At 38.8% G+C, this 70508-nt stretch overlaps 4 protein-coding genes and 1 long non-coding RNA gene across 10 annotated transcripts in view; 2 read left to right on the top strand and 3 right to left on the bottom strand.

Moving 5' to 3' along the window:
- The window catches only part of ptprb (protein tyrosine phosphatase receptor type b), a 32945-nt gene extending 20661 nt beyond the window's left edge, over positions 1 to 12284 (top strand). For both annotated transcript variants that reach the window (XM_008400844.2, XM_008400845.2), the window contains 19 exons: positions 652 to 817; positions 891 to 1172; positions 2065 to 2343; positions 3666 to 3815; positions 3905 to 4044; positions 4163 to 4293; positions 4400 to 4506; positions 4583 to 4688; positions 5109 to 5189; positions 6053 to 6070; positions 6172 to 6253; positions 6524 to 6614; positions 6811 to 6887; positions 7020 to 7154; positions 8033 to 8155; positions 9163 to 9326; positions 9412 to 9547; positions 9618 to 9738; positions 10612 to 12284. In XM_008400844.2, the coding sequence (XP_008399066.1) occupies positions 652 to 817; positions 891 to 1172; positions 2065 to 2343; positions 3666 to 3815; positions 3905 to 4044; positions 4163 to 4293; positions 4400 to 4506; positions 4583 to 4688; positions 5109 to 5189; positions 6053 to 6070; positions 6172 to 6253; positions 6524 to 6614; positions 6811 to 6887; positions 7020 to 7154; positions 8033 to 8155; positions 9163 to 9326; positions 9412 to 9547; positions 9618 to 9738; positions 10612 to 10634 (2412 nt within the window). In that variant the 3' untranslated portion in view covers positions 10635 to 12284. The remainder of the gene's footprint in view (positions 1 to 651; positions 818 to 890; positions 1173 to 2064; positions 2344 to 3665; positions 3816 to 3904; positions 4045 to 4162; positions 4294 to 4399; positions 4507 to 4582; positions 4689 to 5108; positions 5190 to 6052; positions 6071 to 6171; positions 6254 to 6523; positions 6615 to 6810; positions 6888 to 7019; positions 7155 to 8032; positions 8156 to 9162; positions 9327 to 9411; positions 9548 to 9617; positions 9739 to 10611) is intronic.
- A 10175-nt stretch (positions 12285 to 22459) lies between these two features.
- LOC103459347 (calcium-activated potassium channel subunit beta-4) lies at positions 22460 to 48534 on the bottom strand. Of its 3 annotated transcripts, none has more exons than XM_008400847.2 (5): positions 48435 to 48534; positions 46896 to 47115; positions 41571 to 41741; positions 27197 to 27342; positions 22460 to 23106 (listed from the first exon to the last, which is right to left on the bottom strand). In XM_008400847.2, the coding sequence occupies exons 2-5, from the start codon at positions 47058 to 47060 to the stop codon at positions 22782 to 22784; spliced, it is 807 nt and encodes a 268-aa protein (XP_008399069.1). In that variant the 5' UTR covers positions 47061 to 47115; positions 48435 to 48534; the 3' UTR covers positions 22460 to 22781. The 3 variants fall into 3 exon arrangements, with proteins under 3 accessions (XP_008399069.1, XP_008399068.1, XP_008399073.1); XM_008400846.2 differs by lacking the exon at positions 48435 to 48534 and adding an exon at positions 48129 to 48425; XM_008400851.2 differs by lacking the exon at positions 48435 to 48534 and adding an exon at positions 48129 to 48423 and having other exon boundaries at positions 27197 to 27324.
- A 2532-nt stretch (positions 48535 to 51066) lies between these two features.
- On the bottom strand, positions 51067 to 54324 carry LOC103459346 (uncharacterized). The gene is made up of 4 exons (XR_532722.2): positions 53995 to 54324; positions 52512 to 52612; positions 52124 to 52413; positions 51067 to 51483 (listed from the first exon to the last, which is right to left on the bottom strand). It is a non-coding gene; the product is annotated as an uncharacterized LOC103459346 (long non-coding RNA).
- A 2560-nt stretch (positions 54325 to 56884) lies between these two features.
- LOC103459348 (CCR4-NOT transcription complex subunit 2) lies at positions 56885 to 66611 on the bottom strand. 3 transcript variants are annotated; one of them, XM_008400853.2, is made up of 15 exons: positions 66514 to 66611; positions 63853 to 63987; positions 63637 to 63703; positions 63238 to 63385; positions 62618 to 62815; positions 62043 to 62098; positions 61791 to 61943; positions 61095 to 61222; positions 60892 to 61012; positions 60664 to 60820; positions 60514 to 60575; positions 60284 to 60333; positions 60083 to 60183; positions 59857 to 60001; positions 56885 to 57499 (listed from the first exon to the last, which is right to left on the bottom strand). In XM_008400853.2, the coding sequence occupies exons 2-15, from the start codon at positions 63973 to 63975 to the stop codon at positions 57413 to 57415; spliced, it is 1596 nt and encodes a 531-aa protein (XP_008399075.1). In that variant the 5' UTR covers positions 63976 to 63987; positions 66514 to 66611; the 3' UTR covers positions 56885 to 57412. The 3 variants fall into 3 exon arrangements, with proteins under 3 accessions (XP_008399075.1, XP_008399074.1, XP_008399076.1); XM_008400852.2 differs by lacking the exon at positions 66514 to 66611 and adding an exon at positions 64846 to 65216; XM_008400854.2 differs by lacking the exon at positions 66514 to 66611 and adding an exon at positions 64846 to 65209 and having other exon boundaries at positions 61818 to 61943.
- A 1782-nt stretch (positions 66612 to 68393) lies between these two features.
- Positions 68394 to 68830, top strand: LOC103459349 (histone H2A). Its single transcript, XM_008400855.1, has one exon. It carries the CDS (start codon positions 68395 to 68397, stop codon positions 68779 to 68781), a length of 387 nt encoding a protein of 128 aa, XP_008399077.1. The 5' UTR covers position 68394; the 3' UTR covers positions 68782 to 68830.
- The last annotated feature ends 1678 nt before the right edge of the window (positions 68831 to 70508 follow it).

The following is a 70508-nucleotide window of genomic DNA, read 5'->3' on the forward strand; positions in this document are numbered from 1 at the left end:
GACAATATATTATATTAGATAAAGAATGAAAAGTACATTTCAGCCAAAAACAGAAAATTTTCTGGAAAAGCAAGAATATTTCTGAGCTCTGAAAGTGAAAGATTTTCAACTTTTCAAACTCTGAACTTTCCTCGTTCTTTCTAGAAATGTTTTGGAGTTTATTCTCAAAATTTCTGAGTTTGTTGGTGGAAATTAACTCTTTCTTTACTGTTTTTATTATTACTTTATATCATGGCAACCTTATTTTCTTATTATTTGAAATGCTCTATAATTTGGGCTTCTTAAACTTTTGGGTTACAATTATTTAATTACAATAATGATTTTTTAAATATGCTCCCCAACAATGTCTTTAAGGTTAAGTCAGTATTTTCAAACGTATGTGTTTTTAGTTTTTAGATGTTATTTAGTCTTTTTTTTTTTATTATTATTTTCAGTTTGTGCTGTTTGAGCCGTTCTTTTTTGTAAATTTTCCAATACGACATTTAAAATCACATTGCATTAGAATCTCTTCAATTTGCTGCTGTTGTAATAAAATCAAATTGACAAATTACAAATGAAAAAAGGGATAATTCTTGGAAAAAAACCCTGAATATAATAAATACATTTTCCCTAAACAGACGCAGCAGTTTTCATTTGCTTTTATGGTTTAAGGTTCTGCTGTACGACGCGTCCGGATCCGCTCAGGGCGCTCAGAGCCTGGGGGCGGAGCACAGCAGCCACACCTTCCTCGGTCTGACCGCCGGCCGGCTGTATCGCGCTGATGTCATCACTCACAGCGGCGATCTGACCAATAGCGTCGCAGGATTTGGACGAACCTGTAAGCCATTAAAAATAACAAATATAAAAAGCTAATTTGTTGATTCTAAGGTTTATTTTTTCTGTCCTGTTAGCTCCAGAGCCACCCAGCCACCTGTCCGTCAAACCGGGCCCGACCAATCAGTCGGTAGAGCTGCTGTGGTCTGGCCCCGCCTCCGGGGATTATGACAACTTCAGCCTGCAGTGGGCGCCAGAGGACCCGCTGTCTGTCACACAGACTCGCCTCAGCAGCCGCATCATCAGCGGGATGTTTCCGGGACGACAGTACAACTTCACCGTGACGACCGTCAGCGGGGGCGGAGCCAAAGGCGGGCCTACAGCCAGCAGCCAACCAATACAGAGGAGCGTCAGAACAAGTAGGCGGAGCCAGTAAAATTTACTGTTAAAAATAAAGCTGCTCAAACCAGGAATAAATAAAGGAAAAGAGAAAATTAACAGCTTCTTTAGCTAATTTTATTTATTAAATGAAAACATTTTATTAAATATATTTAAACAAATAATTATGAAGATAGACTAACTTTCTTTTTCCAAGAATTTGCGAATGTTATGTAATAGATAAAAAAACATGCAGAAATTAAATAAATTAATGTAGTTATCTTTGATGCATTTATTTGCTGAAAAAAAAGCAATGATCTTTTAGACAATTTTATTCAGTAGGTACATATATTTTATTAAAAATATTTAAGCAAATCATATTCTAGAAATAGATTCTGAGAGGTTTAAAATTAAATTAAATAATCAAATTATTTTTGCTATACCAATAATAACGAATAATTTGAAGACATTGAATTAATATGACATTTCATTTCACTTTGGGATCAGTAAAGTATTTTTGAATTTGATGTATAAAATTTGCTGCTTCAGTTCAAAGATCATAAAAACGTAAGAACATTTATCAGGTTGGCCACCAGGTGGCAGCAGAGAAAAAGCTGCTTTTTCTTTAATCCATTTTTTATGACATTCTGTGTGTTTGTGAGATTTTGGCTGCAGGGATCAAACTGATCGCCACGAGGAATAAATAAATAAATAAAAGTAATAATCTGGGACACATTTGAAATATTTATAAATCCGACCCAGTTTGTTCTGGTCGGCCTGCAGAAGCAGATTTATATCACTTCTGAATATCAACATGTCATGTGGAGAAAGAAATCAGGTTTTATCTTCACGTTACAGAGTTACAATCAGCTGTGTTATATCCAGTCAGAACCAGAACCTTCCTGCCACACTTATCAGAACTTCGTCCTGTAGGTCCGTCTCCTCTGCGGTCCATCCACTGCTTCCCTCTGTCCTCCTCCGCCCTCTCCTGCTCCTGGACGCCACCGCTCGCTGACTTCGACTCCTACGAGATCGAAAGCCGTCGCCACGACAACGGGGAGCTGACCTCGACCCTGCGGCTGGCCGGTGGCGTCACCGCGGTAACGCTGGACCACCTGGATGCGTTCAGGAAGTACGCGGTGACAGTCAGGGTGTCGTCAGCTGGGCAGACGAGTCCGGCGGCGACTCAGACCGCCGTCACCATGATTGACCGTGAGCTTAAACACACACACACTCACCACACACACACACCAACACACACACATGCACACACAACACTTTTTTTACATTTTTTTCTAGATAAAAATGTTAAAAAAAAATTTGGCTCAGAAGTTGAGAAGTCTTTTTTTTTTTCTTGAAAATTTCTGAAATCTAAAACATTCTATTTTTTTTGCTCATAAATTTACCCTAAAATGACCCTAATAAGTTTCTTTCATCTTACCTGCTGAAAGTTTTAAACTACTAAGGTACATCCAGAAAAAACATATGCGACCCTCTATAGCCGACAAGACAAGCAGACTGGATGCTACAGACAAGCTGTGCTAATGCTGCAATATATCATGTAACAATATGTCATTTAGTAGAATTAATTGAACAAATTCCTTATTTTCTGAAGGTTTTAGGTCAGAGCAGAATTCCTGACATTACTTCCGGTGCAGATTCCCGTTTCTGAAAACACTCCTGGCTTAAGTTAATTAACTGTTATCAAGGTCACATGGACTTCCTGCCATCTGAGCAGCTTCCTGTTGTGCTGCGCTCTTAATAACCAATGAGTCACTATATTTCTCTCTTTGACCTTAAGGCACTGTGACCCAAAACACAAGTTTCTTCTCTTTTCCAACCTTTTCTTCCTTATTTGTTCTTCCACTTTCTGCCTGTGCTGCACCATAAATCAACCTGACACGAGGACACTGGGAAAAAAAGACATTAATAGAAGAAGAAGAAGAGATGGCACTGGAAGTTTCTAACCTCCACAGCAGCAGGTTGAAGAGTCCGTGTGGAAAATTATATTGATTTAAACTGGAAATATTATGCAAAATGAACTTTTTATGCCTACATTTTGGTCTCAACTACTTCTAACAACAAACAAAGCGCTAATTTGGTCATTTTTTGGCACTAAGTTTATTTTTTTTGGTGTCTGGAAGCTAAAATATTTCAAAAACCTCCCAATTGTTGAGTTATATTCTACAGATACTGTTACCTAGCAACCCCAGCAGAGTTCCGCCCATTACCTAGCAACCCAAACTGAGCTCTGGCACATTTACTGTAGTTTTATGTGCTGTACAATGGCTGCTGACAAAGACAAGTGTTTTCTTGTTGACTTACCTTCCAGAAATCACTTGCTACGTCCTTGTTGGTTGTGCAGGAGGCTCCATTTCTGCTTTTCAAAGATGCACAGTTGTCTAATTGTACATCGGTTGGCAGCCATTTTCATGTAAACATTGATTTGGGGATAGTTAGCTACTCCAAAAGTTAAATGTATTGTAGGAAGAATCGTTGTTAAACTTTTGGGTGATGAAAGAATTTCCTGTCAGGTCCGCCCGTCCCGCCGCCCGGCGTTCACGTCAGTGAGAAGTCATCCAAAATGACGTCGTCCTCCATCTTGTTCCGTTTCAACTGTTCCTGGTTCAGCGATGCCAACGGAGCCGTCAGATACTTCTCCGTGATCGTAGCTGAGTCAGATGGTACGGAAACTCCTCCACCGCTGCTTTTACGCTTCTCAGATTTTCCTCCCTGTATGACAAGAAGTGAAACTCCTCGTTTATCTCAACAGCCAATGAAAATCTGCAGCCGGAACAGCGCCACCCACTGCCATCATACCGCGATTACATCAGCAACTCCTCTGTCAGAGCGTATCAGACAGCGTACTTCCCGAGCCGCTGCCCTCAGGACACAGAGAGCGCCGGCGGACAGGTAGCCACTGCACAAGCACAAGTATTTATTGTCTAGTTTCTAGAACAAATGTCTTGGTACACTAGGAAAATGATCAATAATGTATTCCTTAGATAGTAATTATTCGTTACCTGATCAGGTGGTGGAGGTGAATCTGGGGGCGGGTGGGGAGCGGCTGGGCGGAGCCTGCGATCATTACCATGACGACGACCTGTACCGTGGTTACGACGGCTTCTGTGACGGGCCGCTGAAACCTAAAACGTCTTACAGGTGAGCAGAAAGCAGAGACAGGTGAGGCAGCAGGAGGCGGCCAGTGATAACCAGGTGTGTGTGTGTGTGTGYGTGTGTGTGTGTGTGTGTGTGTGTGTGTGTGTAGGCTGAGCGTGCGAGCCTTCACCAAACTGTTCGATGAAAACCACAGGGAAGTGGCCGAGCCGCTCTTCTCAGACACGTACCTGTCGTCGCCGCTCAGGACGCATGCAGGTGAGAAACGCTTCACACCTGAAACGTTTTCAGTCCGAACCCGAAGCTTCACTCCAACATCGCCTCTTCCTGCCAGAGCCTCTAGGGGGCGTGGTGGAGGGCCTGAGCGCCGGCATGTTCCTCATCGGCATGATGGTGGCCGTCGTCTCCCTGCTGGCCTACAGGCAGCGGCTGCGCAAAGTGTGAGTGGAAAACAAACATTTAAAAATTTCCACTTCTTTTTATACAAAATTTCTGAGATTCATGTCAAATTCTATTTTTCTCTAGCAAATTTTCAGACTCAGAAATTTCCAAGGATTTTTTTTTTTTCAAAAAATTCTGAGATTATCCTCAAAATGTTAGTTTTTTCTAGTTAATTTTCAAACTCAATTGTTTAAAATTTCAATGTTTTTTAAATCAAATTTCTCAGATTAATCTAAAAATTTTAATTTTTGTTGCAATTTTTCAAACTCAAAAATATTGAAGGCAGCAATTAATCAAGTACTAAATTAGATTGATTAATCAAAATTAAGCATAACTGTAAAACATATTGTGATTGTCACTACTAGAGTAAAAAGCAGCATTTTGAAGACCGGGTTCTGTTGGTTCTGTTGGTTCTGCAGGGCCGTGCAGGAGAACCCGGTGGTGAGGATGAGTATGTGGAAAGAAGTCCCGGCTGCGGGGATGTATATGGGAGTGAGGAGGTGAGTCTGCATCTATAAATATTCTGCAGCAGAACGTTTCCAGCGTCTCCCACGTCCGATATGTGAGGCTGTGAAGAATTAGTTTCCAATAACAGTCCGGTTCTGTCGGCCCGCTGAGCTCATCAGTCACCAACAGAACCTGGGACCAAATCACCCCGAGTGTTTTTGTCTTTAAAAAAACTGCCACTTTCTGCATGTTTTTTTCATTTAAGCTCTTTTATTCAATATCAGAAATGCATTAGAAGATGCAAATGAATAAGAAAATACACATTTTATTGCCTAAACGAGATAACATTAGTTTAATGAACACTCATTTATAACAAAGGATTCATCTGCAGCTCAAAAATACTTACAATACTTCTATCATCAACACAGTCCAGGACTGATCGGTTCAGTTTTGCATTAATAGATAAATAATTGGATGCAAAACGAGCTTAGTGGGAGATTTTACAAATATTTGAACCATGTGAAACTGAAACAGTCACATGAGGAGATTTCCTCCCATGTTTATTCCACAATACACTGAAAAAACAAAATCTTACCAAATATTTTGTCTAGTTTCCAGTGCAAATATCTTAGTAAACTTTAAAAAAGACAAAATTATAAGTAACTTATTTTATGAAAATAATTCATTTATATTCATAAAAACGTTTTAGTTCCCTGGCAGATTATTTCACTATAATAAGATATTTTTCCCTTTTCATAGGTGAAACAATCTGCTAATCTTTCTCATCAATATTTAAGAATTATTGGCATATATTGAAGTATATTGTGAAAAAAAACCCATTTCTGATAAACGACATGATGAATATATTTGTGCATGTTAGTGTGAACATTAACTGACTGCTTCTGTTTCCCTGCAGTAACCGGCGGGTCACCAGGTGAGTTTCTCTGTAAATCTGAGGCTGAAGCAGCAGATTGTTGTTCACATGTTGCTCACATGTTGTTCACATGTTCTCACATGTCCCCCTCCTTCCTGCAGTCCCGTCAAAGCGTGCCACTTTGAGTCCCATTTGAACAAACTGCAGGCCGACTCCAACTACCTGCTGTCGGAGGAGTTTGAGGTGATTTCAGATGAGAAATGTTTCCTGCTGTTTTTCACCTTAAACATTTTCCATCCTCTACTGCTGATGTAAATCATTAAAAAGTTAATTTATTTCAATAATTTGGCTGTATTTACAACATTAAAGAAAGGTTGGTAAGCAGATCCAGCATCTGCTGTAGACTTTGTGCTTCATCCTGGTTTTTAGCTTTCTCAGCACAGACTGTAATGTCCCTTCGGTGTTAAGTGAACTCAGAACGTTCCCTGCAGAGTGAATCTCGTGTTTCTGCAGGATCTGAAGGATGTGGGCCGCAACCAGACCATGGACGTGGCCAGACTGCCGGAAAACCGCGGGAAGAACCGCTACAACAACATCCTGCCGTGTAAGTTTATTCAGCAACATCTGCTGAGAAATGACATGACATTTAACTTTTGAACCAACTTGAAAGATGTTTTCATAAAGAAACTAACAGTTTGTTTTCTAATAATGGAGTTGGTTTTGTCTAGTCAGATTTAATTAACTAATTAATTATCATTAATTTCAAGCAGCTTCAGACTGATGTTTGTTTCCGTTTCCAGACGACTCCACCCGGGTGAAGCTGTCCTACCTGGAGGATGACCCCTGCTCCGACTACGTCAACGCTAGCTACATACCTGTACGCACGCACACACACACACACAAGCGCACGCACACACACACACACACACACACACACACACACACACACACACACACACACACACACACACTCCACACCAACATGCCCTCACTAGCCCTCTGCCTCCAGGGCAACAACTACCGCCGGGAGTACATCGCCACCCAGGGTCCGCTGCCGGGCACAAAGGACGATTTCTGGAGGATGGTGTGGGAGCACGGCGTGCACAACGTTGTCATGGTGACGCAGTGTGTGGAGAAGGGACGGGTAAGAACAGGCCGATGGAGATCAGGCCATCTGGACTGTTGGTTCTGGTCGCGCTCATTTTCCTCTTACTACTCAAAAATATCTTTAAGGTTCAAGTCAGGTCAGTTTGCACAAGATGTTTTCCTTCCACTAAATTTTCCATTTATTAGCATCCTGAGAGCAATAGATGGATTTATTTACAGGTGCAAATGTAACATTTCATATTGAGTTTCAACAATGTTTAATTTCCCTTTGAGATCAAACATTTACTCTCAGTAAATCATTTTATTCAAAGTAAGGAAAAGCATAAAACACAGAAAGAGCTTGAAAACATTGTGTAAAAGACGGTGTTGTTTTTATTTGAACTTATTTAGCATTCTCCACATGGGAATTAAACAACAAAAACTCTTTGCTAAAGAAGCTAGACGTTCAAAAGAGTACTATAGCGAAGTATATTGATGGAAGGTTGAGTGGAAGGAAAAAATGTGGTAGAAAAATAATGTTTTATTGGTCTGACATAGATCTGAAGGCCGATCTCTTCCATGCTACGCTGCATTGATGCATTAATTCCTGCAGAAGGAGCTTCAACCACCTTAATGAGCTGCAAACGTCTCACTGTGTCTAGTTAACTTATTCAGTGAACTGCAGCTACTGATTATTTTAGTAATCAGTTATTTTAGTCATTAGATAAAAAATTGACACATTCTGTAGATTTTTCATTTAACCACTTCAGCATATTTTATACAATATTATCAATTCATTAAAAGCGCAAAAACAAATTAAATTAATTTTGAAATGTTTGTCTTTTTCCAGTGTTGCTCCGGTTAGCGATTAATCGATTAATCATGATTAACTGATTGGTCTGTAGATGGTGAACTAGCGCGGCGTTCTGTTTGCAGGTGAAGTGTGATCAGTACTGGCCGGCCGACAAGGAGCCGCTGTACTACGGCGATCTGGTCATCCAGATGCTGTCAGAGTCCGTCCTGCCGGAGTGGACCATCAGAGAGTTCAAGATCATCTCGGTACGATTCAGCAACGGTTTCCTGCAACTTCAAAACAATTCATTACAAATTGAAGGCGACCTTTTTGCACGTTTTTTGCTTCTATTTCAGTTTCAACTGCTTCTAAAATCAAAGTTTTAAAAAACTCACCTGGACCTTTCATGATAACATTTAGTTGAATGATAAATTATCCCAAAGGTTATTGTGATAAACGATAATATCGTTTAGTAAGTAATATAATGAAATGGCATAAAAATAATAATGCAAGAACAGTTCAAAGTTCAATAAGCTTTAATTTCTAATGAACATTTAACATTGGAACTGGAAGACATTTTAAATACACCGAATAAATAAAATGAATCATGAAATTACTGTAAAAAACATTATCCTTCCAATAAAGAGCTAGTTGAGACCAGACTCAAGAGTTTTATCTTCCAGAGAAAATCAATAAATCATGTTAATGGAAATTATTGAGTTCATTTTAATTTAAGATGTAATTTATTGATTATTGTGACAACAAATCGGCTGCTTTTTGGCAATGAGTTAATGTTTCTTGGTTCTAGACATTACCTAGCAACCAGAGCAGAGTTCTGTCCGTTACCTAGCAACCACAGCAGAGTTCTGCCCGTTACCTAGCAACCCCTGCTGAGCTCCAGCGTGTTTGGTCAACTGGTTTTACTGCTGTATGAAAAGACAAAATGTTTAATTGTTGACTTACCATCCAGAAACCACTTCCTGCATTCTTGTTGGTTGTGCAGGAGGTCCCACGTCTGCTTTTCAAAGATGTACGGTTGCATAATTGCTCATCAGTTTGCAGACATTTTCACCTGTTAGTGTAAACATTGAGTTGGGGGCGTGGCCAGCAGCAGCTTATTTTAAAGTGACAAAACGCCCTAACATCTTATCTAAGAGTGATTTTGTGCCCAAATGTGATGGACATGTTTTGTATAGGCCATAGACGTTTCCTAACCTGTTGAGGGAAATGTAATATGTGACCTTTGACCTTTAACACCTTCCTGGTTCTGAAGGAGAACAGCTGCAGTTATCCGCGGATGCTGCGTCACTTCCACTACACGGTGTGGCCCGACCACGGCGTTCCCGAAAGCACCCAGTCCCTGATCCAGTTCGTCCGGACCGTCCGGGACTACGTGGACCGCTCACCCAGCACTGGCGCCACCGTTGTGCACTGCAGGTGGGTCAGCGATCGGCGGCCGGACCTGCGGCGTTCAAACAGAACCGTATTGTTCTGGGTCGTTAACCAGGTTTTGTTCTGGCAGCGCCGGAGTCGGTCGGACCGGGACCTTCATCGCCTTGGACCGGGTTCTGCAGCAGCTGGACTCCAAGGGAGGCATCGACCTGTACGGCTCCGTGTTCGACCTGCGGCTGCACCGGCAGCACATGGTCCAGACTGAGGTACGGAACCAGAACCAGACCCTAGCTCAGCGGAGAAACCAGCAGTGTTCTGATCCGGTGTGTGTTTCAGTGTCAGTACGCCTTCCTGCATCAGTGTGTGAGGGACGTGCTGCGAGCCAGGAAGCACCGCAGCGAGCAGGAGAACCCGCTCTACCCCATCTACGAGAACTTCAACCCAGAATACTGCCGCGGTGAGTCCAGAACCAGAACCAGGGCTCTGGTGTGGTTTCACTCAAAACAGACACAACATTTGATTTAAATGTAGATTTTGTTTCAGTTAAGTGTTAAAAAAACACTTAAATTATTAGTACCAGCTTGTTCCTGTAGGGGGAGCACATCCTGGACACCAGGGCCGGTCCAAACCTTTTTGGACCTAAACAGATTTTAATCTGGGGCCCCCATCCCAGCATGTCAACAGCAGATACTTCATCATTCCTAGACTACAATAAGTGTGTAGCATTATAATTATTACCACTATTAGGTATTAGTTTACATCATACTGGGGTTTCTATGGATGTTTATTTGTTTTAAGGTGTAGCAGAAAAGAAAATATGTAATTAATTAATTTGCATTTTGAAATGCACAGTGGTGGATTTCAAAATGTTTTAATGTAACTATTTGAAAGTAAAAGATGAACAATGAATTTTCCAGTCAGGTTTCCAGATATTAATTTGATATTTAAGTGATCGACCTGATTTAAATGTCAGTTTAATCCCTCGACTCGCTGCAGTCGATGGGAAACATTAAGAATTTATACTTTTGTAAACAGAAAAGTTTGGGATATTCAAATACAAAACAAGCAAAAATGACTTTCTGACACTAACAGAGCTCTGACTAGTTTCTGTTAAAGTTCATATAAACTAGAAAATACCAGCGAGCAAACTAATCTCTGAGAAGAAACATAACCTCTAACAATCTGCACTAAGGAGAAAATAAATGTTGATTTAAATTAGAGGATTTATTAGAAATTGAGCATTTCTTCGCTAATCCTCCTTCCTGTTTAGCTTAACAGCTTTATGAATTAATTTCATTTCATTTTTCATCACATCATTATTTCTCCTCAGATTTCATCTACAACGGACGTTAACGAGGCGACGGCGCTCAGCCAATCAGGAGAGAGGAAGCTCACCATGGAGACGTGTTCAGTAACGGGTCGGACGTTAGCAGCTGAATAAAATCTGTTTGTTTGGTCGGGATCACCATTTTAACTGTGGCAAATCACCGTGGAAACCAAACTCATCACCAACAGGATTCAGGTTAAATGTGCTGTAAAAAAAGACATTTTTACATGATACAAAACCAGTTTGTTGTTTTTTTTTTTTTCTACTGATCGGTTAAAAAATGCCTTCAAGTTCAGATGGTCGATCTGCTAAAAAGCTCTGCTGTAAATTATTATAATTATACTTTAGTGCCATGTAAAATCAGCTGTTTTATAGGTTAAACTTTTCATGAGAAGTCAGAGAAAGCTGTTGCTGCACACTACTGGTCAGCTGGCTGAAACAAGGCTAACAAAACAAAAACTAAAGTTAGCTAGCTACCTGAGCAGATGGCCTGACTAATTACCCATCTAATATCAGCTTGTTTTAATATTATTATTAGAGCAGAAAAGCAAAATATAATGTGCACATGAAAACTGTTAACATTTCTGGGTGTTTGTTAGATTTGTGGCATTACTGTCACCCTGTAGCATTTCCACTCAAGAGACTGTTATTGTGTTGAAATTTCAAAATACAAAAATGCCTATTTATCAGTAACTTAATGAATTTGTACAATTTATCCGTTATTTTTTAAGTTTTCTATCCAGAAAACTACCAGTAATGTTTTAATCTGAAAATCTAAACAGGAAACTGTAAAAACCTACAAAGACTGACAGGAAGTGGGGTTGAAGTTGACCCAGAGCAGACAGGGGGTGAAAGGGGCGGAGCCTGTGGTATGACATCATAGCAGTCAGCTCCTCTATGCTGATTATGACTGTTTGACTCGGTCAAAGCTTAGTTTTACTCTTATGAACAAGCTTGTTGTTACCATGGTGATGTTAAAAAGACAGATGGTGACATCACAGACCGTCCAACATGGAGAAGCTTCGAGACCAGAATCCGGTTCGGTTTGTTCTGACCCATCAACCGAACCCTAATATGATCAATAATCAATACAAGTCCATCGTTTAGAGCCCAAACTAACCTCATATTTTCACAAATTTATCAGAGAAGCTAAATTTAAATCGGAATGTTGTTATAAATGGTTCTGAAGTTGTTTGAGAAAATAAATAGCCTATTTTTCTACTTTCTCTCCTCCATATAAGCTGTTTATTTAAAGAAAACCTCACACAATGCTGTATGTAAATAATGATGTAATAGTGGTTTTCCACTGCTTGGTTTATATTTGTGTTTTCATGCTAGATTTCTGCTTCAGACTTTTAACTTTCTGCCTCAGAAATTAACTGTTTAAAACAGCTTCAGTAAACAGTTTAAACACGCCTCAAGTTTCATTTTGATGAATCAGGAATCGGATAAAATGTTTTTTTGTTTTTTTTTCTTCTTTTTAATACAGAAGCCATTTTAAATGTTTTTAAAAGTTATAAAAGGTCCAGTTTGATTTATGACATTTTATAGAAACAATTTGTAAACAAGATTTAAGGATTGTATTTTAATATAAAATACTGAACTGTTTTTTAACCTGCCATCAGAAACATGTAAACTTGATTATAAAGCTCATTAAAATTAGCTGCCATTCCCAAGTTTCTCTGTTTTTCTTCCAGTTTGTCACGTACTCTGCGACCCGCTGAGACGGTTCTGATCGACTTTTTTCAAGCTTTTCTGAACATCTTGGATCGCTGTTTCAGTCCAGCTCCCGACTCTGACCTTTACGATGGTGAATTAGGAACAATGTAGAGTAGATTTGCAACTCCAAAATTTTCAAATTAAGCTCAGAAATTTTCTAGAAAAAGTTTAAAGTTTCTGCATTTCAAAAATCAAAACTTTATTTTTGAAACTCAGAAATGTTCGTTTTTTCCTAAAAGTACTGAGATTAATCAAAAAATTTCAGAATTTATTGTCAAAATGTTCCTGTTCTTTTTCTATGTATCTTTTTTTGTACAGTCTAACAAATATTGACCTCAAGTGAAAGTGAATCTGCTCCAGATAAACTTCAGTATCCAATTATTAGGAATAATAATTGGATACTGCTGCTTGTTGTGTTTGAAGACTGAATAAAGTTAGTTTTTTTAATGCAATAAATATCTTGAGTTATACAGATTGATTATTTATCAAGGAAAATGTTTACTGTTTAAAAGGAACAGAACCCAGTTAGACTTGTTCTACATTTTTTTCTACTGAAAAAAAAACTTTCTTTAGAGACCAAACTGAGCAACACAGTTGCAGCATTTTGCATCAGTAGCGCTGAATGTTAAACTTGTGATTTCCATATTGATCTGGGCCACAGCGAGACCGGAGCAGAACTGGGTGACCCAGTTGGAGCGCTGATGGAGGCGAGGAGCCCCGAATCCAGCTGGGCCTTCCCTCTGTGAGCCAAACACCCAGAAAAATGCAGTTTCATTAAACCTAATGATGAAAAACTTGAATCTGAAAAGACAATAAATGAAAATAAGAAGATGCTTTTAGTTTATGAAGGATCTTAAAGTTTAAAAAACATCTTGTTTAGTGAGAAGTTCAATTAAAAAGTAAACTAAACATCATGGCCTCGATTAATTATTGGCAATCTGGTGTCTCACAAATATGTAAGGAGTTTTAAATTCACTTGAAAGTAATTTATGCTTCTTGAACAGGTAAGGATAAGTGTGGGCTACATAAAACATGTACATAACAGCTTTTGCACCAAATCATTCTTGCCTTAGATTTTAGTCTGGTCATTTCAGAACAAACTGTTTTAGGGCCTCTGTCTTTTTAAATCTACATAAGCAGCTGTTGGCCAATAAAGCCATGACTCATAGTGTAATATGATGCAAAATTTGAGCAAAAATGATTAATAGTATAATTTTTGCTACTATGAAGTTTTTATTATGTAAAATTTGAGCAAAAATTTGTCATAGTGTAGCAGTGTGTAAAAATTCAACAGAAATGAGTTGTAGTAAGATTTTATCAAAAAAATTTCATTTTTGCACATTTTGCAATTAGTCATTTTGCACAAAATGGCTAATTTTGTGCAAAAAAATTAGCCATACTATACTATGACACATTTTAAAAAATGTGTCATAGTATAGTATGACCTCAAAAATGTGCAAAATTTGCCATAGAATGGTGTGACCTCAAAAAAGTGCAAAAATTTGTCATAGTATGACTTCAAAAATGTGCAAAATTTTTGAGGCAAATTCTGCACCATCGCAAATTTGCAAAATTTGCCATAGTAAATTTTGCACATTTACTATGGCAAATAGTAAATGGCATTTACTATGCCATTTACTATGGCATGTCAAAAATATGCAAAAATTAGTTTGAGAAAAATTTGACCAAAAATGAGTCATAGTAGAGTATGATCTCAAAAATGTGCAAAAAATTTTGCATCAATGTGCAAAATTGGTCATATATAGTATGATGTCAAAAATATGCAAAAATGAGTCAAGGTATAGTATGACCTCAAAAATGTGCAAATATTTGTCATAGAATTATAGTATGATGTCGAAAATATGCAAAAATTAGTCATAGTATAGTACAACCTCAAAAATTTGTAAAAATTTGTCATAGTATAGTATGACCTGAAAAATTTGCAAAATTGGTCATAGTATAGTACGACCTCAAAAATGTGCAAAAATTTGTCAAAGTATAGTATGATGTCCAAAAATGAGTCAAGGTATATAGTATGGTCTCAAAAATTTGGAAAATTTGTCATAGTATAGTATGACCTCAAAAATGTGCAAAAATGAGTCATAGTATAGTATGACCTCAAAAATTTGGAAAATTAGTCATAGTATAGTATGACCTCAAAAATTTGCAAAAATGAGTCAAAGTATAGTATGACCTCAAAAATGTGCAGAATTGGTCATATGTCAAAATATGCAAAAATGAGTCAAAGTATAATATGATCTCAAAAATATGCAAAAATGAGTCAAAGTATAGTATGACCTCAAAAATGTGCAAAAAATGAGTCAAAGTATAGTATGATCTCAAAAATGTGCAAAATTTGCCATACTATAGTTTGATGTCAAAATTATGTAAAAATGAGTCATTGTATAGTATGTATGTGCACTATGATTTATTTGGGCTCATTTTCAGAATCATGTTATTGAACTGCGTCTCATAAACCATACATGCATTCCGTACCATATATTCATGTAAAATGGTATTCATACTTTTATAGTTGGTATGACACCTTTACATATACCATCAGAACATTTATTAGCCAGCATGACTGTATAATGTTTAAAGTTTTTCATAAAGCTGATTCATATATGCTTGTGACAATATATAGTGCGTTTGCTCATCTTGACCTCATATGGCATAAAAAGACACAATGACGATGCATACTGTAGTGGCTTTTATTATGTAATGCATAGCAGACTTTAATAAGGAGCTTTGATAACATACAGAATTACATATTCAATATGATGGTAAATTATTACAGTCACCTTGATGATGGTGGCTTCATTATAACAACAAATTTACAGGAAATTTACCCAAACAGAAGAGTCTATGTAACCTCCAGCAACTAACCCCTCCAGCTTAGCTCAACCTGATTGAAATGCTGTATTTGGACCTTAGGAGAGCCACAATCACCCCTGAATTGAAGCCAAAGTGCTAAAATGAGAAGAACTGTGCAGTTTTTGAAGCAGGAAGTGGGTTTCCAGCTCTTCCTGGGGAGTGGACCAGTCTCACACGTCAGAAAACCTCAGAGCTGACCTTTCCCATCCTGCAGCGTCTCAGACGGTGACATTTTACATCTCTTCATTAAAACAAAGAACCGAGATGAAAAGAGACAAGGAGAACGAAAATGGTTTCAGCTCTTTAAATATCAGAACGGATGAGGAACCTTCAGCAGGTGAGAAACAGCAGAAAGGATTCACGTCAGGGATGAGAAGAATTTAAATACATTTTCCAGAGTATAAATTAGGAATTCAAACTTATGACTAATTGTTAATTAATGGTTTATAAGATTAAATTTAGTTCAGATTCATTAATAACATCTGCTTAGATCTTCTGTTAGTGTTGTAGTTTGGCCTCCATACAGCAGAGGGCGACACTGGTTAACTTTATTCTGTTGACAGAAGAACAAATATGGCAGCCTTACCAGAATGGTTCAAACAGTTTTGTTTGCGATGAAAACTTCACTTTATGGGGTTCTGTTTTAACATATAACCTCTCAAGAAACTCCTTAAGTTTTAACTTAAGTTTCATGTTGGAGGAGCGACAACTTCTCAGCCACAGAATGACTGATTTGCTTCAAAAGCAAGGATCTTATGACAGAAACATGGAGGGCATGTAGACAGAAAAAAATCCCAGAAATGTTTGGGAAAAAAAAAACTGAGTTCAAAAAGTTGATAATTTGATAGAAAAAATGTGAAATTTTGACATCAATTTCAGAAATTGAGAAAAAAATGTAGAAATTTCTGAGTTTAGAAACTGAATTGATCCACCCATCTTATCCGGGTTCGGGTCGCGGGGGCAGCAGCTTCAGAAGGTAGGCCCAGACTTCCCTCCCCAGCCACTTCTTCCAGCTCCTCCAGGAACCCCAAGGCGTTCCCAGGCCAGCCAAGAGACGTAATCCCTCCAACGTGTCCTGGGTCTTCCCCGAGGCCTCCTCCAGGTGGGACGTGCCCGGAACACCTCACCAGGAAGGCATCCAGGAGGCATCCTGACCAGATGCCCGAGCCTCAACTGGCTCCTCTCGACGTGGAGGAGCAGCGGCTCTACTCTGAGTCCCTCCCAGATGACCGAGCTTCTCTCTCTAAGGGAGAGCCCAGCCACCCTGCGGAGGAAACCCATTTCGGCCGCTTGTACCTGTGATCTCGTTCCTTCGGTCATGACCCAAAGCTCATGACCATAGATGAGGGTGGGAACGTAGATCGACCGGTAAATCGAGAGCTTCGCTTTTTGGCTCAGCTCTCTCTTCACCACGACGGACCGGTACACCGCTCGCTTCACAGTAGACGCTGCCCCAATCCGCCTGTCGATCTCCCGCTCCCTTCTTCCCTCATTCGTGAACAAGATCCCCAGATACTTAAACTTGAGGCAGGACGACCCCCCCGACCCGGAGAAGGCACGTGTAGCACTTTTTAATGAACAAAAGGACTAGGTGGAATAAATCAGAAGACTAAATTCGTCTACTGGAGCTGTTGTCAGTAATCAATAAAAACAATGCAAAAGAATAACTGCTTTCAATACCATGTATTTTTAAAGAGAAAATTAAAGTGACCACCACAAGACAAACATATTTGAGATGAAAATGTCCAAGTGCAAGTCGTTTCAGATGAAGAGATGAATAGTGGATTGTGTGTCTGAATGGTTAGATGGAGGGGAAATGATAGACCATCAGCCTCCTACCAGACCAGGATGGAGTGAGTCTCAGGTTCTCCTGGCCTCAGCCAGTTGTCAAAAGCTCGCCATCCTTTAACCCTGAAAAGTGTCACCTGGCCTGTATTAAAATAAACAGGACCAGTAAATTACCAGCCTGCTAGTTAAATTTTTTCAGTTACATACAGAAATAAATGCAATTTTATCCTAAATCTAATCTTTCAGACCAAATAAAGATAAACATTTATCTCATTATCTTAAACACATGTTGAATTTAAGAAGTTAGATCATATGACAATTGATGATCAACAATTAGCATTGGCTACCACCACCAACATGCTAAAACAAACAAAACATTGTGTTCACTACTCACCAATTCCATTTATAGTTCAGTGCATGACAGATTCATGGCTCCAAGCTCACTGGATGTTCAGATCTACATGATTTTTATATAGTAAGTTTTAAAAAGGGCATAAACAAAGAGATGAACTGATTGTTTGGAAGCACCAACCTGTAGCTCCTTTGTCTCCAACTCTCCCCCTCACACCTGACTGGGAAAGCTGGAGCAGAATAACTACTTCAGGTGTGTTAATTGGCTGAATGCACTGTGTGACTGACTGTCACTCTAACCAATGGAGCAGCAAAGGCGGGATTAAGGGCAGTTGTTTACCCTGGGTTACACACTCTACCCTTTTCCGGCTCAAGACCATGGCCTCAGATTTGGAGGCACTGAGCCTCATCCCGGCCGCTTCACTCTTGGCTGCGAACCGCTCCAGCGAGAGCTGCAGATCACGATCTGATGAAGCCAACAGGACCACATCATCCTCAAAGAGCAGAGATCCGATCCTAAGGCCACCAAAACGGATCCCCTCAACACCTCGGCTGCGCCTAGAAATTCTGTCCATRAAAGTAATGAACAGAATCGGTGACAAAGGGCAGCCTTGGCGGAGTCCAACTCTCACCGGAAACGAGCCCGACTTACTGCCGGCAATGCGGACCAGACTCTGACACCGGTCATACAGGGACCTGACAGCCCGTATCAAAGGGCCCGGTACCCCATACTCCCGGAGTACCCCCCACAGGGCCCCCGAGGGACACGGTCGAACGTCTTCTCCAAGTCCACAAAACACATGTAGACTGGTTGGGCGAACTCCTAGAACCCTCCAGGACCTGCTGAGGGTGTAGAGCTGGTCCAGTGTTCCACGACGAAAACCACACTGCTCTTCCTGAATCCGAGGTTCGACTATCCGACGGACCCTCCTCTCCAGGACCCCTGAATAGACCTTACCAGGGAGGCTTAAGAGTGTGACCCCCCTGTAATTGGAGCACACCCTCCGGTCCCCCTTTTTAAACAGGGGGAGCACCACAACGTGTAGTGAGAACTGAATTGATATTCATGGTAAAGTCTAAACTTAATAGCATAAAAATGGAAATATATTGATTAAAAAAAGTTTAGTGTTCAACAGCAAACTCAGAAATTGTCCTGTTTTTTTTTTTTTAAAGAAAATTTCTGAGATTAATCTAAAAATTTCTAACTTTTTGGGCATAAATTTCCTCATGTTTTTCAGTCTACAGTGGCCCCAACATGTTTCAATTTGATCTCATTTGTTTTCTTCTGATCTTCTGGCGACAGTCATTTTAACAGAAAAGCTGAAAATTACTTTAAATTGTTGAAATAATCTTGGTGTGTGGTGTTCAAACTAAGGACAGAGACAGCAGTTTGATTTAAAAACACATATTTGGAGACTTCAAGCCGTTTTGAATCAGATGAGCTGCATTCAGCAGAACTCGCTCCGGTGAGGAAATGTGCTGAGTTTCTGACAAACTGAGGCACAAATCAAAGCGAGTCAGTTTGATCCCAGCGAGCTCCGAGTAAGTGGTTTGGCATTAAACACTGCAGTCCGGCTGAATGAGTGTCAATATGTGACTCACTGAATATTCATTGAAAACAAAGAGTGACTGTAGTGACTCAGACCTGCTAGCAGCTGTTTCTGTTGGAGGCCATTGATCCTCCATCTGATCTGTGAATGAAACGATGAAGGCGGTCAGATAAAAGGAAGGACAGCGAGCAGATGTGTGTGACGAAATGTGCTACTTTGTTTCTGCAAACAGACAATTTCAGATTCAAACAAGCTTTTTGTGTACATTTTTAACTTATCCTGAACGTAGTGACACCTAGTGGTTGAGCCCGTCATTGCACCTACCAAAGTGTCCGACTTTGATGACTTGGCTTTCTTCATTTCTTTAAATCTCGGCTACTTTGTAGAAGAACTGGTTCTACTAAACGATTTTACAGGTCTGGAAATGATTGCTACAAAAAAAAGCTCTGAATTTTTTTAGATAAATCTCAAAACTTTCTAGAAAAAAAATAAATTCCAAGGTTGAAAAGTTGAAAATTTGTTAAACGCCAACATTTTTAAATTAATCTCAGATTTTTCTAGAAAATCTTTAAAATTTCTGAGTTCAAAAAGTCAAAAAATTTGCCAGGATTTGTAGATTAATCTTGACATTTAAAAAAAAAAAAAGGAAATTTTGAGCTTGAAAAGTAGAAAAGTTTGATCTCAGACTTTTTTTTAAGAAAAACTTGGAAATTTCTCAGTTTGAAGTGTCAAACTTAATCAGAAAAAATTTCTAGAAAATACATGGAAGTTGGAAAAGTTGAAAGTTTCTTGAAAAAATTTAAAAATGTTAAATCTCATAAATTTTAAAGAAAAAACTTAGAAATTTCACAATTTGAAAGTTTGCTAGAAATAACTCAAATTTTGACTTCAATCTCAGAAATTTGATAATTTGATTTCTGAATTTGGTTTGCTGCTCCGTCTCTGTGGAAAACAAAATGAAACCGACTAGAAGAATAAAGTAGAGTGACGCCGTTTCAGATAAAGTTAGTTTTTATTTAAAGATCTCTATCAGGCACAGCAGTCATGTTCATCAGTGAAACACGAAGCGAAGCGGCTACCTGGGTCACATGGTACAGAGCTGAGGTTCAGACGGGACGACACAAAGATCCGAAGCTGCTCGCTCATTATAACGACACAAACACTTTAGTTCATCTCAACCATCAGCTACCGACTTCACAGGAAAAATAAAGTCAACATTTCAACAGAGAAACAGTTAAAATCTGAATAAATACAAAGATTTGTTGTGTTTTGTTGCTACAGCAGTTTACAGCTCAGCATATGGCTTTAAATAGTAAATCTAGCTTCATTAATCCCAGGTGGAAACATGACAAAAGCTTTGAAAGTTCAATGCTACAGTGAAGCTACATTTTCTTTAGATGAACAAAGAGAAAAATGAACAAACATTACTTATAGATAACGAGGAAATGAATTAAACTCACTGATTTAACTACTAAAATAGTAAAATGTCAGGGCATTCTATAGAAATATATTAGTGGTTCATTGCAACTATTAAATGTTTAAGTTTGAATAAAATAACTCAAATGTAATGACTGAAACCAAACAATTTAAGTGTATTTCTGCTGACATAATGGAAGATAAAGACTGATAATCTATAAACTAATAATCAACTCTCCTAAAATAAACATTTTTAATCACATCAGCTTCCAGGCTGACTAAGGAACAAACACACATATAGATATTAGAAAACAGGAAATGTGGAAATGAAATTACAATTAGAACAAAAAGGGAAGTAAAAGCGATAGGAAGACAGCATGGCACCGAGTCACAGAGGAAGAGGAGGCACTAAGTGTTTTCATGAAGCTACATTCAGACCCGCTCCGTTTGGAAACCTGACAGCATTTTAAAAACAAGCAGTTTATGTTAAAAGGATGGTTTGACTTTTTTATGAAGGAGGTTTGCACTAAGAACTGCTCAGAGAAAATGAGGCCTGAGTGAACCAGTTCAGCTGATGGTTTTCCAGTTTTAAACCAGAACTGGTAAGAAAATTCAGTTTTCTGTTTGGATCAGTATTTATGAAATCTGATTGGATCTAAACTTTGATCTGATTGATATTTATAAATTCATGTAAGCCAACTGTGAACAGTATTCAGAGATGCATTTATGAACATTTGGATAAAAAAATAATTTATTTGAATCTTGGAGAATTGTGATTGAGATGAATATTATCAAAGGAAAATCAGCTTCAGTTAATTAAAACTTCAGTTAATTAAAAACCATCTAATTATAGATTAAAGCTAATCTTCCATCGGTTGTTTATGTTCTCAGAACTTTAACAGTGAGGGTTTTAATTCATCGAGCCGTTTTCAGTTTTTATAAAAAATATAAAATGGAGGGAATTTTTTTTGCGAGTCGTGAAATATAACTTTAATACAGAGGAATGGATGATGATCAGGAACCAAACATCCAATAATCTTCACGTGTAATTCCTCCAGAGGCGACCATGAAACATTTTGGCTGCTGGGATTCAGAAGGAAAATGCATTTTTACACAAAAGCTACAATAAAAAGCGAAAACGTTCTTGCCGCGCTTCCATTAAGCAAATTTATTTTTAAATGTCAAATGGCGCAGTGAAGTGGTCAATGGAAACGAAGCTCGAGAGATTTTTGGTCTCTTTTCAAATCCTATAGACAAATAATGCATTTACACAATAAAACTGATTATAAAATAAAGATTAAGTGTAATTTTATTAGTACACCTTCCAGAAACGTCCAACAAAAACTAAGACTCAGTTTTATCAAGAACAATAGTAAGATTAATCAAGATTAAATATCTAAAGTTCTTTGTGATTTTTGAAGTGGAACAATGTAAGAAAAGCGTCGCTGCTGATAAACAATGAAGGAAAACATTAATCTGCGCTGGAGATCTGCTTTGGTTGTGATTAGTGGATTTACTGTTGTTCTGCATATTCTACTGGATCAGACTAGAAGAAGCACTTTCTTGTTTTATAATAAGCTCTCTTGGGGATTTCTGGAAGTGCAAAGTGAAAGCTCAGCAAATACATAAAGGAGAGTTTTTTTTATTTATTTAAATGATCGCACCTGCTTTAATTACCCTGCCCAAAAAATTATGAGTAAATATAGAAACTATTTGCTTTTAACAAAGAAAAATGTAATATACTGCAAAAACACAAAATCTTAAGTATTTTTGGTCTAGTTTGTAGAATAAATATCTTGGTGCACTTGAAATACGGCAAAACTAAGTTAAAAGTAACTTCTTAGCAAACTAAGGACTCCTTCCAGCGTGACGTTGCAAGTTCCCACAGCATCTCCTGGCTGGAGGCAAAAAGCTGCTTGCTAACTAGCATTGATTTTAGCTGTTAATTTATTAGTATAATGCACTAAATCTTAATAATTGACCACTAGATAAGGTCAGAAAACAGTTTTAATTACAAAAAAATAGCGAGTGATAAAGAAGCAGTTCAGTTATGCTAGCTTGACTATGACAACCGTAACATGTAGATGTGCTGTGGAATTCGGTGTGTAACTTTTAAGTTAGTTAGTCTTCTTTCAAGGATGCTAAGATATTTGCACTAGAAACCAGACCAAAATTACTTGGTAATTTTTGTGTTTTTGTAGTGTAAATGTGAGAAATAAAAGCTTTGATAGGAAATTCAGAAGACTTTCTAATTTAGGATGAAATGTGGGATCGGTTGAGGTGGATTCAGCTCCTGCTGATCAGGCTGAATGAGAAGATCTGCTAGAGAGCTTCAGGTGAACCCGACACACACCAGAATGGATTTACCCTCATCTTCCTCCTGATGAAGATCACAGCAGCCCTTCATCGCGGCTCTCCGCGGCGTCCAGTCGCCCATCAGCGGCTCCAGTTGAGAAAGCAAGTTTCCTCTCCGGCTCAATGTTCCCGATCCCGTCGCCTCACCGGCACCTCAAACAGAGGAAGGGTCCTTGATGGCGACGACAGCTCCGGGTCAGAGTTCGTTGCCAGGAGGTCCCCGGGTTTGTTGCCGCGGCGATCAGAGGTGGTGATGGACAAGTCCTGGCAAACCTCGTAGGAGCATTTTCTCTTCTGCAGCGCCTCGGCTCTGACGGCCAGGGAGCGAGCGCAAACCGTCAGCAGCACAATGAGCGTGCCCAGAAGGAGAGACACCATTGGCCAGAGGACGCAGTGCAGCAGGACGCTGGTGTCATGGGAACGCTGCCACAGCACGTCGTCAGGCCTGCGAAACCAGAGAAACAGAAATCAAGCTGAGGATTTATTATCAAATATATGAATATTTATAACAGAAGGCTATTGAGCAACAAATGACTAAATTTAAGGCCTGCAGTTAACGTATTTAAGGCCGACCTACTTTTGAAAAAAATCACTTTAAGACCTTAATTTTAGATGTATGCAAGACTTTTTAAGATGTGCAGAAACCACGCAGCATGTTAATTTGAAAGCAAAGATATTGAAAATTAAATACATGAGTGGAAAACTATCGAAGAAGAAATGACAAAATTTAAGATTCACAATTAATGTATTTAAGGCCCACTTACATTTTTAACTGAATCTAAGACATTTTAAGGCCCAAATTTAGATAGATTAGTTTAAGACCTTTTAAGGACACTCTGCAGCATTTTGATTTGGAACCAAACCAAACCAACTTTATTTATAAAGCACKTTAAAACAACCACAGCTGATACAAAGTGCTGTACATTAAAACACAACATAATAATAATTAAAAAAAAACTTAGTTTAAAAACAAAAACATACAATTTAAAACTAGATCCCGCTGGTATTGAAAGCCAAGTAAAATAGATGGGTTTTAAGACGAGCTTTAAAAGTAAAAAAGCAAAAAAATAAATAAATAAATAAATTAGATCGCTGCCACAAAGCGTCGTCAGGCCTGGAAAATCAGAAAAAAACCAGAAATCAATTGGAGGATTAATGAGTTCGTAACTTTATTCTGATATATTGGAATATATATATAAGAATGGAAAACTATTGAGGAAGAAATGACAAAATGTAAGACCAGTGATTAACACTTTAAAATTAGTTTTAATGAATTTAAGACACCTTAATGCCTTATTTTTAGATACATATGTTTAAGACTCTTAAAAACGTTTTAAGGATGCGTGGAAACCACGCAGCAAAAAAATTGAAAATAAAACAATTATGAAAAAACCCAAAGATTTTTGCTTCAGATAAACACAATAAAGACACAAACAGTTTGTTTGGTTTTCAACTAAAGCATTTCCAGTTCTACAACTGGTTATATTAAAAACAACAAACTACTTAAAACCACCAGTTTAGTTGATTTTAGATTTTTACAGATATCTGTAATCCCGAACGGCAGTTTTGACATCCGATCAGAAGTTTTGCACCAACCGTTTTAAATTATAAACACCATGTGGTGAAGTTAATTGAAGGCCTGGCAGCATTTAGAAATACAGATACAAATGATTTCACAGCATTCGTTCTTTGATTCATCGAGCTGCTTCACTGCGATGGGAGCCATTTTGGTGCTTTGTGTAAAAACCTACAGCGCCTCATAAAAGTATTCCCACCCACTGACACCGGTACCACTTTGCTTTGTTACAGGAAAAACTTCAATGCATTTTAATGGGATTTTATGTGCAAAGTAGCAGATGGCTGTGGAAAATTAAACTGGTTCTAGAGCCAAGATGCAGCTGTAGCCCCAACACAGGTTTCCTACTTGAACTGAAGAATCTCTCAGGTAAATTTAAATATTTCTGAACTCCAGTTCAATTAAGCATCTTTTTTCAGAAATAAAAAGAACCTTTAGTCCCGTGTTATTAAGCCCCAGAGGTCCAATCAGAGACATTTTAGTGAAAAAACTCTAATGAGCAGAGGTAAAGCTAATTTATATAATGGAGGCATGTAATGCAGCAGCATGCCGCACCTCGATTGGTTACCGGGGTAATGAGCCGTGCTTCTGAGAAAAGGTCAGAAATATTAATAACGTTCTCATTTCACAGTAACTGGATTTAGTTTTTCTTCAGAACTATTGAAAAGACTTTAATCCTTGCAGAAAATAATAATAAAAAAGTTTAAACTTCTTCCTGCACTGAGAAAAAAAAAAGTCCATGAATGTCCAACTTTCCAGCTGCAGCAACATTTTAGTTTCTGTATCCAACATAGAAGCAACTATTAAACTAATATCAATATTTATTATCAATTTTTTATGATCAATTATCTTTTAATAATTTCGCATTTAATTAATGATAAAAAATCTGCTAAATCCTGATTTATATTAATATGAAAATTGATCAGATTTACCAATTAGAAATAGAAAAATACTAGAAAGAAATCAAAAGCTGTTAATGATGAATTTAAACTTTTAGCATTTATAGTGATTAAATTAACAACTTCATCGTTGGATTAAATCAGATTTGGATTGTTTTCTTCTTCTGAGTTGGAGAAATCTTAACAATATTGGGAAATTATTTATTTAGACTTCTAAATAGCAAATATGTTCAACATATAAATAGCAACACAATGAATGGGACAAAGTGGAGAAAGTAAATGAGTATTAAACGTCTAAATAAGTGGAGCAGGAAGTGCTTTTATTTTGACATTTCCAGCAGGAAGTGCCCCTGTAATTCAGCAGATAGCTTAGCAGTCGGTAGGTTACGTTTAATTTGTTGTGAAATGATCCACAGTCATTCTGTTGGAGAGACATTTATGCAGTCTTGAAGCTAACGCTAACAGATTGCTATGAGTTGCTAACATCCCATAATAATCAACCAACATCACTGGCTAATAATCCAGCTCTCTGTTTCACAGTAAAGGTTTTTTAGCTCAGACATCGGCTTCCTGTCACTTTTCATTAACCTGATAAAAACTGGGACTCGAGTCTCTGACCACGAGTCCAAGTCAAGTCTGAAATGTTATTTTTGAGCCTGAAATGCGACTCGAGTCCAAAGTCTCAAACTCAAACAGTCGTCTGGGGACTCTTTAAATTAAACACTCTTTAAAACAGCCAAGAACTGGTTCAGAAAAATCAATCGTCGTGACGTTTTAGCTGCTGTTATATTTACACATTCCTTCCAGAAACGCATAAATCCAAAGCCCAGATGTGTTTTTTTTTTAAATCTTTAAATAAAACGGCGTGCAGTGCTCTAGTTTTCCGTCTAAATGACCGAAGAGCCGATGTGCAGCGTCAACAAGCTCCCGCTGGGCCCTCATTTACGAAGCAGAGTCCTCACTCTGCTGCAGAGATAAAAATAAAAGCAGCTGAGGTCACAGGTAAGCAGCGGCTGAATAATAGGAGGATAAAGCTGACACACACAACCAGCTCCTCGGTTTTTCTTTGTCTCATCAGTTTGTGGTCGCACCGCACGCTGTAAAAGGTTTTGTTAGAAAAACAATCATATCCCTAGATTTTGTTTAAGAGTTTCTGAGAGGCATGGAAACAAATGCATGCTACACATTTATTAGTAAAAAATTAAAACAAAGCATGATGAAGAAATACACAGAATTTTGTGGTTGTGGTGAAATGTGAAAGTTTATCAATAAAGAGTTTTGGTGCAAACTCTGTTTTTCAAGACGCCGATGCTCATAATTTTTTTGGATTTTATGCATCATCGTCTCCATAACTACTAAGTGTAGCAACAGGCCTGTCATGATAGCACATTTTTCTGGACGATAAATTGTCCCAGACGATAATATTGATGTTCGAAGACAATTTTTGAGTAATATAATGCAAGAACTCATTCTCAAAGATTAATAAACGTTAAATGCTAATGAATATGTAACACTGGAACTGGAAGACATTCTAAATATCCAAAATAAATAAAAAACAAAAAATGTAAACAAAGCTATTCTTAAAAAATGCTCTAGTCGAGACCAAAACACCAGACTGAAAACTTGTATCATCGGTTTTTAGTAGAAAGAAAAAAACAATAAATCATGCAAATGGAAATTATTTGTTTTAATTTATGATGCGGTTAATCTGGCTAAAGTCCTAACAAAATAAAGTTACCAAAATAAAAGTAAAAATACTCCTAAAAGTACATTTTGTCCAAAAAGTTACTCAAGTAAATGTAACTAGTTACAACCCAACTCTGGCGTTGAGATGCAATAACCAGGAAATGGTTTTTTTTTCAGCAGGGTCACAAATCCCAGCCAGTCATTTAGGAAGTGGATAATCTTCTATCAGACGCAGCAGCTCTTAAAGCCGGACAGCCGTCTGTAATCTCCTGAGGTGAGATCGATCTGTCAGCTTTCTCACCCTCACACGTCCTCCTGCTTCTAATTTGTCCGTCTCGCACCTGGAGACGGACGAGTGTGTGTTTGTGTCTCACCTCCTCTGCTGGTTGAAGAAGCAGGTGAAGGACTGGCTGCCGACCTCTTTGGTGAAGTAATCCTCCCACAGCAGAACGTTGTCTTTGTTCTTCTGGTTGTCCCTCTCACAGGGGGGGACGTAGGAGCACTGGGGACACAGAAAACACTAAAAGAGATCAATTACATCTTAGACAAATGTTATGGTGCCACTTTATACACTGCAAAAACACAAAATCTAGCATTTGGTTATTTCACTTATAACATGGGAAAAATGTTTTTAGTGAAAATAATCTACCAATAGAACTAGTAGTTCTTTGGCCATTTTAAAGAATTATTGATTTATAACCAGCTTGTACTTCTTGCTGAGAAGTTTTTTTGTAAGTGTACCAAGATATTTGCACTAAAAAGTAGAGCAGAAGTTCTTGGTAAGATTTTGTGTTTTTGCAGTGTAGCAAAATCAAGTAACTATGTTACCTTCTGTTGTTATAAAAATGCTATACAGCTGTGGAAAAAATTCAAGACTTCTTAAAATGATCAGTTTCTCTGGTTTTACTTTTGATAGGCCTAGGTTTGAGTAAAATGAACATTGTTCTTTTATTCTCTGAACGACCAACATGTCTCCAAAATTCCAAGCAACATTTTTTTAAATTTATTTGTAGAAAATGTGAAATGGTTAAAATGACAGAAAAGAGGCAGTGCTTGAGCTGCGTCTCGAAGGCGGAGCTAGGTCCACCTATCGATTTGCACAGTTGAATGGTTTCCATGGAGATTAAAGGATTTCTCCAACATGCATGAAGGAATCAGTTACATCATGTTATTATGATAAAGCTAAAAGCTGAAAAAAAGAATACATTTTAAATGATACTGCCTCTTTAAATGAATGAATATATACAGAACTGTTCATCTGACACCTCTCCTAAAAAGTGTCACTGATTGCCCTGCAGGAGGCGCCGTAATGAGGTCAAAAACAAGCTGAAAAGCTGAACAGTGATTGGCTCAGAGGCGTCTGTCGCTGTCTTTTACTTTGAGCCGCTGAACACAACTTTACTTTCTGCGCGTTTCATAGCAGGAGGCTGATTGTTGCCTGGTTGGAGGAACCAGAAGTTGCTCTGGTGATGGAGTGATTGGTAGAGAGGGAGAAGAAGGTGGGGAGTTTCAATCACAGAAGAAGGTCAGTTTAGTCATTTTAAAGCTCAGATGTCACTCTGTTGCTTCAGTTCATTCAAGTGTAGCATTTCAGTTCAGTTGAGGTTTGGACTTTGACTAGGCCAGAGGTCTACAACCTTTATAACTTGGAGTCATTTTCACTATCCGGCTAGTCATTTAGAGCTAAAAATGTCTGACTATAATTTTAGATAAAGATCTACTACTAGAAATTTATTTTTAAAGATTCACCATTTTATTTCTGTTTTTATAATTTAAAACAAAGATGAATTTGAGCAAAAAGAGGGTGAATTTTGTTCTGTAGGATAAAAAAGTATGTAAAAAAATTAAAAAGTACAGATTTCAAGCTAAAAACAGATTTGAGAACATATACTAGTACTTTTCTTGTCATTCTTTGTGAAAATTCAATGCAAATATAATTGTTTAAAAACCTGCATTTGTTATATCGAAATGTATGAAAATGTATGAAATGTATATCGAAATGTATGTTGGTTGTTTTTAATTTTTAGCCCAAGTTATTCTATTGTGAAAGGTCCAAAGAGCCACTTATGGCTTTTCCAAGTTTCCTCACAGAGCAGCGCTCCCCCACTCAGCTCCTTCAGACTAGCCAGCAGCAATCAGCAAACACCTGGTGGACCAGCTCAGCTCATTAAGAGCTACATCTTCAACGCTGGCAAGAATGTTAAAGGGTTAATAGAGGAGCCATGCTGAGATGACTTCCTGAAGGTGGAATATCAGGAAGAGCAGGAGCTTCTTAAAGGGACAGAGACCAAATTTCAAAGTGTTAAATTACAAAGTAAAATTTCTTTTCAGTCATATTTGATCTACACAGCATCTATATACTTGATTATATCACAAATGTCTTTATATGTCTGGAAAACACATAAAACTTCCTCTGTAAATGTTTCCCAGAGGTAAATGCGTTTTCTCTCTGCAGAAAGACGAACTTCAACCAGAACCACCTGTTCATTGTAATAGATAAAGGGCTGCAGAAACTTGAATTTGTCTGTAAAATATTAAACTATTCCTGCAGGAGGATCAGGCTAAGTGGCAACACTCGTTCAGCTTTAGGTTTATTAAACTCCACATCGTCTTTGAACGCATCAGCGCTCTGAATATGAAGCCCCTGAAGTGACGGCGGCGCCACAGAGAGGAATGTAAATGAGCTGCTGTTTTCACGCTGCCACTACATCCTGAAGGGAGTGTGAATCTGCAGCCGCTCTCCTCGTCGTGACGGCACACACACTCCACATCGATCTCATTTAGGCCGCTTATTGCAGGCAGGAGCGCGCTCGTCTGCGATTGTAACCTCGGCCCGTTGGCATGGCAACCGCAATCATCCGGCAGGGCGGCCCGCCGCCGACGTCACGGGGCGAGGTGCGCGCCATTGGCCGGCTGGCCGCGGCGTTTGTGAGGCGACAATTACCTGAAGCGGAGAGAAGCAGCGAGAGGAAGAAACGGAGCGACTGACACGTTTAAACGCTGCGAAGCCGCAGTCAGGGCGTCACTTTTAAAGACATTTTTCTGCCATCGGTTTATCTCCACATGTTCTCAGCTGGCAGAGCCTCGTCTTATTTTAGTCACAGCAACAGGAGAGGTGAATGGATTCCAACCGTCTGAAGTGTTTGAAAAGCAGAACCAGAGAAGAAGAGTTTATTTAGATCAATCTAAACTCAGGTGTGTCATTAAATCAGGGTTTCAGTTTCCACAATGAAGCATTAAAACAAAAATCCTCTTTAATTTAAGGGCTCAGTTAGGGTGCATTCAGGAATATCAACTTTTTAACTGCAGTTTTATTATAGTTTAGCTTTATCTCATTGTGAATTTTGTTAGTTTTAATTCATTTTTACAGTGTGTTTACCAATTTTCATTTCGAGTTCAATGTTGTTTAGTTTTTATTAGTTTTCATTTTTTCACACTTTGGTTAATTTGTAGGTCCAGAATTAAAAAGTCTGAATTGCGATTATGTACAAATCAATTAGGTAATAAATACTCAAAAATTGTGATCAATTATTCGTGTTTGAGTAACTGACTGTTACTGTTGCTATATTGGAGGCTTAAAATGGCCAATAAATATAATTACCCTGTTAGAAAATACTGATAACTTCATATCAATATTTTGGATCGATCCGTCATCCTCTAATAAAAGCTGATTTATATGCAACAAAGTGTGGATAAACGTGATTCTACGCATTATAAAAACTTGGTTATTATAAAATTGTGTCAGTTTAAACTTTTTCAATTGCAAAAAAAACAAACAGTCAGTAATCATTTTATCCAGATTAAAAGGAAAACATCTTCATCTTAATCAAGCCCTTTATGCCGATACAGGAGTAAATGTCTCATTTTTTATTCTCCATGTCTGATATTAAACCAGTCCAGAATGAAATTAACTTTCCAAAGAACGTTTTTGACAACATTTCCGTTCTGGTCCAAATGGTCTTAAATTAAAATGATGAAACATTAATATGACAGCAGACACTGAAAACAATTAACTGTGAGCACAGCAGCATCCATCACGTCCCATCAGGCTGATCAGATCAGCCAAGGAGAGAAACTCTGCGATTTCATGATTGGACTGAAATTACAGAGACAGAAAGAAAACAAAGTTCTCCTTCCAGCCTCCAAACCGGATATGAGGCCAAAACACGAGAGGCTGAGCAGCAAAACATGAACAGAGGCAGAAATGAGTCTGAATCAATTCAAAACGACAACAAAAGGAACCAAAACGTGATCAAAACGTGATCAAACACCAGCATGGAAAACATAAAGAAACGTGAAAAATGTTTGTCGAATTTACAAACCAGCTGACTGGATGGGTATACAACCTTTAACATGGAAAAATATAAATTAATAAAGATAAAATAATAATAAAAAAGAATTTACAAATCAGCCACAACAGAAATTAACCACAAAACATTTGAAAACAAAATAAATGGGTTTGTAAAGCCACCAAGAAGAAGATAACGACTGAAGATGAGCCACGTTTGATGAGATTTTGTGTTTTTTCTGTAATCTGACAGCAGAGCAGAAAGTGCTGATGTTATGGAAGCGCAGCGTTTGTTTCTGTAATGAATTTAAACAGATAATCAGGATCTGTGAGGCTTTCTGTCTGACTCGTCTAAGCGGATTAACACGAAGCCACGTCTACCTGTCTGACAGACAGCCATGACTCAGCAGAAAAGCTCTGAGCATTTCTGCTGCATCATGATAACTTCATCAAGGTAGAGACGTTAAATCCTGACTGAAACAAACATCGTCTAATTAAAGACCGCCTGATTAAATCATAAGCCAAGTCTGAAGATGAGATGCACAAGTCATCCAAAAAATCCCAAATCAGGAAATAAATTAGAGGCGCAAGAAAAATCAGGATTTGTTCACTTTTTCCCTCAGAAACATTCAAGAACTTGTCAAAGTAAGTTTTCAAACTGTTCCAGCAGCACAGTTTGGAGATAAAAACAAGACAAATCAACTTAAAAAAAACATGTTTTAACTCATTTTATAAAATGTATTACTGTTGTTAATATTTTTGTGAAATTTTATGTTTTCAAATGTTTCTCACATTGGGGGATTTAACAAAAAAAAATCCCCCAATTTCAATAACTTTGTTTAACGTATAAAATACATCAACTCTTTATTCCAATTACAGAGATTGGATTGCCAAAGGGATTCACAGAGGCATTAAGAATAATAAATATTCAATACATTAAAAGAATCCAAACATTTTGTGTTAAGATAAAGGACATTTTTTAGTCAAAATAAGTTCTTAAATATAAAATATTTTTGTAGTTTTCTGGAATTTAGCAAATACAAATACTTTTGGTAATTCCAGCTGACAAAATAAGAAAAGATTAGTCTGATATAACTTCAGAGAGAGAAAATAATGTGTATTTTTTTTAAATTAAATATCTGGTTTCAACTGTAAGTAACGTTTTCCAAAATTCGGCTTTTAATCAAATGTTAAATTGAACTATATTACTAAACTCTGGAGTTTCAATATCAATCACTTTCAAGGACTTCATACAGAACTTAGAGTTGGGTTGTGACTACATTAAATGGTTTTTAAGGATTCCAGGACCAGGATCCACCAACCCGACCCAAAGATGAATAAATTTGAGTTTTTAACCACGTTAACTGACCAAATGTGTAATTTATGTGCAGGAACAAGCAGCTGAAGAAACTTCATAAATTGACCTCCTCCTGGATTTGATTATTTTTATTTTCCCCTCTGGGACAAATACACTTTTATTGAATTAGCTTGAATTGTATTTCCTCACTGCAGATGAAACTCAGCATAAAGTTCTGGATGATCCAGGAAATCGTTTCTCCAGCCGCAATGTTTCTGTAAGTAGTTTATTGAATTTCTGTCAGAGCAAAAAATACAATAAAAACTATTTTGTTTTTTGTTTTGCTTTTATAAAATCTATTTTTACTAAACAATTATATATCTGAAAGATCAAAAACAACATCCAAACCTTTGGCCATAATATTTGGATAATATTATTTTCAGAAAACTTCAGAAATGTAATTAAACTTTAACAGAGTTTGTAACAACAAAAAAACACACTTGTAGGAATATAAAGGTAGGAGGTAAATAATAAAGTAGCTTGACAAAAAATAAGCAATTTTTTTTATTTACTCATTTGCCAGTTTTGTCTTTGGCATTTAATAAATTATTTAAGGAAAGAATAACTGAAAAAGTGCCTTAAGTTAGCAAATATGTAATTTAATTTAAAGAAAATGAGCTCTCAAGGAAACAATCTTGTTTCTGATATATTATCAGTTTGATAGATTATCAGCCACATTACAAGAATGATGAAGACTTGAGACTCTGAATATGAATTAATAATGTATTTGTGTGTGTGTGTGTGTGCAGTGTTGTCCTCTTCTTACCCACAAATCTCATCATTTACATTTATAACATAATTAAGTCATAAACGAGGAAATTACTGGCGCAGTAATTGGCTGAACGAGGCCGCCCACCTGCCCCATCTCCTCTCTTCCTTCCTCCGTCTCTTTTCTGTCACATCATGTTCGTGTCGCCGTCTCATTATTGAGACGCCACATGAAGGATTTTAGGCCCAGAACTGGTGACATTTGCTCTTTAGATGACAGAAACTGAAGGAGGTTGGTCTCTAATCCATCTGATTCGCTGGAACAAGGCCAGAGGTCTGCAGCTGCTTTCGTCTGCAGGCTCAATAAATCAACCAGGATTGATTTGATCACCATCTCAACGATTCCTAATTATCACACAAAGATTCTGGAAGCTAAACTATCATCCTGTACTTTGCCATCAACGTTTCAGACATACTCTGGCTTTGTTAAATAAAAATGTAAAATCTAAATAGATTTAGTAAACAAAACAGCAGGAGTTATGTAAAATTTTACTGCGTTATGTCATTTTAGTTCCCATGAAAATGTGATCCTGTCTGTTGGTTGTCACTTTGTTTCAGCTAAAATCACATGTTCTGCCTGTAAACCTGGGTTTTCTTCTGGACTTTTAAAATTGTTTTGCTGAGTGAAATTCACACCTGATAGTCTGGTAGATTTTGTTCGATTGGGGATCAAAACTGCAACATTTGTTACATTTTCAGCTGCTGTGGTTCCCTTTCAAAACTAACCAAACCCTTTAACAAACATGTTCCCCTCCTCGCCTGTGGGGGCGCTGCAACAAGAGCCACTGAAGGAAAGGGCATAAAAATGTCTGAAGACGACACTGAGTGCAACGTCTTCACAAAATGTAAACAAAAATGGAGCGGCGTCAGATTTTAGCGGTTTTAGGATTTCTCTTTTGTAAAAGACAACGAGTCATTTCTCCTGCTAAAGGTAGCATTGTATTTGTTCTGGTTTTATTTACCCAGAATGCCTTGTGCAGGAGTCGATTCCTTATTTTGGAAAAGTCAATTTCAACTGAATTGAGACCGAGGTTTGTAGACGGACTGGGTTCACTTTGTTTAGACCAATTACAGATTCACACCTCACCAAATTAACCAAACTTTAAACGGACTGGACTTTATTAAAGTGGATCAGAAAACGTAAATGTCCGTAGGCTGTCCATTTACGTGTCTAAAAAAAGGTAACAGTGGAGCTGCTTGAAAGCAAAATGGAAAAACATTTAGTTTGTTTTTATTATCACTTCAGCCGCTAAAAGCAGCAGGTTTCTAACCGTCCTGCTAATACACCTTTGGATTTCCATTCAGAAGGAAGAAAATCATGTTTGAACCACTGGAGGGACAGCTGCAGCAGGAGCTACGTGCTACAAACAAAATCTCTTTGAGAAATGAGCTCTGAAATCATGTGGAGTAATCCTCATCACAGCCAACATCTGTGTGGAGGTTTTACAGATCACTGGTGGAGCCAAAGCAGCTTTAGGTGGATAGAAAGACTTTCAGGGAAGGATGTAGTACCTTTCAGAACAAGTGAAAAGCATTCTGGGAAACCAACACTGTCAGAACAAACGTGTAGAAACGCTGCTATGTTCGGGGTTAACAGAGGCTGCAGTGCAAAGAGTCGGGCTTTGATGAAAGTTATGTTTTATGATCAAACAGAGGTATGTTCTGAACTCCAACCAGAGTTCACAGACTAATCAGCTAATGACCTCCCAACACAGGGAAGGTGATCCATTTCCTTTAATCACCCGCTGGTAAAGGTGACCCATTATACTTCCTTGAGCAGGTTAGCATAAGGTGATAAAAAACATGTTCATTAAAATCATATTTAGATGATGACATTTAGTCAGCTCAGTTCTGCCTATTTTGGCCTCCTGTCACTTTAAACCCAAATAAGCTGGTGCTGGCCACGCCCCCAACCCAACTTTTACACTAGCAGGTGAAAATATCTGCAAACAGATGAGCAATTATACAACCGTGCATATTTAAAAAGCATTAGTAGCGCCTCCTGCACAACCAACTAGAATGTAGGAAGTGGTTTCTGGATGGTACATCAACAAATTCGTCTTTTCCAGCAGCCATTGTACAGGTCATACAGCGGTAAAACCAGCTGACGAGGGATCTCTGCTGGGGTTGCCAGGTAATGGCACAGTGTGACTTAACAATTGGAAAGTATTTGAAACGGCTCATTTTCCAGACACCAAAAATGATTAACTTATTGCCAAAAACCGACAGGATGGTTTTTTTTAAGTGCTTGGGCGGTTTCTAGAAGCAGTAGAAACCAAAACGAAAATATAAAAATATAGAATGCCCCCTTTAAACATTTTTCAACCTAAAAGGAAACCTGGATTTATCTCCACTGCTTCGAGGGCAGCAAATGTTCTGATCACATCCATATAAACACACACACACACGCGCATGCACACACGCATGCACACCCGGAGCCATCTTTCCTTTATTGAGGTCAGGAGTTCATTTCATTTTTGTTCCAACAGAAATGATCTGTAGAAATAAGAACAGGAAAAGTCTAGAAGGATAATAAAAATGATGTGAGTTGTTCCTGAAGGTTTGGACCTCATGAGGACGTTATTATGGCTCCACTGAAGGGCAGGGTCGTCTCAATTTAAGGCTCGGAGTCAGGTTTAATGAATCCTTTTTTAAAAACGAAAGCACTCCGAGCTCGGCGCACATCCAGCTCCTCTTAAATAGAAAATGATGAAGTGCCGTTTTTCATCAGATAACCACGCAGACCTGCAGCTCTAATTAAAATGTGACAAAACCATCAAACCTGAGTGTGTGTTGATGCATTACCATGTAAATTAGAGCACTCTGATCAGAGGACTTCACCGTTTTTCATTTTGAGTTATGGGAGGGAAATGATGCACAGAAAAGCTGCAGCACTGAACCATTTTCTCCAACCAGCCTGCAGGTAAGTTACCGTAACAACAGAATGAGTGATTTTATCAGATTTCATTAAAAACAAACATCATGGTGGCTTAACTCCCTCACAGACAAAAATATGTGGAATTGACCTGAATTTATTTTAATTTTGTGGTCATAACATTGTTAAAATGAGTTATTAACTCATTGGGAAATGGAAACTCGGAGCTGGGTTTGACGTCAGAATTTCAACATGGCGGCGTCCAGAAAAGATTGTCTGCAATAACTCTTACAAACATCATTTTAAGTTTTACTTTCCATAAGCAAGAACCACTTTCAATTTGTTCTGTTTAGAGGAGCAGGAGCTAAACACGTTTCCACTGTATCATGTTGATGCGAGGAGCGGCCATCTTGAAACAGGAAGTGGCCTTTCAAGTCATAACTTTGGTAGTGGGACTTGGAAATCCAACTTTGTATGGCATTCCATCTTTCCAACTGGGAAAACAGAATCCCCCAGTTCTCAGTTGAGAGAGAAAAAAGAAACAAATCTCAAAGGTTAAAGGTGACTGTATTTACAATGTGTCTACAATAGCACTTTTTTGTCAAATATGTTGGAAAAAATCATTAAAAACATGAATGAGAAAAGCAGTTTGGGGAATTAAATGTTGAAAGTGAAGATATTAACTCAATTCAAAAGGTTTAGATGGTGAACTATGAACATCAAACTGAACTGGGTTTAAAGAACTAGTTCATGTTAAGGATGTGTAGTGATCCATCTCCCGGGTTTGTTTCTTGAACATCTTTGCTTCACATACACAGACTGTGAGCTGACGTAGATCTTAATGTCATGTCAGTCATTTAGTCTGCGGGCGGCTCCATTAACTAACCGCCCCCTATAGACACAACACCAATTAAGTGGGAGAAAAACTCTCTTCATCTGGCTCTCAGTCAGCCGGTTTACATCCACAAAGTCCATTTCAGACGAGTCTGCAATTAATGCTGCCTGCGTGTCTTGCTGGTGAAAGGTCACAGAGCTCAGGAGGAGTTAAAGGTAAATGAAATGTTCTTTATTTTCTGTTTATTTGCCGTCAGTGAGCTCTAGCAGCTAGAAGTCACAAATACAGTAACAGCTGCACAGACAGCCGAGCTGTAGTTCACCGAGTTTACAGTCACTTCTGATGCTGAAGGGCTCAAACTTCATGCTTTCATTTCTCTACAATTAATGTTACAACTTCTAGTGTTCAGTCTGATCACTCATTAGCTGTGTGTACCTGCAGCTGGTTAACTGCTAATGATCCACAACTAACAGGCTGCAACATAATTACTAGGTTAATACAAGGCTGGGCGATAATGTTGAAAAACGCATCACAATGTAATCGCTTCATATCAGTCCGTATCAATAAGTATTAATTAGTTTTTTGTTTTAAATGTCTAAAATACAGCCAAACTGGAGGCGTGACTTTTTCAGTTTTAATCTACAGTTTTCACTTCACATTTTTAATTTTGAAGCAGTTATGAGGCACAGTGGTGAAACCTTAAACTGCTGCTGCGCCAGTTACTCAGCAGGTTGTTGCTAGGCAACCGGAGAACGAGAGCGTTAGCGGTTGAGCAGCTGCAGCCTTTCCTCTGCTGTCTGGTTCTGGATTGGAGCTCAGTGAATATCATCAGACGTATTGTCTATTGATCACGTATCTATCTCAATATGCATCGTTATTGATTTATTGTCCAGCTCTAAACTAATGTTTAATATAATTTAACTTCAAAATGTTACACTTTAAAATAAAGCAAAAATGACGATTCAAATAAATGAAGGCAATGATACGTCACCATGGTAACAAGAGATGGATTATCCTGACTCCAACGTTAATTCCTGATGTGATTTTAGATGTTATTAAAGTCAAAAAGTTCCGACTTTTTCCAGACTTGTGGAGTTTTTTTTATTTTTCACATCCTGATGTGAAACAAGGAGAGTTTATTTTAATACTAAACATCTCTAGGAGCGATCCGGTTACTGGGAATCAACTGAGGAGTTCTGGGGTCCTGTTAGCTGGACCCCAGAATAAGTTAAACACCTGACAGCACATTGCTAAGTACGGGGGAGGATCTGTGAGGCTGCGGGATCGTTTCTCTTCCAAAAAGCCTGGGAGCCTCATCAGAGTGCTCAGCATAGGGAATTCTCCGGAAAACTGAACATTGCTGCAGTTTTCAGCAGGATAATGATCCAAAATGTACAACCCAATTTGTTACTGGTCAAAAACAAAAAATAATTCACTTTATTTCTTATACAGTAAATCTGAGCAACTTTTCAAAAACGCATCCTTAATTTAGGCCATTTTTTTTTCTCACTTTTCTTTAAAATGGGAAAACAACAAACACCCTAAACCTGCTGATTACTTTTTCACTCTTTATAATTATTCTGCATTCATTCATGGCCTAGCGGTTTGTGTTTTTGTTTGCCTTCCTGTGTGATTGGTTGAGAATAAACAGAGTTTAATCCCTGAGGTTAACCTGGCAGTGATGATGATGGTGATGATGTAAGCAGTGGGCGGAGCCTCCGAGGTTTCCTTTCTCCCTCTGGGGAGATTAAAGGATTCCTGAATGAAGCGTGACTCGCCCTCCCTCCATCTCCTCGTCTCCACATTATCGGTCGCCTTGGTGACGGAGCGCCATAGCCGATGCGAGATCTCTGCCCTCTATATTTACTCTGTTGCCGTGGCGACAGCACAGCCGTGTGGCGAGGTTGGAGGGGAGTAAACTTCTGGGTTAATGTAGTGCCGTTTTATTATTTTGGTCTGAATCTCACAGATGGTGGAGACACCTGAACGCACCAGCTGTGCTGCGTTCACTGCTCTCTGGAAATAACACCTCAGACTTCAGCTTAACATATTAAATGATAATCTCTACTTCACTGAATAAGACATGTTCGGGTTGTAAAAGGGCCACTGTTTTCTTTCCATCTAGCACATAACAGAGGTGGGAGCTGATCTGAAGTGTTAAAAAACAGAATATTTTTAAACTCGACGGTCTTCAGGCCGACTGCAGCTTTTAATTGACGTTAATTGCTGGCAATGTCCCCAACATGTGCCGACAAGAACAATTTTAAAATCTTACTGCATGAACCAGGAAAAATTTGACCCAAACTACCTGAAAGTTACAACTAAACTTTTTGATCTGCCTGTACAAAGTGTATTTTGTGTTTCCTGTTCTGAGAGAAGTGATGAAGTGTCTCATAAAGCAGCTGCTCTGCATCTCCTCTGAGCTGGGAACAGAGCTGGACAGAAGGTTGATGGGATGAGGGAGAATTGTTTTTACTTTTTGGACCAGTTATTTTACCAACTTACTTAGAATGAGTGGAAGACGATGGATTTTACAGATGTATTTTTTACTTAGATGTAATGTTTCTGACCTGAACAAGTCTACAGCTGCAAGCAGCTAATTTTTTCTCGACAGTCTGAACGGACAAATCTGATCTTTCCACTCCAAAAAAATCTGATTTGAACTAAATCGGACATCTGATTTTTTTATTCAAAGCGTCTTCTGTCTGAACGGTCATGTCGCATTTTATCCAACATACAACGTTGGTGAGAGACATGCATCGTAATTCATAATAATTCTGCCCCAGAAGAAGGCAGACGACGTAAACAACGACTGAAAATCATGATTCTGAAACTATGAAAGCAGTTTGTGTCAAAAAGAACCACTCTTGGTTCTGACTTCACGTCCAAACAGACTTCAGTCAAAGCTCCACAAACAGCTTTGCTAATAGTTTATCAGCTTCTTTTGTCTTGTTACAGTCTAGTGATGATCCTGTTGGCTTCCACTGTTGAATAAACTTATCCATAAACGGCTCAATTCTTTATTACTTCTGTCATCAGAGCGCCGAAGAGAGCCATCTTCGTTCTTCTTCTGCGCTTTAAGGTTAGAAGTTTGATAGCAGTCACGTTTAATTAGTAAAATGAAGGACTGAACAAAAAAAGTTATTTTAGTCATTGCTAAGTTGTAGCCTTAGCAACAACCGTCTCCACAGAAGAATTGCAGTTTTTCCTGGTAACTTTTACGTGGCATTTGCAGCTTTTGCTGCAGTCTGCTGTTCTGATCCCTGATCACGAAGGCTCAGCTCAGATTTTAAACAAACTGAGAAGTTCACTTGAAAACCTGATGTGACACGTCTCCCATCAGCTGCTTCTTAATGACGACGAGGGTTTTTAAACGCCTCGTGTGTCTCTGAAGTCCTGAACAGAAATAGATTTAGACGGCTGCCATCCAAAAACCGAGCCGGCAAACACTCCTGGCTCTCTGATGGAAAATAACAGCATCACTGCAGCTGTGCCTCTGTTTTTATCTTCATGTTTCACATCATTCTAAGTTTTTACATTTAATCTCTACTAATTCAGAACTGGGCTGCACAGTGGCGCAGTTGGTAGAGCTGTTGCCTTGCAGCAAGAAGGTTCTGGGTTTGATTCCCGGCCCCGGTCTTTCTGCATAGAGTTTGCATGTTCTCCCTGTACATGCGTGGGTTTTCTCCGGGTACTCCGGTTTCCTCCCACAGTCCAAAAACATGACTGTCAGGTTAATTGGCCTCTCCAAATTTCCCCTATGTGTGAGTGTGTGTGTGCATGGTTGTTTGTCCTGTGTCCAGCCCGGTACATTAGCTGGAGAGGCACCAGCACCTCCTGACCCCACTAAGGGACAAGGGTGTAAGAAAATGGATGGATGGATGGATAATTCAGAACTGCGTACCTTTACTACAGGTGCTGTTTGAATTAATGTATCAGTTTCCGCTCATCTAAATGCTTTGTAACCAGTGTAAGTCACCCCAACAGTTTGTAAAGGCCAAACTCCTTATTTTGGTGCAGATTCAGAATGAAAACAGGTGAAGTGAGATTTTAAGAGACAAGCTGTTGGCTGCAAACTCCACTAATAAACTTCACTTAAAAAACTAAAAGCTGAAATCTTTTATACATCTATGACGTCAGCATGTAGATCTTGGCAGATTATAGGGTGATTTCCCTCCTCAGGCCAATTTGCAGGTTGGTGTACAGATACAAAATGATACAAATTTAAATATTCATGTTAACATCTCCTCCTGCTAACATTTCCTGTCTGGTAATTGTCAATAAAAGTTTCTAGTACCAAACAAAACCCCTAAACATAAAAGACATCAGTCCAGAGATGAGAAAAATCTACTTGAGAACTTTTCCTAAACTGTATCAGAGCGAAGAAAACTCTAAACAAAAACCCGAAAAGTTTAAATAAAAAAAACAATGAAATCACAAAGTGAAAGACGAAGCCATGATTAGTTACCCAGCTTCTCTTACTCAGGATTAATCCAGCTGTTGAAAACTAAACTTTCCCCCAACAGCTTCAACAAAGGTCACTCATGCTTGCCGATAGTAAAGTTGTGTTACAGGTCGATGCCGCTCTAATATTTGCTGGATCTCAGAGACCCAGAGGTGTTTACCTTTGGATTGAGGACCAGCTGCTGCTCGTCGAAGTGCAGCAGCGCCACGGAGTTGGACTCGGAGTTGTTGACAAAGATCTGCAAGCAGGGATACAGCGACGTTCCCTTACAGTCGGCTCCGCACGTAAAAACACACTCAAACATCTCCTCAGGACGCAGCACAGACACCACCTGCAAAACAAGATGGATGATCAGCAGAAGCACCAATCATTTACCGTCTTCACCAAAAACAAAATGAATATGTTTAGTTCTGGGAAATCACTTTGTATTTTCAAGGATAGGAAGCTTTAATTAATGCCTTGAAATTTCTGAAAGTTCCAGAGAAGTACCCTGTAACATCCTGGGTCTGTTGCCAGAAATATAATGCCGTCTTATCATATCCAGTGCAACATCTGAGATGCATGCAAGTGTCTTTTGTCACTGCTGACATTCACCACTGGACTTTGACGCAGCAATTAACCTTCTTTAGACTTTATCTACCAATCAATACAGGACAGTTTGTAACAGGACCAAAACCAACGACATTTTACAAAGAAGATTCACACTCTGTCATGGAAACTAGAGAAGACAAGAAAACTGGAAATAACTAATCCACAGTAGAAGTTTGTGCAAAAGATGAGAGAGGAGTGGACTCTGCTACAGGAGTGATGACCTCTCATTAGCGGACTGAAACGACAAGACGGATGAACAAACAACACACGGAGACGACGCCATCGATCTAATCTGCTTCTATAAAAGTCAGACGGTTTTCACTCAACAGGCCAAAGAGCTGCAGTAAACTCAAGTTTTCTGAGTTATGATTTATTATGTCACAGATTCACTAATGGCACATTGGAAGAGCGCTCTACCGCATGACCAGAACCTGCACAACTCAGGGAAAAACCCTCCAAATGACGCATGAGCATCAGTCCAAGATGATGCAATAAGCTAACAGCCGAATAAATCATCTGAATAAATTCATCATCTGCAGCACACAGCATAAAGTGCAGGCGCTGGAAGCCTGTAATTCATTTCATGCATATATTCCCAAAGGCTTTGAAATGCCACAGCCTAAAGAGCTGCACAAATCCACTTTTCATCGACAACCGAAAAGATTAAAATGACTAAAACAGAAACAAAACATCTGTCTGAGGCTGACTGTTTGACTATTTTTAAAAAAAATACATTTAATTGTCAACACTAAAGGTCATGTTGGTCTCCTGGTACAGAACCGACCTCTTACTAATACAAGACTTTACATTTATTAGTGGCCAGTAACAGAAGCTTCTTAGCATAGACAGAAAAATCCATCAAAATAAATCCATCCTGGTGCTTCTGATGATGAAAAACAAGTTAGATCCTTTAACAACACTAGAGTTTTGTTTATCACTCAATGATATAAAGACTTTGTCTCTTCTTTACAGCCAAGTCTGGCTTCTTCAAAACCTGAGTCTAAGCCAAAGTTTGAGATTTTACAGCTTAGGCCGATGCAAAATCTTTAGTCTTTAGAACGTTCGTCTAAATCAACTCTTGAATCTAATCCAAAACTTAAAGTCTTTTGAGTCCAAGGCCAATTCAAACCTAGTCTTTAGTCTTAAAGGTTGGTAGATTTCCATTCCTAGTCCTTGAGATCTACTGTCAGAGTAAAACTTAGTCTTTATAGTTCAATGCCTACATTACATCTTAAGTCTCTAGTGGTTGAGTAAAACCTAAAGTCTTTGAAGTCCAAGTCCAAGTCAAGTTTGAAAATACTGTTTTTATGACTTGTGTCCGAGTCTGGAAATCAAGTCGCCATCTTTAACTTAAAGTAGTGGTGAGAAAACACAGACAAGTGTGTTCACAGCCATGGTCTTGAATCTTCATTAAAAGAAAAAAAAATGTTTTCCTCTACAAAAACACTAATCCTGATGCTCAACATGGCTGGTTGTGTTAAGCAGCTTGTGAAACATTTCTCTGTTTTCAGTCAGTTGTCAGGGAACCACAGCACTTCACCAAAAAGAGTCCGTCTGCTTTAATCAGGTTGTTTGACTTGCTGCTGCCAAAACGGATGGCTGCACCGAGAGCTGAGCTCTCCAATCATACGCAAACATCAGGCAGCAAACACTTAAGTATACTTTTGGCTTTTGTCCAATTTGTGAACACATGATACTTCAAAGTATAATCTTCCACAAACGTGATGAAGATTAAAAGAGTTGCTAACCACTGTAAACACAGCGTGTAGCAATTACTGTTTCTATGGAAACCAATGAGAAATAAATCAAGACAATGACAATAAAATGTTCATGGAATTAAAGCAAAACTGTAAAAAGACGACAGAAACAAGCAGCTAAATACTGTCTAATATAATGTAAAGTTGTCATTATTATATTTCTTGATTTCAAGTCTATAGGCCACAAAGCTGCGTCCACACAGCAGGAAAATGCGACGCAGATAAAAATTTCCCCCCCATTTTATATTTGACTTTTTCAGTGACTGTCTGATCTTTCACCACAAAAAAAAAAAATCATATTTGTGCCACTTTCGTCTGTGGTATTAAATTTTATGTGTATCCAATAGTTTTCAAATCATCTGCAGTCTGAGTGATCACGTCTCATTTTATCCAACTTTTATGTCATTGATGCGAGTCAAGCGTAATATTTCGGCACCAGAAGAAGCCAGACGCGATAAATTCGGACATAAACAACGTCTGAAGAAAGTCTTTGTCTTCTTATGATTTTGCGACAATACGGTCGGCTCTCATTTCTCAACAACCTTCAAATCGATCCATAAACTGTGGCGTCCAATATTAGCTCTAGAAACAACGAGCTGCTGCGTGACGTCAACGTTTGGGGATGTAAAAGGTTTGCAAAGAAGTTTGTATAATTAAATATGGTCAAAATCAGACAGAAAAATTTGTCAGATTTCAGCAATAAACTGGAATTGAACCTTGACACCTGATGTGTGAACCTAGCCAAAGTTATGCAAGTCCAGATTTCCATTGCAGAATTTTAAAAAATTTGCAACAACCCAAAGCCAGTAGTCACACACTTAAACAAAACTTGATTTTGAGAATATTGTATTTTCTTATCCAGCACTTTAATTAGAGCAGGGTTCACTCAGCAGCTGGTGTAACACTTTCTCCTCAAACAACAAAAGTGTGCTGAAGTTTCTTTATGTAGAAAAACTAGATAAACTTCAGTAGTTGACTAACGTGTGTTTTTCTGACACGTAACCAAACTCTGTAGTGCTAAAATGGCAGATAATTACACCATTTAGAATCAGATCTGCAGTTTCTTAGTTTTTATGAGACGGTTTTAAATAGACTTAGTTTATAGAGCACTTCTGTAGCAACTGGATTGCAGGAGGACTACATTTCTGCAGAGTCAATGATTCAGTTCAGTCAAGGCGTCTCCAGATGATTATACTTTAATATAATATTTACTGTAATTAGGCGTAAAACTCCCTGTGAATGGACAGTAGTATAGTAAATTAAACTGATTTGAGCCGAATTTGATACAAACTATTAATCTATCATTAAACTAATTGGACTAAAATTAATGGAGTGTAATTAAACTGTGCAGTCAGTGAGGCTGTGACGCACCAAGCTTCCCTGGATGATGAGTGACAGCTCAGCGTTATAGATCTTGTCAGATCAGATCAATCATATTCCACTGATCACCTTCACTTTGCATCATCTTGATCAACACTGAGCAACATCTGATCACTACAGCCTTCTTCACCGTTAAAGGAATTAACTGGACATTACAAACAGGTTGGAATCTAAACAGTATTACACATACTGGTCATATTAAAGCTGATGTTTTTATCCATTATTAAAATTACATATTTGTTGAATCCAAGAGACAAATAATCAGTGAAGTAAAAAATAAAATCAAGCTCCTCTGCTGTCTCAGTGCTAAACGAAAACAACCAATCACAGCCAGAAGGCGGGGCTTAGCATTGTCAATCACCCTCCGTTTAGCACCCCTAGATCTCTGCTATGCTGCAGCTAGCAGAGTCTGTTCTGAATGCTAAGACTACTTAGCATAGCCATTGATGAAATTGTTTTCCAGTAACAATAAGTTGCTTCTGCAATTGGAACATGTAGCTGCAAGCACACGAGGATAATTGACAGCACTAAGCTCCGCCTCCTGGCTCTGATTGGTTGTTTCGAAGGTGGAGGCAATCGATCTTTTCACAGATTATCTCTCATATCATGACTTGGCAACAGTTTTAACAAATATGCAAAAAACATTTTTTTTGGTAAAAGTTACATACTGCAGTTTTAATGAACACCAAGTAAGCAAAATAAAGCCTCCAGTGAAATGCATCAGTAATTTTTCAGCAGACATAAATGCAGTTCTAACTCCCATCTTTGTGTTGATATGAATAATTCTGCAGCTGCAGGTTATTTTGCTGGTTAAGTTCAGTTTTATGACCCAACTTTTTTTTTTGTTCCCATGTTTTTCACCAATTTAACTACAAATTATTGTATTTAAACCTGAAATGTTTCACTCTGTTAGCAGAGACTTTATTAGGTAGTCCTCAAGACATGTGGACAAGGTGAAGCTGATTTCCTGAAGTTCAAACCGAACATCAGAACAAATGGGGTTTAAGTGACTGAATGTGATGCATTGCCGGTACCAGATGGTCGGGACTGACCGTTTCAGAAATGTCCCATCTACTGGGACTTTCACAAACAACCACATCTGACCCTGCTGGTGTCAGAGAGCAGAGGAGAATAACCCACTTCCAACAATTAAATGGATTATCAGCTGTGAATGCACAGCATGTTAAAACTCAAAGTTGTTAGATAAAACTGGAAACTTCAAAAAGGATCAATACAATTTGTAAAATATGTGACTGGCAAAAACATAACTGTGAACATAAATAATAAAAAATGGAAATGACTGCCAATACAAACTGTGTGGTGCAGTTCTAAATCATTCATGGCTTTCCTTTCTGGGCACCATGAAGTTATCCCCAAAGTAAACCACAATAAAACACATTTAAATCTACTGTTTTATGGGTTATCGACCAAGCTTCAGAGTCTGCATCTATAACATCGTAAAATTAATGCAAATAGATGCATACGGCACCGTTAAGGGCTCCCAAATATAATTAACACGCTAAATCAAACTCTTACTGGACCAGATGACTAAAAAAAGTACCAAATATATTTTAGTTCCAAGTGCATTTTTTAATCTACCAAAAAAGTTTATTCAAAACTAAAACTGTATTAGTAACATAAATAACCTGCAGCGCGATTAATCGCTTTAACCGGTATAATTTCAGCTCGGTGCGGGTTCGGTCCGCGGTTCTGACCCCACCGGAGCGCAGCGCAGCGCAGCTCGCCGCCGGGCTCACCGTGCAGTTGGCCGGCTTGCTTTGCAGGCTCTGCAGCGTCGGACTGAGCCAGCAGAAGCCCAGGATGAAGAGGCTGAGGATCCCGCAGGCGATCAGGAACAAACCCAGCCGGATGCTCTTGTCCTCAGCCTCGGAATACTCGTACGACACCCGGATCTTCGCCATGGCAGCCCCGCGGAGACCTCCGCCGGCATGGAGAGGAGGAAGCGGGGATGGGAGGCTGAAAGCGGAGGGAAGGAGGAAGATGAGAAGGAGAAGCGGCTGCTGCCCACAGCCTGAGTTTAATCAGCGGCTGCTTTCAGACTCAGTCCGTTTTATTTACTCTCCCTCCATCCTTCACCCCCTCACCATCTATCTCTCCATTTTCTGTTGCATCTATTTACTGAGATTTCCATAATCTGCCCTCCTCCCATCCCCGTCCTCTCTCTCCGGCTCACGTTCACTCTGTTTGCTTCAAAAACGTTACAAAAACGCTCTGACGACAACATAGAAAAATGTTTTACTTTTATATTTTCTCAAACTTACAACTTTTAACATTTGTTCAACGAAATCTTAATTCACCGGATGCTTCTTTATAAATTTTAAAGTCACCAAATCAACTAATGTATGAAGGAGAATAAAAAAATATTAGGTTTTAATAAAGATTTCGCTCATTTATCAAGGACAGAAATAAGTGCTTTTAAGCTGAAATAGTCTGATTTCCCAAACTTCCTGTTCGCCATATTGGAGGACAAAATCTATATTAATATTTTTTCCCCGTCTGAGAAAATTTTAACACAAGATACTGACACAGTCTACATATTCAAGAACATAGTTCAGACCTAAATCATTGGTAGATTTTTGTTTAAAGTGATAATAAGCAATAAGAATGTTTCTGAGCAACAACGCAAGAACAACTTACATTCATATTAACCACACAGATTGATTTCTGTATTATATATACTGCAACCAACACTAAAACACAAATACGCTGTTTAATGTCTAACAAGAACTTAATTTACCTTAAGCTTTTATTGTGAAGGCCTGGGGGAAGTTGTATTAGTTCATTTAACTAACATGAGACTACAAAACAGACGCCAATGTACAAGTATGTTGGACCGAAACTGACATGATTTAAATAAATAAGCAGACATTTAGCTACAGTCTTGAAAGCCAAAACTAGTAACAACCCAAACTATCAAACCTGAACATCCTGAACACAACAAACAAACATCCGGGGAAAAGCCAACTTACTTAGCATTAGCAGTTAGCTGCTGCAGTTTGAGCTGTAGTTCCTCCTGTTTGTAGTGAAAACTGAAGCATTTTCAAACCGTCTTTCTGGTCCCGATAAAAAATAAATAAATAAAAACCGGCTGTTTTAAGTATTTGTTGCCGAAATATGCCAGTCCCGGTAAACTTTCTCTACCCGTTACTTCTGCGTTTGTGCTACTGCATCTATGAAGGTGCGTTTGAGGGACGATTTAAAAAACGGAATTTTTAATAACGTGTTTAATTAATTCTTGTTTTACTTTTCTTGTTTTACTTTTCTGTCACACTTACTGAACATTAATGCAATGTGTTGACCACGGTGACCATTAAAACATTAACGTCTTCAGGCCAGCTACAGAAGAAAACATGATTAGCTTCATAGATTATCTTTGCTTTGGCAAATCCTCAACACATTGACACAGGGCTGGCATCCTGCATGTTTTAGTTCACTCCGTGGTTAAGCACACCTGCATCAAATGATGGCTCGTTAGAAGGCCTAAGGAGAACATTGACTTGCTGAGAAGGTTGTTGCTACCAATAGGGAGAGAACTGAAACATGCAGGATGTTGGCCCTCGAGGACCGACTTTGGACACCCCATCGTTTTATCGCCTTGCTCTGCTCTGATGAGACCATAATTCCACTTTTTGCCTAAATTCAACAATGCATGCCACACTTTTAAGAGTTATTTCTATAGCAAAAGAAACAGAAAACAACTAATTTATTTCCTCTTCACTATTTTGCTCGACTTTGTGCAGATAAGTCACATTAAATCCAAATACATGGAAGCTAGTTGTTGTTATGTGACTGATGTGGGATTTTTTAAAGAGGAAGAATAACTTTTGCAAAGCTTTCCCTGGTGAAGACTCTGCTGCCAGCAGCTCATGTCTGAGCTTGACCTTCTCACAGGTTCAGGTGTTGACACTCCTGGTCACATGGTGCAGCAGTGTGACAGTTTCTATGGTTTCACCTTTCTCTCTCTCCTGTTGTAGTGATGTTCGCTCGCTCCAGCAGCCTGATGATTCAATCCAGATCTGAGTTTTATTACGCCGCTGGCTGCTTGTTGTTCTCTCACTGTTACAAGCTGCATGAGATAAGCCTCTTAGCGGAGGAAGAGCACATCAGCCTCGCTCAGAAACACACTGGACACTTTTACACCTCGTTCTTCATAAGGGAAGGCTGTGATGAGCCATGAATAAAGATGTTGTTGCTTAGTTTATTGAGAGAAAACAAATGTGATCTACTTCTAGTCAAAACCTGAGGTGAAAAACGATCTTTTTGTAAACCATGTTTAGAAGGTGTTGTCAGCAGGTGGCGCTATAAACTACACTATTGTAACAAATATGAAAATAGGCTGCATTTAATTTTCCTCTGGGATTAATGAAGTACTTTTGAATTTGATTTTGTTGTTTTAAAATAGGAATACTTTGCAACATGTTCTACTAAAAAGGATTTCACTGATTTAACAGGTAATAAGGTAAAAATCTGGTGAAACTGAACTCTGTTGAACTCAAGAAGAGGTTTAATTCATGACCTCACATCAGGTGAGTGATCACTGTTCATACTTCCAGGTTGGTTTGGACTTTTTTCTCCTTCAACAAATGAAATCCATCCATCCATCCATCCATCCATCCATTTTCTTTCACCCTTGTCCCTCAGTGGGGTCGGGAGGGTTGCTGGTGCCCATCTCCAGCTAACGTTCCAGGTGAGAGGTGGGGTCACCTGGACAGGTCAACAGTCTGTCGCAGGGCAACACAGAGACACACAGGACAAACAACCATGCACACACACTCTCACACCTAGGGACAATTTAGAGAGGCCAATTAACCTGACATGTTTTTGAACTGTGGGAGGAAACCCACACATGCACAGGGAGAACATGGAGACTCCATGCAGAAAGACCCCAGGCCGGGAATCGAACCCAGAACCTTCTTGCTGCAAGACAACAGCTCTGCCAACTGTGCCACTGTGCAGCCACAAATGAAATCATCATTTGAAAACTTCATTTTGTATTTAACTAACAGAGTTAGTTTGATGCCTTCAAACATTTAGGTGTGACAGAGTATTTCCTAACAGCATTACAATGTTACTTTTGAAAACATTAAACTAAACCACGGAGATGATTAGTTATATTTTCTTCATTTAATTTATTTTAATTATTCTGTTTATTGATGAAAGTTTGTCTGCCTGGGTTTTATTTCCTGTGGGTTTCCCTGTGTGTGCAGTTTGAGATGCAAACAGCCACCTAAAATGTTCCTCACGGACCCAATGATCAATGAGCCGACTGAGATCCGATCGATTTCCGGTCCTTCCAGCCGGCTCCGAGGAGACCTGAGGGTGTAAAGAAATAAAAAGATTGCTCTGGGCGAGGCTCTTCTGTCTGAGTCACCTTCGGTTTGTAACGACTGCCGGGTGAACATTTGGACCTGGAGCAGCTCTGTCCAGCTGAGAGAGACTCAGAATCGTCTCAAAACTTAGACTCATGAAAACGTGCTAGATTTTCTGTCCATTTCAGAAATATTTCAGGTGTTTATTTCAACAATTCAGGCTAAAAGAGACTGAAAACTCTCAATTTTTAATCCCAGAAAATTAAAATATTGTGAAAAAGTCATCGCGTGTTCATAGAAAGTTAAGTGGAAGGAAAACATTCACTAATAACCAGGGTAAAGGCAACCCTGAACAGAAACTGGAGTTGGAACATGAATTACTTATTGCAACAATAAATTATCCAATTTATAGTTAATATTTCTAAATTACATGGAATAAATGACTTTTTAAATCTTCTTGAATATGTAAACTTGGAAAACGGAGATGTTTGGTTTGAAACAAAACATTTTTTCAAACTTTTTATAAAAACAAGCTAATTGTGATTAATCTGATTACATTTCTTAATTGATTGACACATAAACACATTTTTCAGAAGCCTGACATTTTGGCTAAGATATATATTTTTATTGATCTGATGTCATATTCTTATTATCTGAGACTCTGAATTTGTGGTTTTTTGATCTGTAAGCCAGAATCATCAAAATGACAACAAATGAGTTTCATACATTGAACTTTTTCAAGATGTCATTTTCACATTTTTCCAGCCGTTGATGAGACATTCATCAGATCAGGAGGAAACGTTTAGGACGCCTCTAAAAGTTGCAGGAAGGACTTGGCCGCCCTGGAACCGTTTGATCTCAGTGATTGTAAACAGAAATCTGCAGGGTCCGAACAGAACCGCCTGGATCACCTTAGCAGCCTCTGCTGGTGTCGTCTCTGCAAAAAGCCCGGAACAGCCGAGTCAATCCACGGCGGCGGTAATCAGGGAGGCATGTGGCGGGATTATCATCATCTCTAGAGATCAAAAGATTAGAAATAATAACGGGAATCGGAGCGGGAGAACCGGGCCCACATGTCGGTGCACAGCAGAACCATCAGACAATTCAAACCAGGGACCTCGGCTTAAAGTGGAACTGGGTGTGAGCTGCACAATATTTGCTCCTTCTGTTCAGGAAAAACAGAAGCAAGCATGGCTGGAGCAGAGGAAACATTTGGCTGGAAATCCCTTCATCAACAGCAACTGACAGGCTGGAAAAAATCCCCCAAGATGGAGGCGACGCTGCAGCCTGGAGCTGTCAGAGTGCTGCAGCAGTTTGATAGTTTCAGGCTGCAGGATGGAGACTTTTCAGCTTCCTTTCACCTCCGCTTTTTAATGATGTACAAATCAGGGTCAAAAGTTTACTTTTTTTCATAAATTACATAAAATAATTTAAGATTTTATTACAAAATTTGTCAGATTTTAGAAATTTCCATCATTTATTTCTTTTGTTCATTGATATTTGACCCATTTTAGTTTTTCATGTGGGGAGTTGGACACATTTGTTCGAATTGGCTTTTAATTAGTTTTATTTTGGTTTTATGACACATGTACACTGTTTTAGTTTTGCAGTTTCTGACTTGTGAAAAGTGCTATAAATGTTAAATATTTACTTACTTGGACACTTTCTCAACAGGAAGCTCCACCTGGATTGTTTGAAGAAGTTGAAGAAAAGCAGCAAAGTTTTTGTTGGGAGCTGAAGGAAACCCCTCGTTTGGTTCTCCAGAGGTTCAAAAATCACCAGGAGGATTCATCAGAGGAAATAAAAGTCATCAAACTTCCTCCCACATCTGTGCCAGAGGTTTTTCTTGGCTCCTCTCGTTGCCTTTTTTGTCTAAAAGTCTTTATCTCAGTTCTTGCCAATAATAAACAAGCTCTGCAGTGGTGGCGCTGCGATGCTGAAGTGTCTTTACAAGTCAAGTTTAACAACAACATATTTCAGTAACAAGGCAGTTAAAGAGCTTTACACCATAAAAATATAGTACAATTATGAAACAAACATTACATTTTGTTAAGTCTTCATCAAAATGATGATCGATGCTATGCGCTATCCTCCTGGTTTTAGCCAGAACTCCAGCAGCAGCGATCTGGAAACCTGTGAAGACACTGTTGCAGCAATCAATGCGACTAAAGATAAACTCATGGATGAATTTCTCTAGATCTTGCTGAGATATTAGTCCTGTAATACTAGGGATGTTCTTCAGGTAATAGAAGGCCAACTTTGTAACAGTCTTTATGTGGCTCTGAAGGTTTAGATCCGGTTTTCAGGCCTAATCTCTAGTTTACAGCTGCAATAACTGAAGCTGGATGCTGACTGTAGATCGTTTCTCTTCAGTTCCAATCTTGAACTCGTACTGAATGACGTTTTGATTTAAACTGATTGTTATGATGCTGATGAGGAGACTTGATTCCTTCGTCTGGTTGAGGATCAGTGGACTAGATCTTTACTGTTTCTGATGGGACTGTGGGAGTTTGGTGGAGCCTTTGGGGTATTTTTGGGATTATCCAGCCTTGCTAACCCAAAGCTAGCTGTGTGCTCGTTGGTTTCTTACGTGGATCATGACCTAGAGAATGAGATCTCTCATAGAAACAGCTTTTTGTTTGGAGATGAAGGGATGAAAGCTGCTGTCAGGGATGGACGTCAGCAACTAGTGAAAATATTTAAGACAGAAGAAACGATTCGAGCATCTAAAGATGGATGTCTTGTTTCTCTGCAGGGGAAACTGACTCACTCTGCGTGAGCTAATGTCTGTTGTTGCTTCAATAAAAAAAAAGAAATGAGCTAATTAACTGAAGTGAAGTTTTAATTTGCTTCATTCGCCCACTCTCACATTGCTACACTTTTTTTTTTTTAGATCGGTTTGTTGGTTGCATAACTTCTGTACAGGCAAATTATTTTTACATCGTCACGTGTTGGATGAACAAGTTAGATTTAAAATAAAAGATCAGAACTCAACATCTCGTTTTCACAGTTGATTAAATCCGCCACGTTCGACTGGTTGGTCTCAGATTGAATTTAACAGCTGCTGTAAAGTCTGCTACGTTAAATATTTAATCCTCACACTCTGAGATCATCACTCGCTCTCTGAGCCAGAGGACGTAAACCTCAGAGTCCAGACAGGAACCTGAAGAGGTGATCTGACTGGAAACACTGGGCAGCCGCTGGGGAAGCCGACAAAGATAAATGAGGACCTCTACAGGTGGCGACATGAAACTGCAGAGGGTGAGAGATTTAGTTTTATTCAAAAATAGCAAAAATGTAAATTTAGTTTTAAATCCGTTTTTAGGTTTAAATCGTTGATAATAGAAATCCATCAAGGCTCCTTCTTAACTCACCAACATTATTCTGCAGTAAATCAGTCAATTAACTGAAAAGAAATCTTGTTGATTCAACTTGGACCTTCATGTATTCAGTCAAGATGAGTTCTACTATCAAAAACTTCATAAAGTTTTCAAATAAACACAATAATAAAGTGTCCTAAACAAACCTTTTCCAGAGCATCTGATTTCCTGCTCGTTTATATTTCGTTAGGGTTATGCTGCCCTCCTGTGGACAAACACTGTCCTGCAGGAAATATTTAAAAATTACAAATGGAGCTGATAGACGAGCTGTCATCAATTAATCCTGACCCACTGAAAGAGAAAATAACTGATTTTAAAGTTAGGACACTGTAAAAACAAACAAACAAACAAACATTCAGAGCCGTTATCACCATGGAGACGCCTGTAGTTCCCCAGAATGAGCTGGAGCAGAAATTAGACACCATGATGAAGGATCAGCTAATGTTTTAAATATAACTTTAATTAAAAAAAGATGGTTTAAGTTTTTAATGTAATAAATTGATATTCCATGACAGAATCACACTGTGATATATTATTTCTTGTTATAAAAATGGGGTGAAAGTATTTTCTACTTAAAACTTACACAAGTGATAAAAATTAAGGTTTTTCTTTATTTTAAAACCTAAAAAGAGCAATAAAGTCGATTTCTCCAAAAATAAATAAAATAAATTCCTGAAAAATATAAAATCTTGTAACATTTGCAGATCTAAAGTATTATTTAGCTGGACTTGAGGTAGATATGGCTCCTAGGACTGTAAAAGCTGACAACATTTATTCATCTCTTCAAAATAAGAGCCTGAATTATACCAGAGTAAAGTGGCTCAAGATATATAGATTTATTGGTTCCTGGACTGAAACTGAATGAAAAAGCAGCAAAAGTTCAAATAAAATCTCACAGATAATTGTGAAGTCAGGAGAACTACCAAACCCGTTTAAAACATCAGAGCTAAATCTGATGTTATTTAAACGGAAAACTGAAAGAAACAAATGAAATGTTAGAAAAAACTATTTCCCTCTTCATCTTGAGGAAACAAACCCAAAATAAACCCAAACGGTTGATGGATGACCAAAAGAAAAAAAACTGAAAATGTCGGAAAACTGACACAAAATTCCAACTAACGAACAAATCTAACGTTACGGTTGTGAGTAAACAACCAGAAAGAATCAGTCTGGACTCGGCGTTCAGTTTCATTACCAGAATATTTATTTTATTCTTTTTTTTTTTTTTTCCTATTAAAACACTAGCTGCCATATTTGATAAAACAGCCAACGGCTAAGTCCTCCAATCAAATCTCCTCAGACAGGTCACATGGGTCTGTGGGCGTGTCCTTGGCTTGTTGCTTGTGGCATGACCAAGCTGTCGTCATGGCGACCGACATAACAGGAAGTCTCATATTGCATCATTCAGAGGCCGGGTCTCCTTGTTTGGGGGTCAATTTCTCTTTCTGTCGTTCTGCTGCCTTGGTGTCATGAATATATATTCAGAATACACACGCAGGGCACAGTGGCGCCTCCTGGAGGGAGTTTAAGGGAACTGAATGTAAAGTAAAAAAATAAAAAATGAAGGAGTTTGGTTTGGTTTTCTTGCAGACAGTCTGAGTTGGGTTTTTGTCTCCATCCACTAATTACAGCCAGCTGTAAATTAGCTGAGCAGGACGGCAGGTGGAAAAGCAGCTGCTCCGACTCCAACAACAATAAATCCGCCTCAATTAGCACCTCTGAAAAGCTGCTCTAAAAGGTAAAAATGACACGCTTCCTTCAGATGCAATGGTCCCAAACCAGGAAAACACAATCATGAAGATTTCAGCAAGAAAACCAAAAAGTCAGAGTAGCTTCTGGGGGGGGGAAGAGGACGAATGTAGCAGGGGAATAAAAACAAAGAGGAATGGAAAAACAAACATGGATGTTTGGATAAAATAGAAGAAAAGTGAAAGTAAAGGTCAGAGCTGAGTGTGACCTGAAGAGACGCTGCCGTTTCCATTTCAGCCCAGAACAATCTGAGCTAAAATCTTCCTTTATAGGTAAACAGAGGTAAGAGGTTTAACGCTGTTCTTTTACTGTCAACAAATGCACAAAATCACACTTGGAACAAGTTTAAAATATTCTCTAAAATCAGGCTTTTAAGCAGCTTTTATTTCTGACAAACTTCCAGACGATTCTGATGATTTTTGGTACATTTTATCATAAAAACCAAACGATGTTAGGAAACAGGAAAACATCCAGAAGAGACATTAGAGCCTCCAGTAACGGGTAATGAGAAGCTGATGTCTGTCTCATTTAAAGATAAATGTTATAAACATTTAAAAACAACTCTAAGCTTGTTTAACAGTAAAATCAGAGCAGGTTTTTACTGTCTGACATTTCTTTGGCTGTTTTTATATCAGATAAACAAAATGTTCAATAATGCTACAAAACGGCTGCTAGCTTCAGCCAACTCCTGCAGAAACATCTGATTATATGAAAATTGTTGTTAGTGGTCAGATTTTTAGAGAAAAGTAAAGGATTTTGATGGCTTTTTATGAGAAATTGATTAAATTATTTTGCCCAAATCAGAATCTAGAGCCTTTAAATAGTTACAAACAAGTGGATGTGTTTATTTTTTTCCAACATTTAACTATAAATTTATTTATTTTTTATTTTCTCCTTTGAAAAAGGAAAAAAAAATCTTCATGATCAATATTTTTATTTATATTAAATTGAACTTCTTGTTAGTTTTATTGATTGTTTCTGTTTCAAACATCTTAGGTTGTTTTTTTAAAACCTGCTATTTAAATAAAACCTTTTAAAAAAAAAAACGAAGGTTTGTTTAAAACTACACACCTGCATGAAGACTTTACTGTTTTTAAACCACAGGAGTTTTAAATGTTAGTTTTTTGGTTGTGATTTGTTGACAATAAAAAACAAAACGTCGTTTTGATGTAAATAAGTGAGTTTGCGAAAAAATAAAAATAAATGCTTCAGGAAACACAAACCAACCCGTTCCAGTTAAAGTGGCGCTTCTGAGTTCTCTACATAACATCAAGAAAACAGAAAAAATATATATATTTTCTCTTTTATTATGAAATAGTGCTACAATGTACATTGCATTTTGTCTCCTGATTGCCCACTGAGTGGTGATGTGTGTCCTGATCTGTAATTCTGGTAAAAACGAAAAATCTTTTCAGCTTCTTCTGCACCACAGAGTGAAAAATTCTCCATCCTGACGGGCGAGTAAACCCAGTTTTCTCTGTTAAAACCTGTTTCTCCATAAAAGCTTCTTTAGAAAACAACAGTCAGTGTGTGAGTCGACCAGATGGACAGTTGTTACCAGCTCTGTCTGTTTCACTCATCAGACCAAAACAAGTCATGGAGAAGAAGCGGGAATAAAACAAAAACAGAAATGAGGTAAAAGACAAACGTAAAAGAGAAAAAGGTCAAATGATGAAGTCTGTCAGAGAGGTGGGCATCGTCCTGAGTCCTTACAGGCCAGATTCATGTGAGTGGCGGAGGAGGGAAAACCTCCAGGGGCGGGACTGATGAGCCAGGAGGGCCAATGGCAGGCAGTCAGGAAGGAGGGAGAGCCAATCAGAAGGCCTGCTGGGCAGGATTGTAGTTGAAAGTGGAGGGAACATGAGGTCGCTCTTCTAGTTTGTCATATTCAAGATGAAACTCCTGAAAACAAGGAATCAAACGCTGCAGTGAGATTCACTCACTTCACTCTGAGCCAGAGTTAAAGATTAAACACTTTATGCTGCTAATGAACCAGAAACTGTCCCAGAAATTCATGTGATGATGTTTTTAAAACATTTTCGATGAATATAATGAGAAACACAAATAAAATGCATATTCACCCTCTAAAAGGCAAATATCTAATTTATGCAAAACAAAAAGGGATTTCGAAGAAAATTGCCCTTCAAAAATATTAATCAACAAACTCAGAACAAAAAAATCAGGCCAAACTGCCAGTCAGCATTTTTACAAAAACAAAACCCTGCAAACTAATTACTTTGTACTGTGTGACAAACGTCTGCAGCGATCTGAAAGGGCAGCATGTCTTTAACCGGTAAACATGCAAATGGAAATTATGGAGCTCATTTTAAATTATTAATTGATCTATTGCTTATTATGACAGGTTTAGTCATGACAGATGAACTCGTGTTGATCTGAAACGGTAAAAGGCTGAACTACAAATCTTCAGTTTGATCAGCTGGATGTCGCAGATTTTCATCTTCAGTTTTCTGATTCAAATCCATAAAGGACACATAAAGGGTAATTATGGCTAATTATGGTTGGGAGCAACTGTGGCTGTGTGGGAAGAGTAGTTGTCTTGTGATCGGAAGGTTGTCGGTTTGATTCCAGCTTCCTCCTGCCACGTGTCGATGGGGCACTTAACCCCGATCTGCCACCGATATCGGTGTATAAATATGTGAGCGTTTGGGTGAATGTGACTGTTCACATTCAGCCATTGCCCTCCTGGTCGGGTGTCCTGCAGCTCCTAATGTCTCCCTGGTCCAACACACCTGAATCACCTCTTCAGTGCAGTCAGGTTCTCTGCTAACGACCTCATTGTTTGACTCAGGTGTGTTGAAGTTGAAACACATCTAAAAGTTGCAGGAGGCCCTCCAGGCCTGGAGTTGCCCACCCCTAGTGTAAAGCGTTTTGAGTGGTCAAAATGATTGGAAACGCGTCATTTACAATAATGTTTAATAATTATGGAATACATTTGTTTAATGCTTTATCATTTTTACCATCTTTGAGAACATTTAGCCACTTAGCTTCCCCTAAAATCATTTTTCTGGACAAAGTCTAAAGTGCCAGTTTTCTTGGCAGTTTTGCAAACTTTCAGTTTGTTATAGGATATTTAAATTATAACATCAAAATTGGTGCTCTAGGGTGGAAGTCTTTTAAACAGTTTAGTGTTTTAGCATTTGGTTCCACTAAATACCATCTTGGTGTAGCACAGTGGTCCCCAAACTACGGCCCGCGGGCCGGATCCGGCCCGCCTCCACATTTGGTCCGGCCCTCTGAACAAAACCAGAGAGCCTTTAGATTTTTTTTCATATACCGTATTTTCCGGACTATAAGCCGCTACTTTTTTCCTAAGCTTTGAACCATGTGGCTTATATGTGGATCTTTCTTCAACCACCAGGGGGCTCTGTAGCAGGAAGTGAATCATTGGAAGTCAAAATTGGAAATAAAGGAAAAAAAAATGGCCATTAAAACGGAATTAGGTTTTTATAGGGAATTGAAATTTGAGAATGTTGTTGATCAGTTAAATAGCATTGAGTGGAAAAAGAAGATTTGTCATTTTTTTAATAATTCTGGGATCTTTATGAGAATTTGAGGTATAGATATTAGGATCCAGTAGATGGCAGTAGTGCAACAATAATGGAAATAATGGATGCAAGCTGCCGTTGAAATCTAAAGAAGAAGAACGAGGCGCCCATTTTCATTTAGCACATGTTAGTATTATTATTTATTTTGTGAATTTTGTTATGTGAAGAACCCAGAGAGAGTTATTTGATTGTGCTTTCTGGAAAACAATAATTTTTTTACATTTAGGCACTTCTGCAATCGTCACTTTTTCTGTTACAAACTGACTCCGGCCCCCAGCAGAGAAGGGAAAAGTTATGTGGCCCTCACATGAAAAGGTTTGGGGACCCTGGTGTAGCGCTTTAGCGTTAGCGGAACTAGTGTTCTAAGGTTAGCCTAGCTAACTTTTTAGCTTACATGGTAACGCTCCTGGAGCGCTTAAACAGGAAATCTGGGGACATTTTTAACCAAAATTAGGTTAGTTACAGTATATAAGTTACTGGCATAGTAAAATATTATCTCAAATGTTATATAGTCATTAAGAGTTAGTGTTATAAAATATTCAGCCAGATTTTTGCAGACTAAGATGATAAACTAATAAAATGAATGTTGTGTAACCGTAAAGTGAAATTACTCCAGTTTTAAAAACAAACCCAGTTTACTGCAGGTAACCTGGAAGTACATATGAACGACTTTAAGCCTCATTATTGGTTCACCTTGGCAACCTTCCTCCAGTTGAGACAATCGAAGAAGTAGTAGGTCCCTCTTTCGTAGGCGTTGGTCTTTAACGTGGGCTCCATCCCAGGCGCCCGCGTTATCCAAACCCGCTCCTCTTTATGATACCGCCAGTCCCGGTTAAAACTGGACACAGAAAGGCAGACATGCGGGTCAGTTCACAGCGTGTGGGCCGACCGGGATCCCAGCAGAGGACGGCGGCCTTACAGTTCTACTGCAGCCAGCAGCTGGAGTAGGTCTCCTCCGTTCATGTAGTAGAGATAAAACAGCAGATCTTCACCGTACCGAGACAACTTGATGGCTGCTAACTGCAAACAGAAGGAAACCGGTCATAAAGATGCAGGTTATACAAATCTAAGACATTTTGACGGGTTTTAAACAATGAATAAGAGTTGTTTTGCTGCGTACCTTGTCCCTTATGTGGATGTTGGTTAGATACTCTGACGGGACGTGAAAGTCTGCAGAGACGAGCCAAAGAATGGTTTCAGAACCGATTCTGTAAAAACGCTACAAGAAAACTAAAACGTGCTAATAAAGGACTAAAGATGCTGAATGAACAAAGTGTTAGTTAAATATTTCCAGTTTTAATTTGAGCACATTTATACAATAATCACAGATTTGTTGTCACGGAAACTCACCGATGTCCTGCGGCCGACACGGCGCCGACGCCCACGGAGACGCAAACTTAGGATACAGATTCCTGACAGAAACACACACACACACCTACTGTCACACCAGAAGTTTCAATTTAGTGTGTGTGTGTGTGTGTGTGTGTGAGCTCGTCTTACTCAGGTGAGTTGAGGTTCAGGCCCAGTGTGGTGAGGTCTGAGCCCAGCGCTAGGTGAACCATGCCGGGATCCGTCTCTGCCGCCCGGATGAACGTCAACAAGCCGATCATTCCGAACTGGTCCGTTACCATGCCGACGGGAATGTTGGTCACTCGGCCTGAGACGCAGCGTTAATGAGGAGACGGACTGCAGCAGCGGCTCGGTGGGGAGGAATGAGGAGTTTCTTACCATCGGGAAGAACCTGGATGCCTTTCTTCTGCTGGTTGTTGTTGCTCGGAGCCGAGCTTTTATCGCCGGGGAACTTGGGACCGTCGACGCTCGAAGACGCCTTTCCCGACGAGTTCAGGTTCTGCTCGGAAACGGCAGAGAGCAAAAACTCAGAAAGGAAGCAGCTGGGAATCTTGAGCTCATCCTAACTGCAGAGTTCAGACCGTTTTGTCGTCGCTGCTGCTGCTGGGATCTTTAGTTTGGTAGTTTGGACCGGGGAGAGCTGGGAAATCTTCATTATGGATCGAAAAGTCCTGCGACTGTTCACTGGATGGCTTGGTTACCATGCCAACTGGGAAGAATAAAAAACAGAGCCTGATCCATAACTATATGCAGGGTTCGTTCACTTTTCACACAGAAAAATTCACTTTTCTAACTTTTCCAGCATCAAATAAATTAACTGAAAAAGATTTAATTATACATCATTTATTACTGTCATTAATAACGTCTTGTGACATTATTAAACATTCAACAGCAGAGACAAAGTAAACTAATAGTTTTAATCACTAATGAGGAAAGTTTAGTCTGATTTAACTTCAAACAGTGAGAAGAACAATCTGTCATTTATTACTGCATGTAAATATCTGATTTAAATTGTAAATTACTTTTTCCAAACGTTACATTTCACTTTACAAAACTGTGCAGTTTAAAATCAAGCACTTTCAAGGACTTTATACAGAAATTCAATGATTTCAAGCATCTGTTTGAATATAAAACAACCCATGAACAGCATCAAAACAATAAATATTAAATGCAATTCAGATTTTACGTTTATGTAATAATTACAGGAAGATGAAAACACAAATGAAATCAGGAAAGGTCATTTGACAGTAGTGAAATAAAAAGCTGCATGCTCGTACGGATGTTCTGTATCGTCTGTGTGTTACCGTAGGGCGCCCGGCCGGCCAGCGGGTTCAGCTGCGGGGTCGGGTTTGAACTCCCGTCTCTCCGGCTCCGGTCCGCCAACGCCGGGAAGTCGGACAGATCCAACCCCGTCACATTCTCACTGCCGTCTGGAGGAGCAGAGACAAAAAACTGGCTTCAAACGCCGTTTCTACCAACTTTGACTTTTATTCCTGACACTGAAATATAATATAATCCACTTTTTGTACCTGTGCCATTGAAAATGTTGCTGGTTAAGGAGTTGCTCATGTTGAAGCCTGGATTCCTTTTAGATAAAAGAAAAAAAAGGTGAACTTAAAGAAAAATAATTAATCAGCCAGTAGGAAAGGGAGTAAAAGACGATAAGAAGCAGAAGATGATCTGCAGACAGGAAAATGTTTTGAAGTGTTTCCTAAAACACAAAGTTTTATAACAACTACAATCAGGTTTTCAGCATTTTGTGCTCAAATTACATTAATAATAAGCAGAAGTTCAGTTAGATCAGTGGTGTCCAAACCTTCTGCCAACAGGAGAAAATAAAAGAAAAAACAACCTAAAATCAATTGATTTTTATCACTTCAACAATAAATGAATCATTAATTGAACAAATAAAGACGTCAGAATCGCAGCACATTAAAAACCTACAAAGGATTTACGCTCGACTTACGCTTTAGTCAGTTTAAAGTGACCAGCTTTGGTTCAGTGAGTTTCTACAGATCAGCTGAAAACAAAATGTCGTAACGTCTCTAGAGAAACAGTCCAGACAAACAGAGAGGATTTCAGATCATGATGGCGTCAGGAGAACCTGTTGAAGGAGAACCGCGCCTGCTGCTGCTTGGGCATGCCGATGATGCTGGGAGACGACCTGCTGGGACTCCCCATGGTGCCGCTCCGCCCCGCGCCGCCGCCTCGCTCTCCTCCGCCCGTCTGCCCCGTGGGACCGCCCACCTGCTGGTTGTGGTTCAGAACGCTGCGGCTGCTGGTTAAGGGCATGATGGAGGCCCTGCACAGGGAAAAATCCATCAAACCAAACATCATCATGAGGTTTAAACTACAGTTAAAGATTCTGTGTTTATTATTCCAGCATCTGCATTTTTATAATAATAGAAAAACGAGGGATTATTTTTGAATAAAATTTGTATTTTCTGCAGATTTTTCCATTTAACCACTTAAGTATTTTTTTATGTAATATTAGAACTACAATGAAAGACGTAAATAAACGCATATTTAGGTTAATTTTTAATAAGAAAAGAAAAACAAATAATAATAAACTTTAATTTCTGTTTCTACTCCACCATGAAACCAAATTAAAACCATAAATTCACTGTAACAACAAGTTCAACATTTTAAAAGTTCAGGCTGTTTTCTAAACAACAGAACAACTAAAACACAGAAAAACCAAATCACGACAGTAAAAACTAACACCTGTTGGGCGACGAGGGCGTGTGCAGCGGGCCGGAGTTGGGAGTACTGGTGTGATTGGAGAGCTGGCCGGCGGGTTGGGTCAGCGAGCTTCGACTGAGCTGCGGCGCCGCGCTGCTGTTGATCCCACGGATGGGGAAACCCAGAGCGCCTGCAGCCGCGGGGAGAGACGGAAACACACAAGATGGAGCTTCTGTGTTTAACTCGGAGAATAAAACTAAAAGGTTTTATGCTAATCTGAGCCAAGCAGAGCAAAGAGGTTGGAGAGATTCATGATGATCAGCTGAGGCCGGGGTGACATGTCCGCGCTGAGGCAGCGCTTTAAAGAAAACCATAAAACCTTCAGCAATGACGCTTAGGCTGCCTCACTGGAGGCCGAACTGATCTGAGTGTTGATCTTACTCTGTGGGGCGTATAAACTGGCTCCCAGCTGCGACAGCTGACTGGATGAGGAGGAAGACGACAGCATCTGAAAACGAGAACAAAAACAAGTTCATCACTAAACAACTACGGTGCAAAGAGCTACAACAGCTAGAATGGAGCATTGAACTTTCGGTGTGTAACTCATGCTAACTGGGTGCTTCAGCGTTGAAGCTGAGAAGCAGAACAGAAACTTACGTCTTTGTCGGCCCGGTGAGGAGCGAACATGGACGTGTGGTTGTAGTAGAGGCTGGAGTCGTCCGAAGCGTACTCGCTCTCGATCCCCCCCTCCATGAACTTCTTCCTGGTAGCACCAAACATTCCGCGTGTCACCTGAGGAGCGATCAGAGACGGTCAGAACGCAGGAAACCGGGCTCCAAACGACTGGTCACATCTGATTCACGACAGAACAGGCCAGTCACATTTCTTCAAGGTTCCCCGCAGAGAGACTCGCACTGTCAAATGTTCTGATCCGATTAGGATGTGAATAATGCAGACTGGGATTTATTTTTCTCTTCCCAGGACTCAGGAACCAAGTGAACGCCTCTCTGCTGAGTAAAGCTTCGTTTCTCTGTGGAAAAATTCTGCATGAACTATTTACTGCAGTCAGATGTGCAACTGTATTTCTACCAGGGCAATAAGGAAAATGAAATCAATAACTATACATATCACAATCAACACCTGATCAATATCAATAGGTAATACAGCTGATAGAATATTCAATATATAGAATATTCACTGAACTCCAATCCAGAACAGCACAGCATTCTGGGAGATGTAGGCAGAAGAAAGACTTTAGCCGCTCAACCTCTCGCGGCTAGCTAGGCTAGATTGGTGTCATCAACTGACTCGCTCACTCTTTGGTTGCCTAGCAACAACCTGCTGGGTAACTGGTGCAGCAGCAGTTTAAGGTTTCACCTCATAACTGCTTAAAAATAAAAAAAACAGGAAGTGTCACTCCACCAGTTTGACATAATTAAAAAAAAAAAAAAATCAATAATTATTGATTGACTGATATGAAACTGTTATATCATGACAAGTTTCTCAGGCGTATCATCCTGCCCCAGTTTTATTATTTTCTAGGTGAGAAGCAGGTAATAATTTAATTACTTTGGTAAAAAAAAAAAGAAGCAGTTAAAGCTTCTGAAATGTAACTTTTTAAGAGCTGGTTTAGTTTCTGCAGAGCTCTACCTGCATGACTGACTCTGGAGAATCACCAGGTTAGATCAGAGATGGATGCAGACAAAAGCAGCAGCAGCCAATCGATCAAATCTCTTGAGAAAATGATCAAAAAGATCAGCACTGATCCTGGGAACGTGGTAATGTGACTCCATCGTTATATCTAACTGCAGTTGAGTATTTATTTGGTGATCTGGGAAGCAGGACACGTGGTTTCTTGAGGTAAGTTTAGGTTCAGCTCAGGACTTCTTCTGAAAAATGAACAAAGCCGTTTATCCAGAGTTTACATCATAATCTCCAAACCGTTCCATGTTATGTGTGGAAGGCAGAAAATTTACTTAAACAGTTAGTACAAACTGATTAATATGAAAACCTTTTAGTCCAAAAGATCAGACCTTTATCATTCATACAAGAAAACTGTAACTGACAAAATGTTTGATACATTCCTGCTTCAATAATGTGGATGCAACAATATATTTTTTACTCTTTAGCCAACTTCTTTAAACATTTAATGCTAAATTTCTCGTTGTTGATCTACTTATCCCAAATTCTTCTGTTGTAGATGAACACACACACATCCAGAGCTTGTGTTCACATGCTGGCTTGTAGAAACACAGAACTTCATAACTTCAAATCTCTCAAAGTAATCTCACATGTCGAAAAGGTTCCTGATGATTCAGGATCGATTTTCAGTTTTCCACTTGCACCTGAAGATGTTATGGGATGTTTTAATGTCAGATTTGGTCAAAGCTCATCTAAATGTGATGATCAGTCTAACCTGCACAAACATTACGCCGTTTTTTCAACACATTCTCCCGGTTTACATATTTAAACACAAAAGGAGCCATAAAGCAGATGAAATACTAATCCTTGTTGCTCCGTCGATCGCCGCTTTTTCCTTTTGTTTACCACAGCTGGTTAAACATCAAGTATCTACAGAAACTAAAAAAGCTAAATGCAGACTTACTTCAAATTAAATTTTAATTCCTTTGAACGACAGTTTGCAAAACAACCTGATTATAGTCCTCCAGTATAAGTTATGAAAGCGAGTCGGTCGGTTTATAAGCTTGGATGTGTAGCAAGAAGCTAAGCGATGTAGGCTAATGCTAGCACCACAATAATCAGTTTACAAGTTAAAACGCATGAATAAATAACAACGACTCGTCTCGTTTGTTAGTTTGGTGCGTATAAAATCAGTTTTACCGCGTCAATTGATACGTTTTAAACGATGCTCAAAGCTGCAGCTAGCCGCCATTAGCTTGTAGCTAAATCCATAGAAAACGCTAGGTTGTTAGCATGACAGCTAGCAGTTAGCTACATAGCTACCCAGCCACAACTGAACCGTCAAAACATTTTTAGGCAATTATTCCCAGAAATACGGTCGGTTTCACTGTGCTCCAACAGGGAGACTACAGGAAAGAGATAAGAGCGGGAGAAAACTGTGTTTTTGTCTCTGTAATTGAAGTGGAGGCCTCCTGCGGCTCCGTCGGCTAGTTCCCTCAAAACAACAACAAAAACCAACCAACTGCTGGTTTTAAAGCTTCTTTTCGCACCGTTTCTCTTCACTGCGCGATTCATACCATCCCAGAAACACACCCTGTGTTGGTTTATAAAGAGTTTATCCCAATAAGCATTTATAAGATCAATGAAATCAGGAAAAAATACAAAAAAGGAGCTCACCGCATCAATCTGTCCTCCCACTACAAGATGGCCGACAGGATGCTGAGATGCTGACCTCTGAGGGCCATCATTCTGCTGTAGTTTACTGATCTACTCTGTAGTTCACTGAAATCAGTTCTGATTTACTACGTAGTTTATTTAATTCTGCTTTAGTTAACTGAAATCTACTGTTCTGTCCCTGAACGTCACTGTCATTTATTGGAATTACTGCTTCTGCAGTGCATTAAAGATAGTAGCTTACTTTTCTGTAGTTTATTCAAATTTGCTGTAGTTTAAAAATGTTAATTGCAATTTACTGAATTGCACCATAGTATTAATGAACTCAATTATGATTTATTAACATTTACTGAAATTAACTAGCTTACTGTTCCATGCTGTAGTTTACTGAAATCAATTATTATAAAATGAAATGTAAATAGTTGCATTCTGCTACAGCTGTCACAAATTTTCTACAGTTTTAGTGACATCACTATAGTTTTTTGGATTCTTTTGCAATGTACTCAAATTTAACGCAGTTGAAAGAAGTACGTTGTAGTTTACTATGCAATAGTTTTCAATAGAATCCTTTGTAGTTTATGAAAAGTTACAGTTTATTTAACTTTCTTGTAGTTTTCAGGACACATTTGTGATTTAATATAATTTACTGGAACGCACCAAACTGCTTTGTAGTTTACTAAAATGTACAATGGTCTAAAGAACTTCACCAAATACATACTGCAGTGTGATTTTAAAATTCTACTGTGGTTTGCTGATTTATGATTTAGTTGTCTGAAATGTACTGCTGTTTTTTAAACTTTATAATGCAGTTTTGTAATTTAAACTAAATTACGGTTTACCACATTTTTAGTAGGGTATTGAACTTCATTGTAGTTTACTCTAGTCTGTTGTAAAATATACTAAAACTCTAGTTTGTTGGATTCTGTTGAGGTTTACTGAACTACATAGTTTTGCTGCTACTACTTTTCTCAGTGCAGTTCATTACACATGATTTATTGATTATATTTTCCTGAACTCTGCAGTAGTTTATTGATCTTTAGCTGACTACATTAGGTCCCAGTGTACTAAATAAGACACAGTTCACAGATGTCTGTAGTTTTCAAAAACAGTAAATTTGTAGAATTTACTGTTGCTGATGGAAATTTGTTTAACTCTGTAGTAGTTTACTGTAATTAACTACAACGTTTTCAGAATTACTATAGCTCCCGCCTTCCTTGACTGACAACATTCCTGCAGTTGTTTAATTACATTTATTGTATTTTCTAAAATTTGTGGCTGTTTATGTAACTATATTGTGACCAAAATAGAATGCATTATAGTTTACTGAATTCTGCTTTAGATGACTCTATTCTACTCTACATTATACTGTAATAAAACTGCATTATATTATTATATTATACAGATTCAAATTCAAAAATACTTTATTGATCCCCAAGGGGAATTTAACAATAATACTTGCTCTTCTTAAAAAACTAAAAATGCTGCTAAAAACTACATCCCCAGCTTACCGTTGAATTAGTTGCCTTACTTCTAACTTACTTTAATTCATATTTAAATTTAAATTAATATCACGCTTTCATGTGTATAATTATTACATTTTAAAAAATATGTTCTACGGTTTCCATTTGTCCACATTGAATACAATTTGTACCATGTATTTCATAAATTTTAATTTGAAATGTTCGCTTTATTTTGAAAGGGACTGTGTCGAAGAGTGGAAATTTGTGGCGCAAACTGAAAATTGACACGACCTCTACTGTGATTGGACAACCCTCCTAACGTTCTCTCTGGCCAATGAGGGAGCAGCAGCGTTCTGTATATATAGCTGACATCAGCCTGGAACGATTATCTTCATCTGTAAAGACAGAAGAAATATAGAAGAACATGTCTGGACGCGGAAAGACYGGGGGCAAAACCAGAGCTAAGGCAAAGACCCGCTCATCCCGTGCGGGGCTCCAGTTCCCAGTGGGCCGTGTTCACAGGCTCCTGAGGAAAGGAAACTACGCCGAGCGCGTCGGCGCCGGAGCTCCAGTCTATCTGGCGGCGGTGCTCGAGTACCTGACCGCYGAGATCCTGGAGCTGGCTGGAAACGCTGCCCGCGATAACAAGAAGACCAGAATCATCCCCCGTCACCTGCAGCTGGCCGTCCGYAACGACGAGGAGCTCAACAAGCTGCTGGGTGGAGTCACCATCGCTCAGGGTGGTGTTCTCCCCAACATCCAGGCTGTYCTGCTGCCCAAGAAGACCGAGAAAGCGGCCAAGGCCAAGTAAACCTTTACAGCTAAAAACCACAAACCCAACGGCTCTTTTAAGAGCCACCCACATCCATCTGAAGAGCCAAATCCTGGTTAAAGTAGCGATTAAAATTTACTAATCAAAGTGTTTAAAAAATTTTTTTTAGTTCCCGCCAAATTGGGCTGCCTATGTACATGTATGTCTGGGGAAGAGGTGCTTTTCACAGCATTTATTGGGTTCTTAGAAATGTTTCGGAAGAGAAGTTTTGGTAAATAATCAAATGCGACTTTAGTTAATGAAGTGCAATTATTAAAAGAACATCAACACGAGAACACCTTTGCATCCTGATTGGTTCTGGTCGGAATATAATAGACGATGTCAAGAATTGTGAAGTATGATGTGAGACACAATAAATATGACAGGCATACATTTCATTAGAGATGGAGACTTTTTTTTTTTCCGTTGGGCAGGTTTTACGTTGTTTGGTCTGGAAACAATCAGATCTGGCAACTCTGCATGTAAACACAAGTGTGAAAAGACCTAGATAAGGTTTACAATACTCAAACGCAAACAACATAGATGAAACCCTGTGATGTACGAAATTTTAAACTGGTTACTAAAGTGATCTTTGAGGTAATAGGTTTTGTTTAGGAAAATATCACACACTATAAGAGCAGGGATTGAATTAAATGTTTACAAAAGATGATCCCATGTAAATGGTTTGTGAAGGCGTTAATTTGACTCCGCTCATGCGAACCCGTTCAATTGTCTTCTCTTACGTCCGCAGTTCTAAAATAAAGAGCTTTTCGCTTGTATCTGACCATTCGTCTTTCAGATTATAGAGAATAACACAATGAGTGGTCGCGGAAAGGGAGGAAAAGGACTCGGAAAAGGAGGCGCCAAGCGTCACCGTAAAGTCCTCCGTGATAATATCCAGGGAATCACCAAGCCCGCCATCCGCCGCCTGGCTCGCCGCGGTGGAGTCAAGCGTATCTCCGGCCTCATCTACGAGGAGACCCGCGGTGTGCTCAAGGTCTTCCTGGAGAACGTTATCCGTGATGCCGTCACCTACACCGAGCACGCCAAGAGAAAGACCGTGACCGCTATGGATGTGGTGTACGCTCTCAAGAGGCAGGGCCGCACTCTGTACGGCTTTGGAGGTTAAATCTACCAGCTATYTACTAAAGACCAACGGCTCTTTTCAGAGCCACCCACACTTCTCAAGAGATGGCTCCTGAATTTTAATATTTATTCACCGGATCTAAACACTTGTACTGTGCAATATGTGACTGAATTTTATTTTTAGCACTAGAACACACTATGTTGATTGATGGGGCTAGCATAATAATRATTAATTATAACTAACCCCATATTGTGTCTGGAAAGTTTCAATACTACATGGTACTAATTACATTTGTGTATAAATATAGGGATTTATGTATGTTAAAAAATTAGATGGATGTCMAGAGAAAGTCACTCTGGGTKGCTAGAGTACTCAACATTCATTCTCAAGTAAATTAAGCCCTACCTCATGTTTTTAAAAAAAATAAAAGTATGCATCCAAGAAATTCAAAATTATACTTTTGAGGGTTTTTTTCTGTAGTTCTTAACTCGGTGAGTAGAGTGTCCAAGAAAATGTACCCAAGTAAGGATAGCAAGTAAAAGTGAAAATTATGCGGTAAAGCTTCTCTCCAAATTATTTTTTTCTCAAAAAATTACTCGAGTAGATGTGACTGAATAAATGTAATTAATAACTAATCCAC

The sequence above is a fragment of the Poecilia reticulata genome, linkage group LG23, assembly GCF_000633615.1.
Source record: "Poecilia reticulata strain Guanapo linkage group LG23, Guppy_female_1.0+MT, whole genome shotgun sequence".
Lineage (NCBI taxonomy): Eukaryota > Metazoa > Chordata > Actinopteri > Cyprinodontiformes > Poeciliidae > Poecilia > Poecilia reticulata.

What these genes read in the sequence shown, in the direction of transcription:
- LOC103459347 (XM_008400847.2), bottom strand. Translation starts at nt 47,060, where the DNA reads ATGGCGAAGATCCGGGTGTCGTACGAGTATTCCGAGGCTGAGGACAAG. An exon ending in AGCTGGTCCTCAATCCAAAG is followed by an intron (nt 27,343 to 41,570) that starts GTAAACACCTCT and finishes GATCTCTTTTAG; the next exon opens with TGTTTTCTGTGTCCCCAGTG. An exon ending in TTCTTCAACCAGCAGAGGAG is followed by an intron (nt 23,107 to 27,196) that starts GTGAGACACAAA and finishes CTGGTTTCGCAG; the next exon opens with GCCTGACGACGTGCTGTGGC.
- LOC103459348 (XM_008400852.2), bottom strand. An exon ending in ACGCCCTCGTCGCCCAACAG is followed by an intron (nt 62,816 to 63,237) that starts GTGTTAGTTTTT and finishes TTCCCTGTGCAG; the next exon opens with GGCCTCCATCATGCCCTTAA. An exon ending in CTGAACCTCAACTCACCTGA is followed by an intron (nt 60,576 to 60,663) that starts GTAAGACGAGCT and finishes TGTTTCTGTCAG; the next exon opens with GAATCTGTATCCTAAGTTTG.